The sequence below is a fragment of the Dromaius novaehollandiae genome, chromosome W (genome assembly GCF_036370855.1).
Source record: "Dromaius novaehollandiae isolate bDroNov1 chromosome W, bDroNov1.hap1, whole genome shotgun sequence".
In the NCBI taxonomy this organism is placed as follows: domain Eukaryota; kingdom Metazoa; phylum Chordata; class Aves; order Casuariiformes; family Dromaiidae; genus Dromaius; species Dromaius novaehollandiae.
This window is the reverse complement of record NC_088130.1, coordinates 37,271,142-37,332,228: the sequence shown is the minus strand read 5'-3', so window position 1 is coordinate 37,332,228 and position 61,087 is coordinate 37,271,142. Positions and strand designations below refer to the sequence as shown.

Genomic DNA, 61,087 nt, shown 5'->3' with positions numbered 1-61,087 from the left:
CTGCCCAAGGAAGTGAGCTAAGACTGGTTCAACTCCTTTTCTTTTCTTCCTTTCTCCACCTCTTTCTACCTCTTCCATGCAGTTGTCATTGCATATTTCTTGCACACAACATATTCGCATTCCTACTTTTACAGAAGATTTATACCCTCTTCTTCTATTAGTACTTATTGGTCTTGTGTGTGACATGAAATAATCAATATAGCCAACTCTAGTCATTCAAACGAAATGACAGAAAGGATTTTTTTAAATGGTGTAAGATTGAAATTGATGTGTATGTGTGTAACTGGAGTGATTGTCAGAGTTTTCAATGTCAGAGTTCACTCTGGTTGTGTTGTCAAACCTTCCTTGACAATGTACTAGCCATTTATTTTTATTTTTTACTTGAAGCGGAGATTCTCCTGCTGTCAACCGACTTGAGGCATCAGCTCGTTAAAGCTCGTAACTATGATGAGATACAACTGAAATCACAGAGCAAAACTCAGAATGGTTTTCTATCATCTGATAGCGTAGTATTGAAGTTAGAACTTGCATATATTGCTTTGCAGTTTCTTTTGTAAAGTATGGGCAATACATAATGTATCTGCCTCACTTTGCTATATCCAAGACAAAAAACTGCCTTCCAGCTTTGAAGTTGTTTCTTCTGCTTGGTTTGTTTAAACAACTGTCTGCAGCAGAGTCCAGCCTGCAGCTTGCCCCATCGCCTCCTTTAATAAGCAACCCATCTGTGCCTGCAACACAAACACATTTGCCTGGCAGAGTGCTAAAAGCTATAGAAACTAAATGTTTCTGACTTGCGGTCCAGGCAGTGAAATGAGGTTGTGATGTGTTGCTTATGTCCCACGTACAGTATGAAGAAAATTGCACTGTTTTTCTTTACAGGCTGTGAGGCTGGATTAATGGACTCATTACCTGTGGTTGGTTGATGTTTAATAACTGCAAAGTGAGTGCAGTGCACTGTTGCAATCACAGTTGCTGCTTGTCCTTAAAAAAAATATAGTGTGCAGAAGAGATGTTTTTCCTAATGCAAATAACAATACCAAGGCTTTGGGATGGAATTGGGGTTTTCCCCCTCTTCCTGCTAGTGTTGCTGAGAAGTTAGGAGAAGTTCAGCCTTGCGTGCTATCAGCATGATTGCTATAAACAGCTGCTCTCAAATATCCTGGCAATGGAGGGACATGTAAGGCCTGAGATGACTCAGAAATAACAAAAAATGAGGGAGGAGGGGGAGAAAAGGCTAAAGAGGGAGAAACCAGACATTCGGTTCACATTAACGTGACTCAGCTTCTGTTAAGTAAGCCGCCTGTTTAAGCATGTCTTGTCAAATCGTTACACAGCACATTTAACAGAGCATTTTGCATTTCTTTCCTGGCTTGTCCATTTTGATTTCCTGTTTGCAGTATGCTAAATACTGTAATCTGCAGGAGCAAAACTTGTCAGAATATTGTGTAAACAGGCTAGACCCCGACTTCAGAGGTAGCTTTGTGTCAGAATAAGCTTTTGCGGGATTCAGCTTTAGAGCCGGCCTAATACTGGTAACGTTTTCTTTGCAGTACTCAGCAACAGCTAACTACAAACAGTGTCTCAGCCTGTTAGCAAGCCTTCATTCTGCAGCATTTGCTGTTGTTTCACCTCTAAGTGGCGTGATTTAAGAGGGACTTCTGTTGTCATGTAAATAAATAATAAATATTAAAGAGGGACCAACCCGAAAAAGAAGGAATATTACAACTTTTATAAACTTTCTTTTCAATTATTTGTGGTAATAAACAGGGTAATTTCATTCAGGCTGCTGAACGCTGTATGTTCCAGTATGCATGCATCAGCTATCTTCCCACTTCTCTATTCAAATCACTTTCCAAATCTGTATGCTCCATAAAACAAAATAGGCATGTGTGATTTACTAGGTCTTTTATTTTTAATGTAGTTTTTCAGTGTATCTGTTCATTTCAAAATTTAATCTAACGAAACCCAATTCATTTAGTAAGTGTGGCTTTAAAAATTTTTTTCATCATATGGATGGAGTGTGTGTGAAGTAAACAGAAGTGAGAAAGTTGGTGTGTTGCATGTGCAGGTGTGCTCCGAGTGTTACGGCACAACACTTACCAAGTACATGCCCTGCCTTTGGAAGGCAGCTAATGGAATAAAGGGATGTCTGAATCTACTGATCTGATCTTCAAAATCATCTCTCATTTCTTTAATACATGCCAGCCAATGTGCTGCATAGTCTACAAAATTTTGCAGAATTTGAAATGGTTAGTATCTAGATAAGAAACTTTGTAGTAAGTTGTTCATGTCTGTCTAAATGGCATGCACACATATGAAAATAAGCACTAGGAAATTTCACATGCAATCATGCAATCTAAGCTCTAAATTGTATATTCTACCAGATAGTTTAAATGAACATTTAAAAAATATAGCCTTGTATAAAATAGAGCATAAAACATTTTTTTTAAGGAAATAAGTTTTAGTTTTAAGCCTCCAGAGGATTGTTTCTTATATTCATCAATGGGGGAAGAAGAAAAGGCTTTTAAAATATGAAAAGGTATCTGGTATCTTGCTGGTATCATTGTTTTATTTGAAAATCATCCTATCTTTTAATGAAATCTTAACATGAAATCTTTCTCAGATTTTTTTCCCCTCTCTAATTACTTGATGTAATCTTCTAGTCTGGAATTGCTGAAATATGTTGCTGATTATAGCAACTGCCTAGTCTTCTTTTACTTAAAAAGAAGCACATGGAATTGAAAACCCAAAATGAAGGAAATCATTTGCGTCGGTCTCCTTGGCAAAGAATCCCTTCCCTTCTCTTTGCAGAAAATACTGCTTGTGTGTTTTATGATTCACTTACATGAAACCTCATTCAAATCCAAAACTATCTGAGGCTTCACTTAACACTTTATGGTCATACTGTAAGATGTGGGAGATGGAAACCATGTGAAATATATTGCTATTTAAAGTTTCTAAGCCTGCACGGCTTTGAAAATATGAAGGCTCTGCTGAGATCATAATGGAAAAAAACATACGAAGGTGGGAAAGTAGTCTTCAAAATTCTTAATATGTTATTTTAAAGACTGTAAAATGAGATCATTAAGATGGTTTTCAAATACTAAGTCTCCTGGATACTAAGGTTTTTATGGCATAAGATTTACTCTGGATTCTCAAGTTAGATGCTATAGTTTGAAAGTGAAAATGATAAAGGCTAAACTTTTGGTAGACAGTGAGCTTAGCATATAGCTACAGCAGATTAGATAGCACCCTTTAAACTTTGCATATCTGGCTGTACATGTTGCTTATGAAGCTACTCTTCAAAGACACAGGTCACCTGAGAGCAAATTCTGGGAGCAAATTGTGTGTGTTTTCTGTCCCATTCTGATTTGAGAATACTTACTAATTCCATCATACACTGAACATTCTCAGGACTAAATAAAGGTTTTCTTAAACAGGTAGTTTTGAAAAGCAGGTTTCCAGTGAATGTATAAATGTTGAATAGTTCTTAGTATATTGACCCTGAGAACAAATGAAAGGGAAAGATGGGCACCAAAAAGGTTAAATTAAATGGAAGACCACATCTGTAGTTTATATTAACTAATCCTTTCCTAGTGCAACCTTTCCTAAAGAACCAGGCTCCTGCCATATGGTTTGGTAAACCTTCCATTCAGTTAGAGACTTGGAGAAGACCCAGGTCCGTAGAGATCCCACAAGTACCATTCCTTTTCACAGAGCTCCCACTAATCCAGTTTTTGCTGTATTTTGACCCTTGGCACTAGTTTAAGGCTTCCTTAGCCTTCTTTTTTTGTATATGTGTTGCCACAGCTTGCTGCACTGGACTGTATTGTTGGACAAAAATCCATAGATGGGCCGTAGTCATGCTCCTTTCATAAAGATGGCTCTATTTCACAGAATATAGCTGACACCACCTAGATGTTTGACTACAGATGTCCTTCCACCTTTCCCCTGGGCTAGTCATTTGATCCTGATGTGTCTTTCCCTAGAAGTGTGCTACTCAGCTTTGTCCCCGCGGGGACTGGGATTAGGATAGTCACCTTTTGCTTTGAAATCTGTATCTCACATTTATGGATATAAGCACTGTGTTTATGGCTCTTAAGAGAAAGGCAGCAAGATATTTTATGATAAGTGTAACAATGTCATCCTAAGCTTTCACTCTAGTGCCACTTGTTAAATAACTTACCAGATAATTGCAGTACTGTGAGAGACTCAGCTTTATTGCACAACAGTACGAACATGATGCAGGCAGTGCACTTGTTTTTCTTCCTTTGGCTCACCGTGCATATACACATCCCTTGGACAACCTCTTACTGGGCAAACATAAAGAGCGTGTTTCTGTGCACACCACCATCAGAGGGACAGTGATAGATATAATTCCAGATAATGGGTCTTTAATGTGGTGAGCATCAGTGTTGTATGAGTGTTTCCTGAAGCCTCCGGACAGGCCATCTGCACTGCCACCCATGCCTTAGCTGCCTTCTCAACATACTTTTCTTTACCGATGTGCTTTGCCAGGAGAGGCGGACACTAGTGCTGCCCTTCCAGGGTGACAGGACAAATAAAGTGTTGGCAAGAGCACCAGTTGCTTTAGAGCTAGATGGAAATTAGAGCAGTTAATATTAGGGTATGATGTGGTATCAGAAAATTTAGCACAGGCTGGCTGACAAAGCAGATCAAGCAGTGAAACACACTGTGGCTTAAAGCAAAATCCCCAATGAAGTTTACTTTTTAATATATGTGTTTAGTTCCTGTTGCTACCAAAAAACAAAAAACAAAAAAAACCCCCTTGATGTTACCTAATATGTTGCTAATGAATTATAGAAGCTCCTCTGAATCTGGCAGGGCATGTGCAGAAAAAAGTGATGTGCACAGACCAATTATGTAATACACAATACTGCGTGCAGTAGGTCTGGGTTGTATTAGGCTTGCTGTGATGAGTACGGAGTCGTTGTGGGTGCACTGGATGCACAATTTTGGATCTGTGAAGGTGGCAAGTCCGGTGCAGCTCTCTGCAGCTCTGGTGGCAGAATTTGGAGGTTTAGGCCAAAACAATCATGGAATGAAATGCAAAATACATCCAGTAAGCTTGGCTTCAGTAAGTTGCCTGTGTTGCGTTGTCTGATGAGGGATTATGGCACAACCTGGACTATGTCTCTTAATTCTACAATATGTTTTATCTTGTAGAATGTTGCATTCCTTTTAGTTTGGAAATAATAGTTAAAACTTGATAATCTTCATTCATACACATCTTAACCCATTCATACACAGCCCATTCCCTCTTTCATGATTATTTGGAAAGAGGTATCATGTCAATGGTCAGCTGTTCTCTGTGATTTGAGAGAGGGGTCTTCTCTTAGGACCTTAAAAAAGCCCAAATCTGTCACCAGTTTGATGAACTGAAAGATGTAAAAATTAATTTTTCTTTAAATAACATAGCTGCCCAAAATAACGTCTCTGATTAAAAACTATGATATTTATGCTTTGCAGTGTCCTACTCATTAGCTTATGGACTGAAAGGCACCAGCAGAATGTCATCACTGCTAGATTTTGCATCTGGATCTTTGATTTATTCGACAGATTTACAACATCCAAAATATCTAGGCATGTCGCCAGTGACTGTTTAGATGTTGGTCCTGGGGAACATTTCATGTTCCTAATAGATCAGCATTCAGTTATTCCCCCAGAATTGCCTTTTTCTGGTTATGCTACCTGTGTGGATTCTCTGTGGTTTGAGTAAAGCATTCCTCCTTCAGTTTTCTTCCACAGAAATAAAGATGATTTGGGAAGCTGAAATTTTCCTTTTATGAAGGATTAGTAATATAGTAGTCATGAATCAAAGCTGGATGAAACTGAGTTAAAGAGCTAAAAGTAAATAAAATCAGTGAACTACAAATACATCAACAGAATGGAAGAAACTTTTAGCTCTTTAACTCAGTAAATAAAGTCAGTGAGCTATATATATATCTGTAACATAACATATAACACTATGTAGAAGCAAAATGTGCACTCATAAAGGGAAGTGTGCAGCACTGGGTTTCTTACAATCCATATAAGCATACAAAATGTGAAAAGGCTTAGCAGGGTGCCTATTTTGTCTATTTCTTTATTAAGACCAGTTGCTTACATGCTATTTATTTAAATAATCACAACCATCTTCTTCTCCCGCCCTTGCTTTTTCCTTTCGGAGTGACCAACTCCCAGCAATAACTAGTGTCAGCTGTGAATTCTAGAGCAGAAGCCAAGACCATGAAGCCAGTGCAAGTGGAGAGACGGATCTGACCCTCCCAGGGAGCACAGCCCCTTCCCCCTCCCGCCCCAAGCAAGGGCCCTGGTGTCAGCAGCACCTTTTACAGAAGTCATGTGAAGAGGCAAGTGACTGATTTTTTTTTTTTCGCAGCTGCTCCTGGGAGTCAGCCAGCATCGCCTCTGATGAGGCGGCACTTTCGCTATCCTTCCCGCGACGGGCCTGTGCCTGGAGTCGGTTCGCGAGGTGCTGCCTTCCTGCAGTATAGTGGTTAACAGGGTGTCCGTGGTTCTGCCGCACAGCGTAGTGCCTTCTGTACGAACCACCAGTTGGCATGTTGTAATTAAGGTTGTCTCTGGAGCAGCCGCGTTTCCAAAAGTTGGCTATTGTCTTGTCCTTGCTCAGCATTGCTGAGTAACACTGGACTAAACTGAAAGCAGACAGATGGTATCTTTTGCCTTGAAACAAATGAGATACCAGAGTGATGAAGCTTTTCACTAGATAGTACCCGTTGCTTCTGTGGCACATCAGTATTCACTAGGTTTAATACTGTAATTTTTATTTTCTGATGAATTACATTGCTCTTAGTTTGCTTTTACTTCCTGTCTTTTTGTAACAACACTAGCCATAAGAGTTCTAGGGGGGCTGGGTTAAAATTTATGAACTTTAAACCTGATGAAGGTCACCGAAGTGTTTGATCCTTATGTCAACAACTTATGTTATGCTAGAGCTGGAAAAACTGTTTGCTCGAGTTCCTGGGTAAGATGCTGAGCATCCTAGAATAATCCCATAATAGTGTTTTGAAACCCCTTATTAGAACTGTCACCATATTTAGAAAGATCTATGAGCTGCAGAAACAGAACATCTTCTTATAAGGTTAGAAAATACAACAGTGTGTTCAAGTCCAAAATGTCCTTGTTTGAACTTGCAAGAACTCTGTTTTGTGTAACTAGTAAACAGACTTCTGAATTACATAAATCAAAGCCGTTCCTAATGCAGCATCTACTCTGTGCGTGTGTTTGGGATGTGTGTGTGTGTATTTTCCTTACAGACTTGTGCAGGTGACAGAGGTGATTCAGCTTGGCCAGCAATTTGCTATATAAGACATTCCTGAGGGATTTTCGCTGCATTCTGTGAGGGACTTTCCTCTTACAATGCATTTATAAATTGCAGGTTGCATTACTTAGCGAAAGATATCCCTGGGTTCATCAGCGATGAGGCGTCTTGCTTCTCCCTCTCTGTCATCACTAGAGGCTTTGGGTAGAGGGGCCAGTAGCCAGTGCAAAATTTGGGTTCCTTCCTCTCTCTGTAATATTCTTTACATGTAATAACAGCAGTTTATCATCTTTCTCTTCAGATCTGTTCACAGTGAACCAAGGAGACAGAAATGATTTGTTGGAATATATTGTATTTATTAACTAGTTGCCAAGAGAGTAAGGTTTAGCACAGTGGAGCTTGCCTTTTGTAGCAGCAAGTAAATGGAAGCAACATGCCACTTGTGCTCTGTTTCAACTGTTTGCGTTAGCATACTCCCAAGCGTGTTTTTTCTTGTGTCTTCTGGTAGTGCCAGAAGTCTAGTTAGTACCAGGGCACACACAATCATGGAAAAGTACCAAATATATGCCAAAGAAATGAATGTATTTTAAAATGACTTTCTAATTGGATATTATAAACAAAAAGGATCAGCATGAGTATAGGATAATATAACATTCATTGCAACGGGGTTTCCATATGTCAGCTGCATAAAAAATGATGTTTATAAGCCATTTAAAGCTTTAATTTGTTCTTTTTGGGGGAAGGGAAAATTGTAAGACATTGGTGAGACATGGTATCTCACATGTAAAGCAAGGATATGAGTTTACTGTGCAGTCAGGTACTTTAATATTAATCAGCCATGTGTATGCTTTTAATCCACAATAAAATCACCCTCAAGGTAAATTACTTTGCATTCATTGTGAGATACTTCACATTAAAGGTGTGGAAATATCATAAAATAGTTGCCATACTGCAACTGCCTAGTTACTGTAGCTCATACCATGAATAGGAATCAAGTTTGATACAAGGAATTCCCACAAGTCTTCCATCTGATCATAACTTCCGGCATTTTTCAATAAAAAGATGGTTTGGGGGAGAAGACGGAGAGTGGCTTTACAAGTGCATTCCTGGAAGGCATTTCAGGTAGAGAGGGCAGAGGAATTTTTTTTTTCCCCGAGGAAATGGAGCTTTATATTTGACAAAGTTGGTGGCATAGGATATACAAGCAAATACAAGCAATAAAAGAAGTGGGATGTTTTGAAGCCTTAAAAAGTTTGAATGAGATACAAAAAAGGGATGGCAGTGACGGAATTGAGAGAAGATTGTTGCCTTCCTTGAATTACTTTGAATTACAAGGAGAAAATATGAGGGAAAAGTTAGAAAGTAGAAAAGTAAATGCGGTGATGTGGTTTGAAAATTTGTTTAAATTAAATTGTTTTATTTCTGCTTTTGCTAGGGTTTTTTTCATTTGTTTTCTTTGTGAGCATGGCCTTATGTGGCATAACTGATGAATCACTTTATTGTTTTATAGGTGCGCAAATTTGTCACAATATATTGTCTCTGATGCACTAAAATATACAGGTCAGGCGTGAAACTGTCTTTCCTGCCTGATGCTCTTAAAAAGCCTGTAAGAAGACCATTTATTTTAAGCTATGGGAAATAATGAATTAGCTCTGAAATAGTGAAACAAATTTCTCTTTGTTTATATTGCATATTTCATATTGAAATAAATTTGGCAATCAGAGCTGGACTTCAATATGTTATGGTTATCTATTTTCTGAACTTAGCAATGCTAACCAGCAAAAACGGACTGGTTAACCCTACAGTCTTCAACTAATTTAAAACTGGCCCCTACAACAAGGGCGTAAATAATCAAAAATTCATTTATGAATTAGAAATCATTACCAGTGAATATTCTACATCTTTTACAAAGCTGACTGACCCATGGAAAAATTTATTAAATTCTGTTTGCTAGCTGATGGGCAAGCATGACAAATTTGCCTTGAATATTAGTATCTGGACCATCTGTAGTGGGAAGTGTAATTTGGATTTTAGGCAGTCTGATGATGGTAAGACATTGTTTAGATTTAGATGATTGCATGAATTTTCAGATTAAAAAAAAAGCTTGTATTAAATTTTGCAAGGATTTTCCCCTTCTTCCTACGTTTGCTCATTGTATCCTGTTGAGAACAGAAGCATCGTATCTTCTTTGAGGAAGACTGAATGACATCGCGCTCCTAAATTCACTTGAGAAACAACGTTTATTAAATCGCCAAGTGGCTAATGGCTTCTGGCCTTCCCCATTGCCAAAGACTGGGCGAAGAGCGGCCGAACCAAAGGTGCGCTCCGGCCTCAGGAGCCTTGAGCCTTGTACGAGAGGTCAGACTCCACTGCTAAGAAGACAGAGACTGGATGCTTCATATCTGGTTTGGCACTTTAATATGAGCTCCTGTGTTTTTTTTTTTTTTTATTGTGTATTCCTGCCCTCTTAAATGCATCTCCTAGATTACTCGATTTTTATGTTATAGTTAAAACTGTCACCTTCACTGTTCTAGGTCATTGTCTTTCATCCAGGCATGACAAACAGTATATACATTATACGTAACATTACAGCAAGGTGCTGGGAACAAGCTCAAGATAGTGCCCTGAACTCTGAATCTTTCCTGTTATGAACGGGATTAGAAGAAAGACACAGTGTTCAACTCGGATTTCGCAGTGGCATCTGGCCTCTGCTCAGAAGCTACCACTGTGTCCACTAGGTCAGGAGATACGGAGATCCAGCTCTAAAAATAGCCGGCTGTAGCTGGCGGGGAGAGTTCCAGAAGTGAATGATTACTTAGAGAACAAATAGATTACTTTTTTCTCATTTCAAGGATATCATCTGGAAGGGAGGGGAAACATGCCAGATGACATGCCTTTGTGAGCTGCTTTCGCTAGAAAAAAAATAAAGATGGAAATCATCATTAATTGTCATGCAGGTAAACGTGCTTGGTACTTCTCAAATTTCTGTGAATTCCTGGAGAGGTTTCTGCTTAAATCCACTGAAGGTGCAATGTCTGTAACTGGACGCTTTGCGTCAGGCTGGACCCTCCAGCCAAGTCAATGTTCCTGGGAGCAGCTGTCCTCCTGGAGCAGTGACCTACTGAAAAATTAGGCCGGGCCCCGGGCTGTTTGCAGAGCCGCGGGTAGCCGCCTACTTCGATTCGCAGGACTCGGTTCACAGCAGCAGCCTTCACACAAGTTTCCCTCTAGAAAGTTCCCTGTTGGAGGGGTGCCCAGCTCATGGAGTCTGTTCTGGAGACCATTCTCCAGTTCTGTACCTCTGCTTTTGTGATCGTTGCTGTGCTGTGAAAAGCTAAGGTAGCTCTAGTTTAGAGTGAGTTACTGGTTGATTTGTGTTTCAAGCCTTTTGAAAGGCTTGAATTTAAAAAAGGGATTAGAAAGCTCTTCTGTATTTTGGCTAGATAATTGTCAAGAAAATGCTGAACGATTTTGCAGCGTTGCATGGTGTCTCTCAGAAGCATAAGTACCAAAGCACTATAATTTGTCATCTTTCTGTACGTTTTTATGAATAGCGGATGTGGAAGAGCCATTATTTTAAACCATGAGGTAAGATGGATTTGTGTATGTGTATAGGTATTTTAATACTCAGAAATGTGAAACATTTGCATTTTCGAATAAAATATTTGGATCCCAAAGAGTAAAACTTTGATAATTTCCAATTTTATAGTAATGGTGGCAATATAAACCTAAGCTTAAAGGAATCGTAAGTAGTAGTTCTGGTCTAAAAATGGGATTTCAAGAAAATGTTGCAGAAAAATGCTAGAAGTGTGTGTCCTTGAAATGATATTGCAGATGATAATTTAAATTCTAATAAACATTGCCACATCACATCAGGAACTTAGGTACTAAAAAGATTCGTGCTGGTATTAGAAAAAAGTAATTATTCTAATCATTGTTATTCAGTTATAAAGGTGTTCCAAGAATATGTGCATAATGAGAGAAAAAGCCTTCCTTACTCTTTGTATTTCCTATTGCTTTGAACCAGAACTCAGATACAAATGATTAACTGTGTTTGTGTTAAAACATGAAAAAAACTTAAAACCGTCTTTCTGGATCCATAGTTGGCAGTTACAAATTCAAAATTAAATTGAAACGCTCCATTTCACACAGGAATTCACACGCTCGGGAACTCCTACTGTTCCTGTTATACAAGGAGTTGGATCAAATGTTTGGGTTGTCCATATTAGCAGCATACACCATAAAACATAGGGTACGGTATCAGGAAAATGTAGTCAGCTTCAGTGCCTTTAACACAAACACGCAGGAATAGCGTTTGTTGGGCTCCCGCGTCCCTGGCTCCTAGCCTGGTGAACCTTCCCTTAGGTCAAACGACATTTTGATACCGAAGGATGATGCTAATCCATTTTGTCAGCGGTTCAGCTGTGCGTGGTATGCGGAAGCAGGATGCCGCGGCAGGGCTGCGTTGCTGGAATGCTGAGCAGCTTTATTAATATCTTGCAAAGCTCTGCTGAGCAAAATGCAAACAGCACAGGGCCATTTTCAACATCTGGTAATGCTGGACATCCACAGGAACAGCAAAAGGCACCTTGCTCACCTCGTGTCACCAAACCGACCTTCGCAGCCGAGCTGCCAACCGCTGAGGTATCTGGCCTTTAAAATAATACCCCCTCCCCAATTTCCTCCCACCCCTACTAAAAAGAACCCCCTCCCCTCCCCAAACCCCAAGCATTCCTAGTGCAAAGTACTAGACAACTTGAACAGGCCGCTACAGTTACACTGATAACATAAACACAGCGTCCTGGGAAGGTATTCCTGTAAATTATTGGCATTTTCTGATGTAGGAAATTGTACTGTAGTTTCCTTTCTGGGACCTAGCCCTGAGAGGTCATCCATATAAATAAGAAAAAGGAACGGAGGGTGATGAAACTTAGCTGTTGTGCTTTGTCAGTGGTGTAGTTCCAGAAATAGTTCTGCCAATGCAGTTTAGTACATACTTAGTGTATGTATTCCTATAGTAATTTGATCCTTACAACCAGTATTTAATACATAGACATGCAGTAAATAAAAGGTTTGCACTGCATAACTTTTATGGCTTACACTGAAAACATTTAAAAGCAGGGTTTTTTTTTTAAAAAAAAGTTTATTTTCCACAAGGAAGAGCAATAGGAAAAATTAAATTGTTTTCCACATATTGTTTTCTTGAAACAGAGTCTACAAGGACATATTCAGCACCAAAACTAAAAACAAAAAAAGAAAAGAGAAGTACAAACAGCCATAGAATATAATCTATAAAGCAAACATTTAATATTGCACTTTGTTTCTCTAATGTTTGGATTTTACTTATTTTTTCCCTAATTCAGATCAGGATTCTATATCAAATACTGGGCTACAACTGTGAACCTCATGTTTTATAATGCCGAGAACTGACCAATATTTGTGGAAGAATAGTAATGCCTCTAAAAAACCTAACAAAATAGCTTAAATGGAAAGTCTTTATTTGATAAAGTTTTAGAATTTTTCACTCTGATCACAAAGGCTGTGATGCAATGCCAATTACTATGATACTGGTCAATCCTGCTTTATATGCAATTTTCCATTATACCGTGATAAGTACTTTAATGCTATGTATATCAGCAATTGTTCCCTAGTCTGTTTAAAAAAAAAAAACAAAAAAAAAGGAAAAAAAAGTAAAACCACCAAATGCCCTTTTATGCCAACGATCCCATCAGCTTTTTTTTTGTCTGGTTGGAGAGGGTACAGGAAAGGGACATTCACAAAATGGCCTAATAACGGACATCACCCAGTTTCCTTATTATCCAGTAATCTTGCTTATCAAAGCCGAAACCTTCTAACTGAATCACTTAAAACGCGACTCATATTTATACTTTTTCACCCTGTCATCATTTCTGAAACATGAAATACCTTTCATGTTCTCATAAAGGCCACTTATGGAAAAGCCTATTTTGTCATTTTATGAAGCCTTAAAAACAAGGCCATTTTTGTAAAAATAAGCACCATGCAGGAACACCAGCTTTCCCTCTCCTCCTCCCTTCTGAGCTGTTTTATTGCATGAAGAGATACATGATGGATTAGATCTCGATTTAAGTAGTCAACCAGAAGTGCGTCCTTTTGCGAGTAGTCTCTGTTATGTGATTTTTGAAAAGGAAGGCTGACTTTCCCAAGGCTCTAGCATGTTAAGTGCTGGTATTTGTATTAGCGGATCTAATGGCTCCATCACACCGTTTCTTCACCTCTGTCTTTGGGGTACACTCAGGGAGTGAGTACTCTTTGTGTTATTTCTTGCCTTCTGAATGAATGTATGTTTGGGGTTTTTGTTTTAAAGCTCTCGAGAGTACCCCAGGAGATGCAATTAAAGTAATTCTCAGTTAACTAGTATTTGAGTACAGCTGGTAACACTGATATTGTGGCCCAGTTTCATTATACTTCTAGTCATAGTATTTTTACAGTATTGTAAACCCTGAAGATAATCCAAAGTGCACAAACTGAGCTGTCTTTTTCCATAGTCCAAGCTCTTCTTGTAGTCTGAAATATACTTTCTACTAGAGACTCCTTATATAAAGGTATAGAATTTTTGGTGATTAGGTAACTATGTAAAAAAATAAATTTACTTTCCCTTCCCATCCCTACTAGCTGAGAAATCTCTCTGCCCAGGAATCCTGGACAGTATATGACTATGTCTTTTAAGATTTTTTTGACTCTTAGCCAGTGTCTGCTGGTGCTCCTTTCACTTGTGCCTTTTCTTTTTTTTCTTTTTTTAAAGCTTCACAACTTGACCATCTCTTTTTTGTAATACAGGAAGTTAAGAAGGGAATGCAGGTGGGTTTTGTAACTTTTGTGTATGTCCCTATTCCAAATCCCCCTCTCAAGTAAAGAACAAAAACAGAACACAAACACAAAACAAAAAAAAAGTAACTCAACAGTGCAACATAACAAAACAAATAGCATTCCAACAGTTTGGCAAGTGATGAGTTCACCTGAGATTAAGTGATTTTTAGGCAGTCTGTAACAAAATGCTGCTTTGCAATAATAGTAGAAAGGCAACAAATTTTTAAAAGAAATCAAGAAGGTATACAATCCTGACAGTGTCTCTTATTAGTTTCCTTCTGTTATCTCCCCCCCTACCCCCACCCCACATATCTGTTGCTTATCTACTACAGTAGGCTGCAAAACATACAGCAAGAAGGATTGGCTTGAAGGCATTTGATGTTTGTAAATAAATCCACAATAGGATCCAAGCTGAAGAGGTGATACATGATCAGCCTATTAGGACAATTCTGAGCATGTGCATATGCAGGTAAAGTCCAGGCTACATTAAATTAAAAAAAAAAAAAAAAAAAAAAAAAAAAAAAAAGTAAGTCAGTGCATTTGTCAAAGTCTTTGTTGCTGTTTTTTTTTTGTCAAAGCTTTCTTTTGCTCCTTGTTGTGCGGACCACGAACAAGTAAGAGGGGGTAACAGTCAGGCATAAATGAGAAAAAGCTGTAGTGACACTGAACCGCACAACGTAAGCAATGAGCATGTGCAAATTTTCAAATCATAATAGGAAGCCATCCCTCTCTTACAACGTGGTGAGTGTTTTGACACACATGACTGTAGGCTAGTTAAGGCTGCTCCTAGTATGTGCCAGTATTTAAGGGGGAAAGAAAGCTCAGATCTTCAAGCATGTGGAGCAGTCCTATGATGTTGCTGTAGGCTTCTTAAGCGTGATCACAGGTTGTTTTCATTTGTTCACCATATAGGCAAGAGCAATACCACTTCCTTTGAAGGTGTGTCTCCACTATGACGCCTTGATCTTCAACACAGCAGATATGATTCAAAACCCAAGTCAAGTCAGCTTATTATGGATTCCTTCAACGAGAGGGGCAAGATGGTCTGTCATCTGTGGGCTGATCTGGGTTTGGATCAATCTAACCAAAAAGGGGGGGGGGGGGGAGGGAAAGAAGGAAAGAAAAAAAAAAAGGTATTTTAGAATCAACTGCTACAGATAAATTAGAATTCACGTGCTTAAGCAAATTATAATGATACATGGTATTCCCAATCCAAAGGTTATTGAAACAAATAAACCTCTGGTCATTGAAAAAAAGCTTTGGATAAAATTAATAGAAGCATTCATATTAAATACATATTAAATGGAATATTTTAAACTACAAGTTTATAACAACTTAAGGATAAGCACAAAAAACTAATACCAAACTTAAAAAAAAAAAAAATCTCATTTACTACCACAGAAGTCTTTTGATTTATCTGATGTATACCAGAAAGATTTTTTTTTAGTAATACGTGTCATCTAAGAAACATTTAATTCATTTCAGAAATTGAGTAGTTTTGCTTGAAAAGGGAGAAAATTATCAGTAAAAAGTAATTCTACTTTTAAAACAATTAACCCTCAATATCCTACGAGATGTTTCAAGAGCTCATGTGTTCCTAGACCTTACTCCTCTCTCCTTCCTCAAAGAAGTAAGAGGACCAACCTGCTAGCTTAGGTCTCACAGACTGGATGGTAAGACTAGTTTTAAGTGTGCAGCCTATCTTTTAGGCAACATTGTTATCAGTTAACTTTATACAACAATTTTTTTTTGTTAAAGTTGTTTAAATTTTTGTTAATTTTTTTTTAGTTAAAAAATACTTCTAAATCTTAGGATACCTAAAATGGACTGAAGAGTTGTACTCTAGAGTTAAGCTATAGCAGAGCCCTCAGGGAAGTCTCTAGCACACAAAGAATTCCCCTCTCTGCCCTCTTTGTAGTGGTAGTGTTTCAAGGGGGAAGCGTTGGGTGGGGGGGGGAGAAAAATCACACTACATAATGCTGTTTGCTTAAAGTAGGAGAATTCAGGCAAAATTTAGCTAAAGGGGACAGTGTTTTTCTTTTGTTTTGTACCACTGCTTCTTCTTGAAAGATATGTTGATGTCTTATAAAATAATATGTCTACATTTTATAGAGAAAAAAGGGGGGAATAATGAACAAAAACCCACAACACTACACTATATTACTTTCTGGAAATTTCTAAGGAGTGCGGCCAAAAAAAAAAAAAAAACCCAAAAAACAACAAAAAAACCCACCACAAAACAAAAAACCCACACAATTCCAGGCCTGCAAAGGCACTTGACAGAGCACCTTTCAAATATAAGGCAAAGGTCATGTAGAAAAGTGAGTGTAACCCATGCTATGAAACAGACATGGAAAACTCTTCATGATTCATCTGCATCTTGCTAAAGGGTGTGTGCTGGGGGGACAGGGAGGGCAGGAGGGAAGGCAGCTTGTTTCCTTTTCCTCACTTCAGTGGTTTCTCCTAATTTTAGGAAAGAGAAATATCTTCCTAAATGTATTCCACAAGAGAGAATTCAGACAAGCAATAAATTAATCATCATATTCCATCTGATGTACCTACTTCTGAATAGAGGGGTGGAGGCAGAAAGCGAAACTCCTGGATGTATGCAAATAATGGTCCTTGAAGCGCTCTCTCAAAGTCATCACAAGCAGCTATGGGTGCAAGGCTGGACTGTCTCTGTTCCTCTGTGACCACTTCTGCATAGCTAGGAGGTGCTGAAGGGAAAAGGTACACGCAGTTCGAACAACAAGTTCTTATGCATGTCAAAATATATAACATGATAAATATTAAACTTTCATCATTGTAGAAGGCATCTGCAGGTAGGTAAAAAAGTTCAGTGACTTTTTTTTTAATTGTTGAACGCAAAAGTGAGCTAGGCAATTTCATTTTATTCTACGATTAAGCTTATGTTCAAAAACAGACTGACCACTGTATATTGTGGCTTAATTACCCCCTTAATTTTAGTGTACAAGCATGCTGTATTTTCTGTACAGACAGAAGTGACAGAACATTGCAGTCCTCTGGATGCCAGAAATCTCAGAGTCTAGCATTTGTACTTACAAAGTAGTATGTTCATTAGGTATGTGAAAACAGAGGGAAGGAGATATAGTTCCTCCTTCAGCCAGAAGGGAGATATCCCATAGAAAAGAATTACGCTATCTTTTCAGAAAGCCTTGGCTACAAAAGCTGGCAAGAGACCTGAGAAACTACTAATATTATGGGTTGTAATGCCTTATATGCAAGGCTGCAACTAGGATACTGAAGGTGAAAGTAATGAAATTCTGCACAGATACAACATCCTAAGATCCTATGCCTTCACTTCTACCACGTTCCAAGGCAGTTTGATTTCCCTGCCTTTCCTAGGCAGAGAAAGGCAATGAGGGAGAAACTCTGTTCCTCTACATAAAACAGGTGGCAAGGGAACACCCACAAAGGATTTCCTGTGGGCACTGTTATGAAAGGACAGTGTGGTTCTGTCAGAAGGCAGCAATGAATAAAACAGATGAAAATCAAAACAGAACAGCAAATTGCTTTGGATTTGTATCGTCAAGTTACCTTCTGGTCTTTCAGGCAGTGTCAGACTGAGCCAATTCATGTTCATGCTACACTGGCTGCTCACACTTGATGTTCTGCTACCAAATGGGTGTAGAGGAATGGTGCCAATGACCAGTGGTAAGTTAAGGAATAAATCCATGGCTCCTGGAATATCAACATACACCTGAAAAAAAAAAAAGAGAGAAAAAAACATGAGTTTGTGTCAGCACTTTGTAGTTATTAGACTACCTTTTTCTTCCTATGAAAGCTTCTATGAGGAATTTGTTTCTAATCATCTCTTTTAGGGCCTATGCCCCTATGGGGTTATAAGCTCTCAGAGTTAATGGAAGCTCAACATTCTTAACATGAGGCCTCACATGGAAATGCAGTCTACTCATGACGTTTGTTTGTCTGACACACAATTATTTTAAGAACTTGCATGATTTGAACCAAATTCACTTACAGATCCCCTGTCAGGACGCTAATAGTAGGACATGTATTTCTTTTTAACTAATTAGCAAAAAACACTTTTGTTAGGAATTTGTATGGAATGATGGAAATTATTCATGCTTGAAAATGAAACGGACCATGCAACATACCATTAGTGAATACTCCACACGGATTATACTACAGTCAAGAATTGAAGGGGAAACAGGTGGAATTTTCAACACTTTGCCATTCCAGGTTTCTGTTTTGCCAGACGACAGGGACTCCCCACGCAGGTTGGCAACAAGCTGTTTGACTTCCTTCATTTTCCCTTTGGCATAGAATGCCTGTGTTTGGTAAATGGCTGCCTTTGGCACCACCATACGGGAAGAGCAGTTCTCAATCTCAGCAAAGATCTGAATTGATTCACCTGAAACAAAACAGAATTTCAAGTTCTCTTTACATTTACAAGGCAGCTTAAGCAAACTGTCACAGTCTATATACTGTTATAATGCAGTAGACCTTGCTATCACTGCTCTACCTGGAAAAACATCCACTCATGCTAATGAGAGCAAGATCACCATAAGCTAATCTAAAATGAAAATATAGAAGTCTAACAGAAGCAGATGCCTTTCAGCAATGTGAAGAAAGAACTAGTGCTGTCTCTTTTACTTTACAATATTCTGAGGCGATTGCTGAAGGTGGACTGAAGTGGTAAAAATAGCCTTAATATTTCATTTATATAAAACCCAGAAGTACAAACTCCAGTTTTAGAACGGAAGGAGAGACATTTCCTATAATTACTTCTGTTACGTACCTGGGGTGTAGCCCTTCCTTTCAATTTTGGCACTTAAGGATATTGGGCCTGAGGTACAAAACCAACAACAGAGAGTCTTTTCTTTTGTGCCTGCTTGGGGTGACTGCAAGAAAAGAATAAAATTGCCCATTAAATTAAGAGTTCAGTGAAACTCGTCAGCTGTTTTAATCAACACAAAAATAATCATTTTCATAGTGTACTTATTATGTATTTTTAGAAACAAAACCAGTTCTATTCATAAGAAAAATCTGAAGCAATTTAAATAGCATTACGCAGATAAAACGTTTGTCCTAATTCCACTGCTGCACTAACACTGCTTTTTTCTCCCACCCATGGGATCCTCCATTCTATAGTCATACTTAGAACAGATTTTTTTTTTTAAACTTAAAATAAATACTGGATAGCTTAAAATAAAATGCTTTATAGCCTACACATCCTAACATACCGTTGGCAGAGCTTTTCATTTAATTATCAGTAAATTAGAACATCTTCCCACTTTCCATTACACTACATTTCAGAAACAAAGTAACTAAGCCAAGCTACTGTAATCTTGACTCCTGCTATTTCCTCGGTTTCTTTCTCATCTATATTAAACAGACTGTTATTTTACATGAAATGAGGATTAAGGGCTTGATCCAAAGCCCATTAAAGTCAAATGAGAGTCCTTTGATTTTAATGGAGTTTGTGCAAAGCCAAAGTCCCTTTGCAAGTCTGATTTTTCACCCATACACACAAGAAACCTATTTCAATGGACTTTGTTTTAAAATTTATTTTTTTTTTCCATAGATTAGAATTTGAGGAAGGGAAAATAGAAAGGGATTTTAGGCCAGATTGAAATTAAATCCTCATTGAAAGCAGTTGTGATATTAAAGTGATTTTAATAAAATGAAATTTCAGAAAGTTCATACAGAATTGTGATAATTTCTCCCCATCAGCAGAAAGTTATCCATATGGAAATTATCAATTATGCACTACAGTACATTTTTTTTACTTTGCATTTTTAAGTTAGCAGTCTCTCACTGAAATATTTTTAATGAGCTGCACTGTTCCTTCCATAGATTATTCCTTATTTAAAATCAAAGAGGAACAGTTCATAGAAATTTTCCTCCTGAATAAGATTTTATAATTTATTATCAAATGCATTTACATCTTATATTTTGTTAAAAATTAAGCAACTCTGTACAGGATAATTTAGCTTTCAAAACACCAGCAGTTAAAGAGTTGCTAAACTGAGATAATGCTTAAAAGATCAGCTGTAGTTAAACTAGCAAATAAATATTAGAGAAACTTAAATATCGATGTTCTTTTGGTTATCGTACTTTATTATCTGTATGCCAGAAACAAAGAACAAGTAATTCTGTCAATTCTTACCAGTAATGAAGGAGTGTTGATATCTATATGTTCAAAGACTGTAAATTCCTTCTTTAATTTTACTGGTAGAAGCCAAGGCCTATGCAATTCGGCTTTCACCCAATAGCGCACACTGCCATGTCTGCCTTCGAATGAGGTAGCAAGTGGTCTGTGCAGGACACAAAGGTCAAAATTGAGTAAAGTTTTTCTCTCTCTTTCTAATAATGATACAATGGATCAGATTAGGAAGTACTATGTTGAATTGTATTTTTAATGCATCATAATATTTAATTAAGCATAACTTATTTGCAAAGTTTCCATATCTCAGAAAATGCAAGATTGAAGTTGGGAGAAAAAATCATCTCCAATTCATCCAACAGTAGTTTTGTAGAAATTTTAAGAATCAGTGAAAGAATTGTGCTAGAAAATGCCAGAAGAATACACATTTCCTTTAAACTTAAGAGGCCACTTCCAAGTCTAGAATGCTGCATACCCTTTTAAGGCTTAAGACTACCAACTCAAAATTAGCATTAGTAGCAGTCAATTATTGTTTGGGATATTCTACTTTGTAAATAATTGTGTATTGTTTACTTGGCTGGTATCTCAGTGTCTGGTTTATTTTAGCTGTAACTAAGCACTTTTGTCGTTTGTTTTGCCTTAAGCAGGGTAGTTAAACATCTCAATTTAGAGCTCTGAAAAGAGAGAGGCTATTTTGAGTATCTTCTAATTTCCCTCCACTCTGATGAGGCCATCTTAAAATATTAATAATAATAATAAAAAAAACAAGACTATTCTACTATCAACTTTGGAAGACAAAGTCAGTCCTCTTTGGGAGCTGGAGGAAAAAAAAAGGCATGGAAAGGGGCTCCAAACCTTTCAGCACCACCTTTTTCTGCAACATCGTAAAATGAAGGACAAAATCTTTATACTCCAGTTATCTCAACAGTACTTTTCTTCCCATAAATTTTTATTTTATTTTTTTTAAGATGAGAGTAGGAATTCTTATGTTGTACTATGTTTTTAAACGCATCATAACATATAAATTACGCATAAGTTACTTGCAAAGCTTCCCTATCTTCTGTAGTTAATACTGGCTGTGCTAGGACTTTACTAAAATGATTCTTTTATGTACAGGTTTGACATTTTTATTTGTACACCTGAAACATCTTTTTGGTAAAAACAGTCTAAATGAAGTGATTTTCTAATCAGTCGTCAATGTTTCATCCTGTGCCAGTATCCTTTAGGGCAAATCAATTAAGCAAGTCCATGCCTTGTTTTTTCCACCATTGTTTTATAGTTTGTTTTGTTTTAAATGAATTTTGGAAATAGTCTAAGGATACAAAATAGTAAGTATTAATAGTGTCAAACTATTGTCTGTCAAGCCTTCAGGCATTTACTACCAGCCTTTGCTTTCTCAGTATTATCAGAAGGTAGTTTCACAGTATTCCTTCAAATCACTTGAATAGAGCTTTATAGTATTTTGACCAATGCTTGTGGTGTTTTACTGGTCATTATTTCATCTCGAACAAAATATTCCATGTATACTGTTTGTGTTTTCATATTTAAATGTCCATTCCAACTTAAGGGAAGACCAATATTATCTTTCCTTATTGCTTCTTGTAGTTGAGATTTTCATCTCCATGTTAAATTGACTTCTAAAAATCCCGACATGTGTAGCACTCCAAGCATCCCAATAACATCCACTGCAAAACCCTGTACTATTCACTTTGAAACTAACTTGTAAAAACATCATCTGCAGGTTCTGCTAAAGCCAGCACCTCTAACAGATGGTTTATTAGCTTTACTATTAGATATTAGCCTACTTTAGTGTAACTAACATTCTGCCAAGATTTTCAACCTCACTGACTTCAAAGATTGCCTTTTACAGTAAAAGGCTCCTCTTCCTCCCTTTTTTCCGTCCATTTCCAGACTCTCTCTGTTCCTCTGTATTTAATTTTAGTGTTTTAGCCAATCTCCATGTTGGTAACTCCTCTAAGTCTTCTCTTCACAATGTCTACATTGGACAGACGTGTGTGCGTGTGTATGTGTGTGTAGCCATCTTAACACTTCTTTTGCATAAAGGCCAGCCTGAGTACATACATCCAATTTAAACTAGAACAATCTCCTCTTTTGTTCTCATGTTGTTAAACTTGCCACATCTGTTGCAGACTGAGCCCAAACAATTAAGCTGTGATCTTATCACTAGTTCTGCTGGTCTGCATGGCTCCAGTAAAATCCTGGGTCAGTAAGAAGGTATCTCAGCCACTCTGCAGGACTCATATGACAGGTCAGTTCCCCTCCATTCTCCTGGGGAGGAGTACAATACTGCAAGGCACAATGAGTCAACAGACTTTGGTCAAGAGAGAGTAACCAAGGGGGCAGCAAAGAGCTGTTCTGTGAAAAAAATGTTTACCAGCATAAAAGCAACCTCTTCAGTTTAATGAGATTATGTCCTCTGTTGCATGTCTGAGCACAATTCCTACTACCATTGAAAAGGTTTCCCCTCCACCCACAACAAGAATTTTTCTTAGACAGGTATGTATCCTAGCGTTCTCTCACACAACCTGAGCAGTGCTTGCAGGTACTTACGTCTGTGGAAGCTCAAAGCTGAATGCATATTCATGCCTTCCTGAATGAAGAGTGTGAAGGCCTTCTTCAGAATTGTCATCATCTAGGAGGGAAAAACCCAATATGCTATTCCACCTGTAAACATTTTACACAGCATAATATATTATATAGGTTTCTTTTTCAGGGTAAATGGGATTTATACACTCATTACAATACTTAAGAACATGGTGTCCCATAAACAAGTATCTCCAGTCCATTTGTATGAACTGCTAGATGTAAGGTCACAAAACTTTTAAAGGTAGGTAACATAGCCAGATTCATCTTACATAAAAGCAAAGGTTAACTTGTTTTGTTATTTGCTGCTGAACACTGGGATAGTTGTAACTGCTGCCATTTCAAGCTCTGCCTGAAAGATCCGTAATGGAAATCATGTTTTCCAACATGATCTTTAGTTCAAAACTTATAAATAAAATAGAGCTTTCTCTTTAATAATATTAAGCCATTTCATACTTAGTATGAAGTTTGCTCCATAAGATAAATTTAGTAATTCAGCTTTTTATCTTCTGCCTAGCAACAGTGTCCAGAAATTAATGAGACAGACAGACAAGCAGGGTAGTGGTGGTGGGGAAGTGTACATGCACCACCTAGAAAGTACCAGATGAAGTCAGGAGCATAGGAGGTAGAAAGCTGTCCAATTAATGTTGTTTAGAGCTAATCTATAAAAAACCCTCAGAGTTTAACTGGATCTTGCTTGTATAGCTAAGACCCAAAGGTTTTCTGATGCCAACAAGAAAGCTTTTTATAGTCATGATTCGCTGTATTGCTTTAAATGCTCCAACAAATTTGTGGCTTATTCTGATATAATTACTGTATCACCAGAAAAATGCTGACTTCATCAAAATATAGTTACTTATGAGAAAATAATTGAGTATCTCGTATACAAAAGGATTGGAATAATAAATACACTGCAACTATGCAAAAACAGTTGCTTAAAAATCTAAAACATCATGGAGGAATGCAGGCACATTTAAAAATTTGTAGTTCCTATTGTCCTACAAAAATGCTGATGCTCCCATTTCTTTAGTGCACCAGAAACGCTGAAACCAACCTATGGCGAGTAACCTAAAAAACACCAGAACGCTATTTACATAAATGCATCTTCAGCGTGTAGTGTCGCAAAGTAAGAATCCCCAAGATATGCTTAATGATATGACAATGCGTGCGTGTATATGTAATATGTATTTTTACACTTGCGAGTTTTTATTTATTGGAAAAAAATCTTTCGCTTGCACAGAAGTTTTTCTTCCCTTCTTCCCTTCCTTCCTTCCTCCCCTTTCTTTCTGCCAGCTCAGCAGTCCCATTGAGCCCGAGCGGCAGCAGCAGAACTGTGGTAAACAAGTGCTGAGCTGTCAATCACGGGCTAGGCTGGAGCAGGAGAGGACCGGCCTAAACCGGCGCGAGCAGATCCCCAGCCAGCCGCCAGCCGCTCATATACATACAGTATACATTACACCGCCGCATTCGCTCAGCAGCTCCGCTCGCAGCCTAGCCTGGCGGCGGGGGAGGAGGCAGGCTGAGGCGCCGCCCGCCCCTCGCCTTCCGGTCCGCTCGCACCGCACGGCCGCGCCGCCGGCTCGCCGCGGCCCCGGGCTGCCCCGCGCTACGTGCGAGGCGGCCCCCGCGCCCCCCGGCCGTCACAGGGAGGCAGTTGCGGACCGTGACAGCCGCCGCGCGGGGAGAGGCCGGGGGGGAGGGGAGGCGGCGGAGTGAGGGACGTGACCGGCCGCAGAGCGCCATGTCCCGGCGGCCGCCCCGGCTCGCAGCCCCTGTGGCGGCCCGGCCGGTACCGCCGCTGCCCCTCGCCGTAGACGGGCTCCCCAGAGAGAGGGGGGCGCCGTGCCCAGCGCCCCGAGCCGCCAAGGCCACGGCTGCCAGGCAGGCCCCCTTCCCTGCCAGCGGGGCCAGGGCGGCGGCGTCCCCCTAGTAGAGCGGCGCCCCGGCCTCGGCGTCAGCACGCCCGGAGCGACCCGCGGGCCGGCGGCGAGCTCCCACCGAGGCCGCGACCGGACCCCTGACCGGGGGGCGCGTGAGACAGCGGCAGCTGGCGAGCGGAAGACCGCTCCCGGCGAGGTAAGCCGGTACGCTCAGGGCACGGCCAGGGCCCCCTCCCGCCCCGCCCCCGCGCACGCTTGGCGGACTGCTCGGGCGGGGGGGCGAGCTGCCCCCTTCCCCCCGGTTCCGGACGGCGCCGGCCGGGGGCCGCCCCCGCCTCGCACGCCGGAGTGCGGGCAGGGGAACCCGCTCCCTCGGCAGCCCTCCCCCCGGCGCCCCAGCGCCCGCCAATCAGCGGCTGGCATCGCCTTAGCAACAGGCTAACAAACCTCCGCAGGCCAATGGCGGCGCGGGGCGTGGCCTCCGGCACCAAGCTCGGCTGAGAGGCGTCGAGCTAAGTCATTGAAACTCGGCTCGGCGCGGCGGGCGCTCGCAGTCGCTGCCCGGCCGCGGGGCGGAGGGGCAGCGGCTCCCCGCGCCGACCGCCCAAGTCTTCGCAGGCCGGCAGGGTGCGAGCCCTGCGTCCCTTCTGGCGCCCGAGTGTGTCAGATCTGTCCCTTCCCTCCAGTCTTTTGTTCCCTTTCCAGCCGAAAAGCAAGCCCTTGCCGTCGGTGTCAGCACTTGGATCTACAACCCCCGTGCAAAGTCATTGCTGCTGCTTAAGCAGCCAGTTGGGAGCAGTGGGCTGTCCTCCTACTTGCAAGCATGCACCCTGCCATGAAAGGCTCATGCATGTTTGCACATTCCCGTCAGCTGCAAACCGGAGGTGAATGAAGTTTCGCATGGGTGAATTATCTCCCAGGCAGTAGCATAAAGAACATTTCACCTACAGTCCACCTCGTTAGTGACCTATACTTGCTTGCACCACAGTATCATAATTAAAAAAGCCTTAGCCCTGCTGTAATATTTATTTCAAGAAAAGCCTTAAAATAGGCTCAATGCAGTCTGCAGTCAAACTTATTTAAAAATTACGTTTCTTCCTAAAAAAAGGAAGGGGAAATATCCTATTCATGCACCGATCTCTGCAGTAAATATGCAGCATATTAAAAAAAAAAGCAACCAAAATTACATAACCAGTTTTAACATTATTTTCTTGTGCTAGGAATTAAGTCATCGCCACCACCTGACGCGTGTAACCAATCTGCGGAGAGGAGAAGGAGCACCCCCTCCCTCTCCCCAGGACTGGTCCCAAACAGGATTGAACCGCTTCTAACAAAGGGTGGAAACTTCAGAAAAACAAGCTTAGAGTCCCCTATACTTTCACAATGTAACCGTGCGAACAATAGATGAATAAACCAAAGACCCCCACTCCCCCTCACAATGTGTTACCCCCTTTTCCCTACCCAAAATAAGGGAATTTGCAGGGCACTTTACGTTTCTATCGGGGCTTGGCAGACCAGGTTTTCATTGAATGCAGGTTCCAGAACTCCCCAACTTAGAAATGATGCTCCCATTATTCAACTGCGGACTCTTATTTGGCTTTTCAGACAGATCTTCACACCCGAGTCTCCCACACAGGGGTTTAATATGAGAAATTAAAGGTCATTTACGAATTTACTAGTAGTTTAGAGCAAAGGAAGGGGGGGGGGAATTACACGTGGGGTGGTGATAGCATATGTCAAAGTAAGCCACAGGGAATCTTCTATCTGCCAAAAATGATCCATCTTTAAAAATTATCACAGATCAGTCTGAAAAGCAGAACTGTATCTATAGCGTGTCAAAAAGTCTAGTTTCATGTTCTAATTATATTTCACGGTTTGATAGGCTGTTACCAGGAAAGTCATTTACTGCATATCTGTTTTTGATTTTTTATTTTCCCCACAGGAAAAAAAAATAGCAAATCTTGCTAATATCACTGTGACAAAACGATATTGCATTTCGAAGATACAGTATTAATTAACTGCAAATCTTTATGAAAAAGCGCCATTAAAGGGCAGGTAGTTTAAGAAAGTCCTGTTTGCAGGCACTTTGCAGATGCACCTCAGTACGGTTTTAACATCAAGCAAGTGTCCATATAATGGAACAGAAATCCCAAGAAGGTACTCTGCATCTTCTCGTCCTTAGAAATAGAGGATTTTATAGCCTACATACTGAAAGAGATAAACCAAGATGATGCAAAGATGCGACTTCTTCCAGAAAAATGTCTGCAAATAATGAATTAGTAAGTAAAAATCTTACCTCTTTCGTGCCCAATTAGGATGTCCTTATGGTTGAAATATTCTACTTCTTCAGTGTAATTTTGTGTATAGGCAGTGTTGGATCCAGCATTTCTAGATTCAGTCCAACGTACTTTTGCATGTCCTCTTGCATGAATTTTAAGAGATTTTACTCTAATTTCCCCAGTAACTTCTAAATTGACCCTTCCTGAGACTGTGTCCCCGCTAGAATAGACGGGGACATTGCTGTCATTGAGACAGTCAAAGCTTATTGTCAAACTCTTCACCTTCCCCAGCACCATGTTTTATAACAAAGTGTATAAAAATATACTGTAAGAAAAAAAAAGTCAAGATCTCATATAAAATGCGATCTTCACTTCACACTGATCAACGCCTCTGCCGTGCAAAGAGCTTGCCGGCAGGACCAGCGTGTGCCCTACCAGCCCGTCATCGGGATTGCCTGGAAAGCCCCAGCCCTCGCGGCTGCCGGCGGCGCGGCGCGGCGCGGCTGCCCGGCGCTGCGGTCTCCCTACAAAGACGGCTGCTGCGCGCTGCCACCTCACTTTAAGAGCAGCTTTGTGAAAAACAACCCCGCCGCGCATGCGCGGCTCCGCCGGCGGCGGCTTCCTCCGCGGCTGCGCGCCCCCGCGCTGCCGTGCGCGCTCCTCGCGCGTGGGGCCGCGCGGCGGTGCTGAGGTGGGCGCTGGGGAGCCGGGAGGGGCGCAGCGGCGGCCGGAGGCGCGGGCTCCCCCTCGGGAGGGCCCGGGGGGCTCGTCGCGCTGCTGAGCGGGGCCCGGCCGGGAGGAGCCGCGGCGGAAGCGGCGGCGCGGGGTGGGCGGCGAGCGCGGCCCCTGGGCCCGGCGGCGGCCGGCGCGGCGCGGCCCCTCGGCCGCGGGCTGCCCCGTTAGCGCACGTAGCCGCGGCCCTGCCACGGACAGCCTGGAGAAGACGCTCGGCTTTTCGCTCAGCTGCAGATGTCGCCCAAGCTTTCTGCCGGCGAAGAGGCCGGCCCCGGGCAGGCTGCAGGCCGGGAGCCGGGCCGCCCCGGCCCGCCTGTGCCCCCGGCGCCTCGCGGAGGGGGAGGGAACGGGCTGCCGCCAGGACGAAGGGGAGAAAGGCTTTCGGCTTTAGTTTCCTTTAAGACAGTGATCTCTAAGTGAATCTTTGGATTCGCTGCACAGACTCGAAAAACGCAGCTCATCTCCTTTCCAAATGACTGAAAAAAATCAGCTTGGCACCGGGGGATGTCTTTGATGATAATCTTGTTTCCAAAAGGGAGCCTTTATGCAAAAGCAAACATTTAAATGTCTACCACGGTGAAGTTTCCTATGTTAATACTTTTAAATGTAGTTGTTGTACAGTAGCTTAGTTTGGGGTTTGGTTTGCTTGTTTTGCTGTTATTGTTTTTTATTTTTGTGGTGCCTTTTCTTGGATAAACATTCTAGATTAAATTATTAAATGCTACATTTCTATTTTTTACCTTTGTTAGTGACATAAGATTTTCAACAAGACATATAATGTAGGTGCTTAATATTTAACAAACTAGTGTGTGTTGCGAGTCGTATTTTTTTCTAGGTCAGCGAAGTACATAACTAAAATGAAGTTCAGACCAGCAGTTATATTTTGAAGCAGTATGCCTGTATATACTCGTTTTCCCAAGTAAAAAGTCATTCATATTTTCCCTCGCCTGACACCTGGTGGAGATTCTCATACTTAAAAACCGAAAAGCAGAAAATGTTCAGCAATGTACTTCTGGTATGTTAGAACTTTCTGTGTTTTTGCACCATCTTGTGGTAAATAGCCATACTTACCTAGACAACTTGCAAAAGAAGTTGAGGTATTTCATTCTTTTTCTGGTAATAATTTTACTTTTGTTATCACATCTTTAGATGCAGATGGTTTCATACTACTGTTTATTTGCATGTTTTTCCTTTTTTCTACAAGGTAGAAGATAATCTTTTCTTCCACAGTCACAGATCCCACCAGTCTGTGTGTTTGGATTTGCTATAGGACATATGAGAGCTAACAGCCAAATGGGATGCTACTTCTGTGCCTCCCTCCATGGAGTTCAGGCAGGAAAGTCACAACTCCTGTCCTTCAGGTTCTGGGTTCATTGTCACCATGTACCGCTGTCAGTGTGGATCTGCAAAGATTTGAAGTGCACAGCAGTTACCTTCTGCAGATCCAGTTAAGATCTATGAAGGTTAAAGACTCAAGTGAATGTTCATATGGATATTTTTTGTATACTTGATGATAAAGAAGAGGACCTTTTTACATGATTGAAATATGGCATATGATATTTTCTCATTTATTTCTTAAATAGTCTATGTATTTTGTGTGCTTACTAGATTTGCACATTTCAGGCTTGTTGGAGAAGATAAAATGTTTTGTTAAGCTGGTGTAGGCCCCTCTTCCTGCATGTGACCTCAAGATAGTGTAGCCTTAACTTGCCTCCCCGACCAGCAGAATTGCTGTCTTTCGCCAAGCCATTTCTGGACACACAAGAATAACATGGCTGCCATCATGGCATGGGATGAGTTCTAAGCATTTCATGTGAGTAGGCTGTTGGGAAGATCCTACTATTTTTCAGCTTTTTAGCCAAGTTCTGGTATGTTAGATTTGAGCAATTTGCAGACAGTTGGAGTCCTGATCATATGGCATACTGGACAGCAGACAGCTCTTTCCAGTTCTTGGATTATTTGGAGAAAAATGCGGTAGAGAGTAACCCTATTTCTCAGACATATTGGACATGTTGAGAACACTGGTAAATCTAAGTTTCATTGCAGTGGTGAGACAGGTCCAATTCATTGCAATTTCTGAGGCTACTGGCATAGTTCAGACTTCCTGGAAGCTTTTGTAATCACATAGAAGTGAGTCCATTGAAATTACTAGGACATTTGGATATCCATGCAATGCAAAATTCCACAATCTTTGAAGCTCTCTAATTTTCATATATTGCTATGCTGCTGTTCTGAGTTAATTAAAAAATATCTTGAGTGATCAGATATGCTGATTTACATGAAAGTGACCTAGTTTTCAAGGCTGGTTCTAAATTCCTGTTAAAGCTTGGTGGAAAAAATTATAAATCAATTCCATACTAACTCTGATCTGTATGCACTCAAAGCATCTAAGCCAAGCTCTACTCTTCTTTGAAATAATGACCTTCCTTTTCCTCGTGCCCCACTCAGGAAACTTTCCTCCAGTTTTTTCGTTATTCCCTCTTTTCCCTAAAAAGCATGGATCGCCTTCCTGCAGCCCCTCACCTCTGTGCCGTTTGGGTAAGGAGAATGGATTGGAAAAAGCATTTCCTGTATCGCATCCTGTTGGTTCTGGTGGGTACAGCTACAAATTCCCAGTTCACAAGGTTTTGGTATGAATCTAACAATGTTTGGTGTGATAGATTTGGGATTGATTTGACTCTGTAAGAATCTCATCTCAGGTAAACATGTTTAGACCTGATGAGTTCAGAATAGAGTTTGTGAAGAGCTTTGAATTCACCAAAGTAGCTCAGAAATCCAAAGACAAATGAAACAAGTTGTTTATGAATCAGTCTCATATATATATATATATATATGTGAAAAACATATGTATATACAAAAAAGTCTCCCTCTAAATCTGCCTGATGATTTCTGAAAGCTGGGGAATAATGCAGCAACTCAACCACCAAAACATGCTGATCTAGTTTCTGTCCCTGCCTTTTATCTGCTTCTGCTTGCTATCCTGCCTGCCATCCATCCAGCTTGGCTCTCACCCACCTAATTCTCCTCCCCATGTCTCAAATTGCTACCGATTCAGTTTGGTCAAATGTGAGCTGCTTAGCCCTTCTTTCAGCTCACCACCCACATTTCCTTCTACCCTGTTTCACCCATGTTAGGTTGTCTTGACTTGTCTGGGCCTGTTTCTCACCAGAGATGCAGCCCACTTTCTCTCTGCTGCTCTTCTGTCTTTCTGGTCCTACATAGATTTGTTTCTAGCCGCCTTATATATCACCTCACCATTATGTACAGTTATATGTAATTTGAATTTGGAGCACTAGCAGATTAATATAGGCTGGCACTTGTGATGTAGTTAGGCATGTGTTACGAAATAAAATGTAGAAGTTTTGTATAATGACTTTGTATTCACATGTATTCATGCGTTTCTCTTGTCCTGACAGTAGTCATTCATCCATTCAGTTGTTATAACTTGTTTTTTTTCAATGTTTGTGATAGTATGCTGTTCATTTATATTTCTGTATTGCTAATAATTTTTATGTTCTATGCCATCTTGCGGCAAATACGGTGAACTGCTTGCCATGTCATTTAGCAGCTTTTTGCCCATGCACTCCTGTAAACCTGCCATACATCATTTATGTCTTTGTGCCCTTGGCAAGCTACCTTTCCAAATTTTTCTCAGTTTAGCTCTCTGAGGCCCATTAACATTCACTCCTGTGCTTTGACTTACTGAGAATCACCTCTGTCTTCTCCTCTTCCTATTACAGATTTTCCCTGTTTATCATTTTTAGCACCTGGTTATTAAACACAGTGTAATTTCTGCTCGTGTAGAGTGGTATCCATGCACCTGCTATTAGGAAAATAAGACAAAACCTGAAGTTAAGCACTCTTGACTATAGGCAACATTTTCTAAAGCTGTTAAGTGACTTAGATTCTAAATTTCTAAGGGTTGCAAGAGGTACATATTCAACTCTTAAACCGTATGTTTGTTTTTGAAAATTTTGTCTTAGACTCTGAGTTGTAATTACAACATCTGCATGATACTGTCACTGAAAAAGTATTATTTAAATTGAAATCAAAATGTCAGTTATTAAAAGCTACATTGCCAGTAAAATAAAATCAAATCCTTTTAATTTAAATCTGCTTTTATATAAATGGGAAGTAAGCTGTGAAAAGTAATGAAGACAAGTGTTTATCAGTTATTTTCAGATGTTCACTTAAATATTTGTTAATTTTACGGAGTTGTATCTTTATTTTTTCAAATGAACTGTCTTTAGGCTAAATATTAAAGTTTTTATAGATCCTGAAACAGGATTTTAAAAATTGGATACAAAGATGTTTAAGTTTTGTCATCTTAGATGAGAGAGACAGAGAAGACTCAGTTTTTTGTACACTAAGTTTGGTGGTTATTTGTCAGGAACCTCCAGTAATCTTTATCTGGCTCTGTACATGATGGACTCTTCTAATTCTTTCTGTGGATGGCACAGGAGACCATTACTTACTAAGGTAAGCACTATTTTTGTTTTCTAGGCCTTTAGGTCCTGTTTGAGATCCAATCTATCACAGGCAAATTTAAACACCAAATTCATGGACTAAGTTTGCCTGTGGTATCCAGATGACCTATGACCGGTGACACGTATGTCCAAATTATAAAAGATCCATACAATGTGTATGGTCAAATTCACTCTTAAAGGCTGACAGTGTAGTACAAAAAAGCATTAAATAGCTTTTGTCCAGACAAAGATAACTTTATTTCCAATATACCTTTTTGAACTTAGTAAAGACTAATGTTCAGACAGGGTGATGATGACCAGTTAACTGTTCTCCTCTGCTTTGAATTTTTTGTCTGCCAAGTTCTGTAGATGCTGAAGGAGCATGAAGTTTAAAAGAGTTAGGTCCAAATCCTTTTTTGCTGATGAAAACCAGGAAGGTGATGCTCTGGCTATTATTGGAGTCAGTAGCTCTAAGGAAGATGGCAAGATTCCAGCCTTCTACAAAGAGGCAAAGATTAGACCTCACTTAACAAACCATTTCTTCAAACTGGCAAGCTCTCCCTTGAGTTAGTTTCTTTCTTCCTTTCTAAGGAGAGAAAAGATTGTTAGAAAAGTATAGTAAGGAAAAAAAAAATCCTGGCCTGCTGGGTAATGCAGACTGCATTTCCTGGGAATCTTCCCTGGAAACTTGAAAATTGTTGATGCTGATTCATTTAGACAACTATTCTATTATCAATGACTGCATGGTGTCAGTATGTCCTGCTCCATTTCTGAGAGGCCCACGTGTTTCTGACGCTAGCTTGGGGGTTTAGGCAACCTAGAGTCAAACTCCTTTATGTCACAGACTCCTGTGCAGGGTGAGATCCAGTGAAAGGATGTTGATGTATAAATATGTGGAATTTAGCTCACCGAGTCCAAAATCAATATCCTAAAAATTCTTGATGAACTTTCACCCAGCCTTGGAGGGGCCTTTTTTATTTTAAAGTTTATTGGGTGCCTAGATTTGTACTTCTGTGCATGCCAGAACTGTCCCAGCCTCAATATGGCTGAACAATGTATTCATGCTGGACTCCACTCAGAATCCAGAAATGAGGCATTCTTCTGCTTTTGTTTCTTTCTAGGGCTTTATCTAGTGTGAATTCTCACCATACGCTTAATACACCTGCCAGTTTGGGTGTGTTGCACGATGATTCTGAGAGTGGTCATTGATTTTTGAGAAGCGTAGCAAGAAAAGCTTGCAGTGTTCTCCTTACTGATGAGTCAATAAGCTACTGTTAATAGGAAGATGCAGACTCATTTCCTATCTCATTAGAGACTATACTGACTTAATAGCTTATTTGGAGGGAGGGGCAATGTTTACCCCTCCTTTGGAAGTTGTTCCATTGTACAGAAAAGGATGATCTAGAGGTAGTATAAAAGTAAATATGGCTTGCTGTCTGGTGGTTAAAGTGTTCATATCAAAGGAAGAATCCTAAAAAGAGAAAGCTTACTCCAGGGCAGTTTCTGTATTTCATGCAGTGAACGGAAGACATAGAATGTACTTGAAAAGTTCTTCTGGCAGAGTTGTTCTTGATTACCCTTTGTTATGTTTGGTCCTCAATCCATCCATAAAACAGAGAGGAATACAATTTCCCTTCTTCATGCCTGTTACGAAAATACCTCTGTGAAATACTGTCACGTTATGGCGTGGGACGTTGACAGAAGATGCCGTTTAATGGGTGTATGGGACTATGCAGTGCAGCACTGAGGGATGGCTTTCAAAAGTGTTATCTATAGAGGGGCCTACAGAGCTTTATTTTGATGCAGTCTATCTGGAATGGCTGTTGAATTGTTAGTGCTGTAGTAGAGGAGAAAACTTCAGAGTAGACTTATTTGGGATTTAGATTTTGTAATGAGAGGAGTATCGTCAATAATGTAAAAGAACATGAAGTTTGTGAAAAGGATTTATAAATTTGAAGGAATCAGAAGCTAGAAGCACTTTTCCCCTTGTCAAATTCGTCTTCTTGCAGAATAGTTTTAGTAATGAGAAAGAATGTGCACAATTAAGAGCAGTATTTCTGAAAACACTGATCATTCTCTTTTCAGAAGATGCAAAGGTATGTAACAATTCTTCAAAATGAAGCTTTCTGTTTGCAATTTTTAAGTTTGATGTATTTTTTTCTAAAGATTTGCTAAATAATGATCTACAGTAATTTGAGTTTTGAGGCTAATTTCCTATTAAAAACAGAATGCAAGTTGTATATTAATCACATTAAACTGAATGTCTCCAAGTCATGGTTTGAGAAAATAATTGTTAGTGCTGTTCAATTGAGAGTAACAAACAGTTAAACACATACTTAAATTACTCTTTCCTGGAAAACACCACCACTTAGGGACAAGCTTACGGTTGCAGTCAGCAATATGTAAGCATGTGCTTGAAATATCTAATTTAGTAGATGATGAAGGACAGTCAAACAGGGGCTGGAGCTAGAATACTAAATTTAGTTTAGAAGGGACGTGGTGATGTTCTGCACTGGGTTTGACTGTGATGCCTTGCGTCTGTGTAGCAGACTGCATTTTTGGCTCTTGCCCTTGGCATGCTTCCTATGGTTGAAAATCTCCACTAGCTTAAAAAACATCTTAGCTGGTATTAAGGTTAGATTAGTCTATAACTGAATTTCCTAAGCTTCTTCTAGACAAGAAAATTGTCAATATTCACCTTAACCCAGGCCTTGAGTGTTTTTTTTTTTTTTTTTGGGGGGGGGGGTAGGGAGGACTGAGGTGATGGTGTGCTTTTTCCATTCTGTATGGGTGTGTATATGCACTTGAAGTTTTGAGACGAATATTACAAATATGGTTTGAGGAGTAAGTGCAAACTCTTTCAAACCTGTCTGAAGTTGGTCAACTTTAATAGTGATGGTAGTACTGTCTGAGATTTCCCATTCCAGAAAGCAGATCTTCTGCACAACTCTACATGGATGGTCTCTACATGCATACCAAATCTAACACCTTAATGGTTTCTTGGATGGCCGAGCACGTGAAGCTTAACATAAAAGGAATGTGTCATGGGTCTGCCTTGTGCTTGCTACAAGGGCAGATGCTCAGAATGACCGTGCTGCCCATCCTCAGTAAGTGCGATGCTTCCATCTGGGATTAAAAACACTATGGATGCATTATACAGCAACAGCGCATTTGTGTAGTGGAGAACTTCTGGATTTGTGGCAGCCTTGTCAGAATGCATGCATGCACTGTAGCATCTTACCTGATAGGACAGCCCAAAATGCAGGGGTCCCGGGCAAATAAAGGAGAGGCTCAAACTCCACTCAAGGAAAAAAATACATATATATGTTAAGTAAAACATGGCTTAATAAGCTCAGGTGCAGTACTGAACTAGGCCCTTGAGTAAAGGTTATTCCTGATGTAAAAAGATCTCTGTAACTCTCAGCCTGCAGCTGTTGCTTCCTTTTCTCCCAAAGGTGTTTCCTCCCTCTTGCCTCCTTGTTACTTCATCTGCAGGCTGCTGCCAACTCTGCTTTGCCTCCTTGTCCTGCCAAAAGGGTTGGCACTATGATTAAGCTAGTAAGTCTGTCTGAACCAATCTCAGTCTATTCAGAGCCATTCAGTATTTCAACAAGGCACTCCCTATCCTGAAACCATGCTGCAAAGACACCTGAGCTGGCCCGGCACAAAGCAAACACTGGTTCAACAGAGGTTGTTAGCTTCGACTCCATGCTTTGCCTTACCTTTATTTTATCCTTGTATAGACTCCTTATTAACCTTCCTAACAGAGTACATGCCATAGCTCCATTCCTTGCCTTCATTCCTTGCTCAGAGTCAGAGTTTTGTGTAAAAAAGTATAAAGACATTTTCAGTGGAAAATGTGGGATAATTGCAGTTCCTCAGCACCTGTGGTTTTTTTGAAAATTTGCTAGAAGGTCTTTGGCAAGGATGTGAGAAACAGCAATGCTGTGAAATCCACATGAGCTAAGAGAGTGATTAAGCTTCAAAGTAAAGGGGCCCACAGACCCCACTGGAGGCCCAGGAGTCGAAACAAGTTGTGCAGCTTTTCTGATAACATTTGCTCCCTATGCTGCCTGAGAAAGCAAGGCTTGGCTTCGTAGTTGTTTCAAACTCATTGTAAGAGCTGGGCCCCATCATTCTGTCATTAATACTGCTTTTGCATCCTCTCTTTCTGTGTTCAGCATCTTCTCTTGCTAGCAGTCTGATTGTTGGGACAATCTTGTAATAGGTGTGGCTACACAAACTCCCTGTTTTTTTGTTTGTGTTTTTGACGCAAGCTTCTGGGTCTTTCCAAGCATCCAGTAAGAAGAAATATTTTTAACCTATTTGGACTGGAGTCTGCAAAGCCTGTTTTGTAAATTTATGTTTAAATGGCTATATGACAGGTATTTTTCCTCTTACCTTTCTTTCATTTATCAAAAGACACTAGCATGCTTCTTAGTGTTGTGTATCAAAATATACAGAAATTGGAAAGTTTATTCTGTGTTTTTTATCTCCAGAAATATTATCCGTATGCTTTTTGGTAAGCAAGGATTGTAGGAGAGGTAATATCTTTTATTAGACTAATTTATAGTCTGGAAGAAGAACAGATGATCTTTCAGCACACAAACCCTTCCTTAGTTGAGTTTCACATCTTTAGTAGGGCAGTAATTTTAGAAAGCAAGCTACCCTAAGGCAAGCTGAGTTCTGTTTTAGACCATCTATTTTACTTCAGCTTTCTGAGTTAAACTAATAAGCACACCCAGCTTGCTTTTATTAGCAAGATACGCATTTCAGTTGTAAGTTGTGTATCTCTGTAATAATAGTGATGGATATCTTACTAAAAGCCAAAGTAGTTGTGCTACTCTGTTTATTTCTGGTCCCTTAAGCAAGGCGGAAGAGATGTATCTCAGCTATGTTGGTCAGTGCTATTAAAAAGTGAAGACACAGACACTGAGTGTCCATTGTCAGCTCAGCACCTCTGCAGAGAGGGTTTACAAAGTGTCCAGAAATACAGTGTTCAGCCCTATAAGGAAACCTTTTCACCCACACTGAAACACACTGAAAGAATGGCAGGGGAGGAAGATGTGGGTGTGGCAGGATTAAGTGACTTTGTACTGGAACTTGTGAGGTGTTGAAATATACAGGGAGAAGAAGGCACTCCAAAAATGTAGCAGCATAGGTTGGTCTAGTGAAGTAGCAGAAGGGCCGTTTTATGGATTTTCAGTAACTTCCATTGTTAATGGGTAAAGTGGTCATAGCAAAGTGCTTAGGAGCTGGGAAAGAGTAAAAAGGAAATGAGAGAGTGAGCTATTAGCAGAAATGCTTCACAGATGGGCATGAAATATGTCTCATAATCATCTCCTTGGTGCATCATGTGTTATGCAGAGTGGGCCAAGTTTGAATAAGAGAAAGGATTTAGACATTTCAAGTGAGGCTTGGTCAGAACTTAGGCACTGTGGCTAAAACTGTAATCTTAGAAAAATCCCTGTTCAATTCCTACTTATCCTTTGAGGTACTAAGTTTCAGAGGTACCTCAAGTGTTTAGGTGAAAGGTTTGCATAGCTCATCTTTGCAAGGGTTGAGCAGCTTGGTTTTCCTCTCACTAGCTGATCCAGGTCCAGAAACTAGGCATTTCTTTGCTATCCATCCGAAGTGACATACTCTGAAAATACTTTATGTATGCCTACAGAATTATGCTATGATGACGTTCTCTGTTAAAATGTGTTATACTCCAAGACCGTTTATGTATTTGACATCAAACAGTCGTTAGAGCTTGGACTGGATCCATCTGAGTGCTTTAAGCCGATAATCATGATCTTTCATTTTGGCCAGAGAAATCTCGAACTTTTTCCTGCACACTGGAAGCAGCCTTAACAGGAGGTAAAGAGAGCGCAAAAAGCCTATTCGTTAAGAGACCTATGTAAAAAGTATGGCTTTGAACCCTGAACTCCAACATCCTTAGGAAGTGCTCTAGCCATATACTAGGTACTTATTAAGGTAATATAATCCTGCCATTTGAGACTCAAGTGCTGGTCCAAAAGTCAGAGTCAGGCCTAGCCTCACATAAAACACGTCTGTTTGCACGCAGTGGACGTACCTGGTCATACGACAGATATGTCTGTGGGCACAGGAGTGTCAAATTTATTAAGGATAGTTTGCAGAGTAAGGCTGCTCCTCTTCTCCGCACCACCACCTCAGCTGCTCATAGCAGCTGGCTGGCAGTTGTCAGCCACTTTGTCATGCTGAGCTCTACGGAGGCAGCCCAGGGCAGTATGCTGTGTAGTTATGGGATTCAGGCATTACAGTGGAGTGACATACAGTAGTGTCCAAAAAAGTGCCTCTCACATGCTGCATGTGGAACTTTGTATGTCTGCAGGCTGTTACAGCTGACAGTACTGCTTCTTGGTTCTTCTCATGTAATCATTTTTTAAAAAAAGAGGAGTGGCCTTTATAGTTTTACTTTAATTTTAATAAAGGCCACCTAAAAGCAGGAGTGGGTCTAGGCACATGAGAATAGTAAAATTCTACTAAGTGTATCTTGTACAGGGAAAACACCATTTTCCCCTGTTATGCGACACAGTGTATGTGCTACTCATCTTTTACATGCCAGAAATACACACCAGGATTTTTTCTGTCTGAAGTTTTTGTGTATCCTGGTTGTGGATTCCAAGTAAATAGATTAATTTTATTGCCACCCCAACTCAGGCAGCTATACAGCAATGGGTTAAGACCATGTTCTCAATGAATTTTGTGGGCTGCTACAGATAGGTGTACATTCAGTCTAACATTCTTTATGGATCTCATTTTCAGGTGCTCAGTTCTCCATACATATTGTATCTGGATAGAACGCAAGTGTCTGGAATCAATTTTGGAGCTAGGCATTTAAGTAAAACATTGTAATAGGCAGTTAGAACCTCTGATTTTCCAGGAGCTACCACTTTTGGCAAAGGCATCCTTCATTTTACTATATTATGAGTTTCATGCTTATCTGACCGCAGTGACTCATGCTTTTTCAAATCCATGCTGGGCCAAGTATGAAAGTGAGTGATGATGTGAGGATAAGTTATTTTTTTAACCTGAAGAATACCCTCATTAAATGAACAGCATTTTGATGGACACCCAAGATGATTTGGGCAATACTGATCTAACTAGTAGTGTTACTTTTTCCTCTTTCTTTCCCTTTCTCCGTGTGATGATGTTATGGTTATTAAGTGATGGAAGAAATGCTTTAGGCTTTCCTCTCATACCCTTACTCAAAGAGTAAGCATTTCTTCCAGGTGTAGTCCTATACATTTCATTGAAATCACTGACACAGTAAGATACAGGACATCAAAATTACAAAGAAGTGAAATATTAGATGACAAAACTTGTAATAATATTCATATGTTCAGCTCAATATAAGTGAGGCATTTTAAGACTCTTTTTTGCTGAAGTTTTCATGAAGTCATTCTTAATGGGGGTAACCTACTTTGTCAGGTAAATTGTTAACACATATGGGTAGAAGTATTTGGCACCAATTAATCTTGCACCCTGTAAAGATCCCAAAAGAAGAATCCTTTTCAGCAGAATGGCAAAATTGTTTTGAAAAAAAATAAATAGCTGAGCAAGTTTGCAGATGATGCTGTGCTGAGACTGATAATTGTTTTTTTTGCTGGCCTACTGGGGATGCTTAAAATCTTCACACTGAAGATAGGTACTAACGTATTTCCTGTTTGAAACTCTTTACGAGGACCATTATGGTTAGCATAGTGTTATGTTATATTTCTGACACCTGTGTGGCCAAATCTGAGTAACAGATTTGCTACATACTGCCTTTTTACCCAACATAGGCAAGTGTTGAAACTGGTCATGGAGGAGGGAAAACATATATTAAGTTTTAATGACCCATGCCCATTCCTGAAAACTTGACCAAGTTATACCAAACTCTGTGTTCTGGGAAGGGATGCATAGACCCATTCCTTGTATTCATTGTGATTAGTGCACAGAACAGTACCAAAAGATACAGTTCTAATGCTTTACTGATGTAGGTGTTGATCTGTCTTTCAACACCACCTTAGAAATTTTTGCAACTTCTCTGCTTAAACTAATTAGTCAAGAAATAAGCTTGCTAGTGTACAACACAGAGTTGTCGGAGTGGTTTTTACCTTTGAAACTGCTATTAATATTTTTTTGGAAAAAGATTCACGCAAAAATACAGCAGAGTGTAAATAACTTTAAGTGGGGACTTATTGAGGGGACATTAAGGGCCTTAGTAAGTGCTATAGGGCAGGAAGTTTAATGTTGAGGAGCTGAATTATGGAAAACATGATCAGTCTTGTTGTCACATATTTTCATTCATTAGGGGCAAATATCTCTCAGACCTTGATGCTGAAGCTCCACCCCAGGGTTTGTCAGTGAGCCTTCTGTGGCTTAAGTAAAGTGGTTTAACAAATTAGTGATTCCAGCAACTCCACCAGTGATTCTCAAGAAGAATTACAATGGGAGCAAGTCCCATTTTTGCACTGAGGAAACAGAGCAATGCCACAGATCCCAAATCATCCAAGAGGTCAGTGTTAGAGAGGGAACAGAATTCCCCTCTTCCAAAGGCCTGCTCAGTGCTCTCTTTATTGTACCAGTGGTTCAAAATCTGTGTGGATTAGGAATAAAAAAAGCTAGCTAAGGAATAATTTAGCTGCTATGCCAGTGAGTCCATCTTCTATCTTGTACCATTGGAAGTGACAAGTTTAGGATCCATTATCATTTTTGTTTTTTCATCTTTTTCTTCTTTTCGATAAGGAGTGAAACCCCCTCAGATTTCTACTGTTAATTCAAGAAGTAATTTAAAGTGTTAGGCAGCTGAGCAGAAAATCCGAGCTGTCCAAAGTAATGTCACCATAGAAAAGTAAACAAACTTAATTACTGTAACATGCATTTCAGTAGTTGAAAATAATGTCCTTCCTAGCAAACAGTGTATTTTATTATGAAACTAACTCTGAGTGATAAAACACTTAAGAAATGTTCTTTGGAAAGGTTGCTGAGGAACAAAAAGTTCTAGTGCCAGAGCTCTGGCTTGTATAAGCTGGCAAAGTTTATCTATGTAATGTGCATCAGTTGCAGTGCTGTTGCTTAGTATTCACTGCAGCTGTTTCGTTTCAACGCCTGTAGTAGTTCTCTCTGGAAATCAAGCCTACTTAGCAATTTTTGCTTACTGAGTCTGAGGAAGTTCTGGAGATTTTCTAATCTGCCAATGCAGTTTTTTAATATAGATAATGTATGTTTGTTCTCTTTTAATCAGGTAGATTTCTCATGTATGTGGTAATACACTCACTGAGAGTAGGATCTTTTATAGGTACTTGAGTGAAACAATTAAATAACAGAACAGCTATGTTTGCTGGTATCGCGAGTAATGGGAAAGACAGCAACTGTCCGTAAGGAGAAAAAGAACTGCTCACAGATCATCTGGTAATAGTGAGGTGCTGGTGGAATAAAGGAGAGCAGCTAAAACAGGAGATTAATGATTGTAGATCCCAATGTCAGCACTTACACCAAAAACATCTGAAAGTGCATAGTGATGTAAAATGGTGGTTATCTCAGTCATGATGATTAGTATTATTAGTTTAATTGCTTAGTTTAAATTAGTATTAGTAATTTGAATGAGTACCTAGAGGATAGCTGAACAAGAAGGAAAATAATGAGGATATTGTGGAAATTTGGGGTATTGGAAGGGTTTTTATGACAGTTCAGGTGAGGTATGTTGAATGTTAGTATTTGTCTATGATGGGCACTTACGCTGCTACTTTGCTGATCCCACTGGTGCAGCATATAACTATTAACAGGTTTTATTTCAGATGTTTATGAATTGCAACTGGCACCTGAATTACATGAGTGGCTTATTTCTGCATGTCTGCTTGCCACAAGAAAAGACAGTATTTATAACTGATTTTGAACAACGCATAAAGTGAGCGTGTGACTCATTAGCTGTTTTTTAGTGCCATCTGCTGGCTGATTGCAGATATTTCAGAAAGAGCATTTGAAAACGTTTCCTATTTTGTGCCAGTATTCATATAACTTCAAAAAGAAAGTAGAAAATCAGCAGCTGTATGAAGAATGTTGTGTGTATTTAGGACAAGAAAGGTAAATATTCTGGGATAAAGAGTTACATATGACAGGACACAGCCTAAAAGTCCAGTTGACCTCGGTAGTTACCAAATGCAAACTGCACTGCGGAATTGGGTATTCAGTCCTTGTGTGTTTTTTTTATTTTGGGGCCTAGAGGTATAAGTGAGTTAAGTCTCTAGAGTAGCAATATAAAGACTAAAGGAAAGTTTCAGAGTGAAAGAAGATACTTGAGATACGCTAGTTGTTTTTTTTGCATACCTGAGCTATAAAATTACTTTGAATTAGTTCTTGCTTCTAGGAGGGTATATATAGTTTAGTATTCCTCAAACCCAGCCTGCATTTCTACTTGAATATATTTGATTGCTATCCAATCTACACTTGAGTGCTAATAATAAGTGTAATGCATTTTCCCATTGATACGTTTGTGTGTGTTACTTGCTTGTCACTTAGTTTCCTGTATACGTTTATCAGAAATGTAAGTTTTGATGTATATAAAGGGTTCACCTTGAGATTTCCGTTTCACCCTTCATAGGCAGAAAGGAGTGCCACTTTCATTTTGCAGCTTGTTAAAAGCAGTCAGTAACATAGTCTGCCTTACTTATCCAATGTGTGGCTAAAAAAAGCTTCCTCAGAAAAAGGATTCAATAGGCACCCTCATCATCTGTACGTATATTTAGACAGGGAAAGGAAAAGATGTTCCTCTGAATGCCACCTCAGAGAAAGTTACAGGAATCCCTATATCTAAATCCACTTCTACAGACACAAAATTTCAGATGAAGAGTTGGCTTAAAGACCTCATCCCCAATCTAACAACAGATAAGCGTCTTCACAATAGAAAGAAAAAAAAGGGAAGATTGTTTTGAAGATGACACAAATTATACTTTAAATATACCTATATATTTTCCATGGTTTTCTTTTTAGTTCTCTATACCTGTTCCTAAACACATAAATGTATGTGTGTTTCTATGTTTGGATTGTATGAACTAAATAAAAACCTCAGTGTAACATTTGTCTGCTGTTTAGAGGTGAGCGCAGGGTAGCTGGCAAACAAAAAGGCGTTCCAGTCTTCCAGATGTGGTGCTCCCGCAGCTTAGAACGCTTGGCCATTCTCTTGGCCCCAAACAGCCGCGCACGGCTGTAAAAGTACAGAAGAAAACACAAGTGGGCTTCCCTACTAAGCTGCTGTCCCTGTTTTGGACCTATGGCTGTGTTCTTATAAGGAGTACTCATGCTAGTATCACTCTTAGGCACCTCTTATAGCTACCCCACAGTTAATGTCAACACTACATTAATTCTACATCTTTCTGCAGCTCTGTGATGTTGTAATGTCCAAGCATTTTTCACAGCTCTGCATATGTTTTGTTAAACCATTTGGTCTTTGGACAGGCTTAGCTACGGGTAGAGTTTTCCATTGTGTCCAGATGAGAGGTCCAGGGCCTAGTAGGGTGCTGCCTCTCAGTTATGTCAATTCTTCTCTAATATGAGTGAGCACTTAAAGTACAGCTTTTGATGTGTTCCCAAGTAAATTTCCTGTTTGCTTTGAGTAAGGCTTCTTTTTTCTAAGGCTTTTGTGGCCTGAAAAACTATGAACATTTTTGTCAAATGTCTGTAAGGAAGAATGAGCTATCTAACAGCCAAGTCAGACAAGTTCTGGATTTATATGCTTTTTATATGCATTTCCAGCAGGACTAACACAAAACATGCAGTTCAGCGACCTGAATTTATGTAAGAGTTTCATCTTCTTAGATTAGACTCTAGAAGCTCATGCTCTTGGAGACGGAGGTGTAGAGATAAATCTCTGGATGTTGTGCTAGTTCCAGCTGTGCTGTTCTGCAGTAGGTGCCAGGTGTACACGAAGTCAATGCTTTACTCCTACTAGTAGATTTCACTACTACTGTTAGGCAGTGGTTGTTTCTCTCTATTTTATGTCTCATCCTAGAGTTTACAGATGTTACATAGATCGTAAGACATATCCTACCATAAGATTTATTCTACAGGAGAATGCTTTTTTAGATGGGGTATTACTGGTTTCAAAGCTTCTCATGTACAATAATTCAGAGCAATATTTACCTTGATTATTATAAACTTTTGATTTGCTTGGCATGACATCTTTCACGCAAACTTACAGAAGCTTTTGAGCTCAATTAACTTTTAGTTTGCTCTATTATGGAGAAGGCAGAGTAAACAAACAACTGTTGGGGTCCTAAGTTAGATAATTGGTTTCAGGTTTGCTGTAAATACTTGAATGCTGCCAGGTTTACATTAAATATATATTTGATGATCTTGCATCAATAGATATACAACTCTGGTAGCAGTTGCAGCCATCAGTAGTAAAGCACAATAGCGTTGGAGACCAATTGTCTTGATCAGAAAAGAGCATTAGTTGTGCCATCAGCTGTGCATCTGGAATGTGGGAGGAAGGCATGTGAATCTGCATTATCTGGAACGAAACAGAGTAATTCAAGGAAGCCTTGCTTATCACACTGAGTTTCGTGTCTTCTTCTGTGACATGACTCTTGTCATGTCCACTGTTCCTGCTGTAAACTTGCTTTGGCTTGTGGTATTATTTTGGGCTGACCTTCTCTCCCATCACCGATACTGAGATTATTATCTGCCAGGTTTTCCTTTACATCACCTCTGGAAAGATTATTACCTTTATTTCTGCCATTGACCCTTGTTTGCACTGTTTGATATTTTCAGCCTCATTTACTGCACTTTCTTTTTGTCTTCTAGACTGTCATTCATTTCTCTTCAGTCTATACTGGCAAAAAAAGTCATCTGCTACATCTGCCACTGTTATTAAATCAAACTCTTTCAAAATACACACCCTGGTGTTCTTTAATCGTTTATCATCAGAGCCATGAAACTTTTTGAAACAGGCCTCTTCTTGATATTTTTTTAAACATATTCCTTCCTTTAACATAGTGCTACCAGAAAATACACTCTCTGCTACCATGAATTTCCTCTTACATCATGTCATTCTAGTCATAATAAGTGAAGAGGGTGTCCGCGTCTCTCTGAACGTTGTGAACGTGGCTGGTTTTAGAGCCTTCTGTCCCTGTGAGTTTTGCAGAAAAGTCAGTGTCTTGTGAACTCCATCAGCACGCACATCTTCAAGGCGGTCGGCTCAGCTGGGCAGGTGAAATTGGTGGCAGGCACATGTGGGACCGTTGCCAGGATTGCCCCTGCCAGAATGATCTCGTATGACTCTGCCTTCCTCCATGAGGCAGTTGGTGAGTCAGCTTTGCACCTGAGGAACTAATTGTATAGGGCATTGAGGATGTTGTTTACCCTTATGAAAAATCTCTACCTGATGGAATTGCCCGCTGGAACCCTTTTGTGCTCCTGTTATTTTTACTTGTCCAGAAGGCTGTGGTGCTGCTGATGGATACTGTCCTTTCAAATTTACACTAAAAATGTTCCCTTTTTCTATTTAAAATATATAAATGTGCAAAGTGCTCTTTTGCCCTTTAGTCCTTACCTGGAATGTATCCTGGCAAAAATCCAAGAGTGGTATTGAGTCTGTAGGCAGCTCACCATATGCCAGATTTGAGAGCTAGGCTCTACACTTCTGTTTCCAGATCCTGCTCTGAGGGAGAAATGAGTAACTGTAACAAGTCATTAGGAGAGGGAATAAAAGGGAAGAGTATGAGATGCAAAACTGTGAGAGTAGAAAGGAGCAAGGAAACTGTGTTGAGGCTCACACATTGTAAATCTTAGAGCTGATGCCTGAAGTGAAACGTTAGGTTAAAGGTAATTAGTCAATCACTAGGTATTACAATGTATGTAATGCATAAAGTATTATCATGTTAATTTACATGTTGGTCCTTAGTAAGAGGGTAGACGTGTACCTCACAGCCAGATATTGTAGCTTTCTGTAGGGCCTTTTCTCAGCACATCAGGGGCTAGAACAGTACTCTTTTTCCTACTGCTCAGCATCAGGCTGGAAAGTCAGAATTTTATGCTGTTGTAATCTTTGATAGCTAGAGGTCATGCTGCTGCTCAGCAGAGGAATTGGCTCAGCTACAGCCAGCCAGCTGGTAGGGCATTTGTAGGAGCATTGATGCCAGCAGATACACTTTGTACAAAATATGTAAGACCTTGCTTGTCATTTGTAAGCTGCCTTCTTATAAATTTCAGTCAGGGAAAAAGATACTGATGTGTTGATTCAGTCATACTGTTATGGATCCATTTATATTTCTGGTGACTATGGGAATGTTACCTAAGCAAGGACTGCAGAAGCTTTGAATTTTAAATAGCTTGCCAAACATCAACGTAGTGAGATGCAGTGGTCCTATCTGACCCTGACAGCTAGAGGTAAATTCTTGATTCAGTCATACATCAGGATTTAGAGAATAGGGGTGTCAACTGAAAGTTTAATCAGGAATTGTATTAAAAGCAGCTGTCTGAGAAGGCATTGCTGTTGTCAGAGGAACAGGTAGCCTAAAGCTAGGCAAGGGAAGACAGTTTGAGTGTCAGTTTATGTAAAACCCATAATTTCTGGTATTTTTAGCCTCAGACTGAAGCGGGGAAAAACTGCTCAGGTATAGGAGGTGTTATGAAAGACTTTTCTAGTGCTACTCCTGTTCAAGGAATATTTTTAGTCCTTGGGAAACTTTTTACTATAGCTGACAAAACTGTCTTTTGCAAAGTATTAGTTCAAAGGTTGTAGCAGGGTTTAAATGGATTGTATAATTTTACTACTAAAAATTGAGTTCTATTTTTAGGATAAAAAAAATGATTAAAATAGCTATAGACTGAAGTTCTGCTGGAAACAAGCTTCTAGTGGCTAGATTTCCAAAATAGCCCAGTATCCAGTATGCTGAGATGTTATGAACATCTTTTGGCTTATTTTGGAGCGTGAAATAGAAGCCCAGCTCTCCTAAAAAATCTACTTTTAATCACAGGTACTCTTTTCTCCTGGAAGTGGTCTCTTAAACTAAGTAGAAGTAAATTCCTTTGTAGTCATCGTGTTCTGCTGTTCACAAATTAATTTTTTTATTTCTCTCAAAGCACTGAATACTGGCAGATCTAGGATACAAACTACTCAGGACACTGAAATAGGTGACTTTTTATCAAATACTTTGTTTATTCTTATTGTGGAAATGGCACATTTGTTTGTATGTGGACTGCTTCATCACAGTCAGTTTTTATAAGAGATTTGATGTATATTCGGAGAGATACTGTGGTTAAAAAAAGAAAAAAAAATCTTTATTTCGTATTGCTGAGCCCAGGCAGGCTCATCTGAATGGCACTGTAGGCTTCCTGCTGCCATCTAGGCAAATTGTTTTATTTTTTTTCTTCTGCTCAGGACTGTGAGATCTTAAACCTTTTCACTGAAGGTGTTCCCTTCAATTCAAAATTTGTTCTACAGAAAGCATTTTGACCCCATGCAAACATACTGTTGGCAGTCTACAAGCAGAAAGCCTGCTCATTATTCACAGCAAAGGCAAAAACAACTCCAGCAGTACTTTTCAGAGCAGCTAACAGACTTCTTTAGCTGAAGTCCTTGTGGACTATTATCAACTTCTCAGAGGAGAGAGGAAGCCGAATCCCGTCATTTTCTTATGTAACCTGGGATTCTGTTTACTACTGTAAATTTATAAGCACTTCCCATAATACCAGACTGTTTACAAAAAAAAAAAAAAAAAAAAAGTACTAACTTAATGGCATATTTCTAAAGTTAACGCAGATTTCTCTACATCCACAGGAATATGAATTTTTGTGTTTTCTACTTGGAAGTAATTTTAGTTTTGGTTTCTAAGCAGTACTGAGGAGCAGTAACTCTGGATCTAGGAGTTTATCCCTTGCTCTAGAAGTAACAGATGGGACAGAGGGTGCAGCAATACATTTTGTCCAGTTTGCCTGCATGAATACATACTGGGCAAATAGCAATCTTGTCCTTCATATACTACTTGGATTTATTCTGTTTGTTAAATTAGATTCTCCAGTAGCTTTATCACAGGAATATTCCTTTAATTCTTAGGCATTTGATCTATATGCTATTTAGAGAACTAAGTTTAGCTTCTAAATTTTGTTATGTTAATAGAGATATGTGGTTGCCTCTGGGGACAATTCAGAGCGCCTACGTTAGATTCTTAAATAAGACACTGTAGGGAAAAATAATATATACATATAATACTGGAATCTATAATGATTACTATTAAAATACAAAATTGTATCAGTTGTTCTAGCCTTCTAAATATGTGAAATGGGCAAGCAATTAGCTCTTCACAAAACCTGGCAGATTATTTGCTTCTAGACCATCACAGTGCTGTTCAGCAATACCTTTTCGTGGTAGGGAAGGTGAAAGCCTTGGGTAAAATGTCAGGCTTTCTTTTCAGTGCTGCTTGTACTTCTTCTTCTATGATATCCAAATAGCTCACTCTCAGTGGTGGGACTCGTGACGTGTTTGTAAAGCACGTTGTGCCCCTTGGATTGAATTCATAAGTGCAAAAGCAAATACCTGTTTTTGAGCAGACAGTTCTAGGTAGCATCAAAGTCCCAAAATAGGCAACAAGATTTAGCTGCACTTTTAGCCAGGTGCTGGCAGGGCTCTGTCTAAACAGTTTGTGCCTGTACACTATACAGTTAAGAATTAGTAACTATAAAAAAGCAAAAATATTTTTGTCCTCTCCAGAGACTTGGTCCACTGGGTGGTGGTCTCTGTAATCATTTCAGCAGCTGATTTTTCTCTTATGCAAATAGGATCTCCTTGTCTGTTCCTTATTGACTTGTCTGGCCAGTACTCTTTCCTTCTGCTGTGTGTTCACTTGAATGTTTCAATGTATGTTACTTGCATCCTTCCGACTGTATATGTTCCCGTCATGATGGTTTGGGATAATTGCCCAGTTTTCCCAAAAGGCTCTTGGGCTTATAAGTGTCACAACAGGAAAGATGCTGTACAAAAAGCAATCCAGATTCTACACTGTTAGGATGGTCAGTCCACGTTGTTCCTCCCTTGATTATAAGAATGATTTTTGATGATGTAATGTAAATGGACTCAAGTTTCATTTTTTGAAAGCTTATTGAACTAAAACAGACCTTTAGAAAAAATAGCATCTGTACTTTCTCTACAGTTTAGAAGGTGGATCCATGGCTTATTTAAAACGAATGTCATGGTCTGCTCTTTGAAACTGATGGTACCATCTTCTGCTTGTTAAATTACCCTGCCCAAAAAGCTAATGCTTCAGTAGCAGCTTAATTTGTACTGCTTTGACAGAAACAGATGTTCCTATATAGGTACCTACTTTTATAGGCGTCTGTGTTTAACATATGCAAAGCCTATGTGCTTCTGTATTCTGTATTTATATTCAGCAGCAATTGAGTGTCCACTACCACAAAGATGCACTTGAATCTCTCTGAAAACGTGGCCCAGGGACAATGCTTAATGTAGTGCTGCCATTAACACACCAGCAGTAGTAAGTTAGAGCATGAGTCATGTAGTTGGGACTTAAGTACTTCATATTCCCTCCTGCACATATTGTCCTCATTTGTTTTATTAGCTGCCTCTGGTATTTTATAGGATTTTTTGTATATTTTGTTACTTTTTCTCTTTGATTTCTATGCATTTATTTGATTAGGGTTCCAGACACCATGGCTACTGTAGTTACTATGGTTTACATATACTTGCAGACTGTGCAGTTTTTGAACCTGCTGTGGAGGCAATCCCTAAAGCCCTATTCCTGAAAGGTAGAGAAGCAGGTTGATTGCTTTTCCAAGCAAACACTTTCTGAACAGGTTCCTCTCTGAATTTTGATTTGCTACAAGTGTTTGTGGCATGCTTGTGTTACAAAGATAACCATTCTTTTGAAGTTAAAGTACTTGTACTTCAATCTCTCCATAATTTATTAACTAGATATTGATTTGAATATCAAGATACATTGAGCATAGACAATGTTTTTAATCACTATTTAGGTTCAGTGAAATACAATGTTTGCAATAGGAATTGCCACCAGTGAAACAGATGAGAGATAGAAATAATGCATGGATTGTAGGCAGCTCCTTGTGCTTAGGGTGTAAGCTGTTTTTTTTATACAGTAGAAATAATACCATTTTTTGCTTTAAAAACAAACAAAAAAAGCTTTTCTGGTGCAGATAAAACCTGTGGTTTGTGTGAGCACAGAGATAAACATCACAGGAGAACAGGAAGTACAAGAGGAAATTACACTGTAGCATCAAGTTGCCATTTGCCCTAATTCTTTCTTCAGATTTTGAATTTGTCACCTGTGTAGGTGGGAATCTTGTACTTTTCAGAAAATTTAGCAAGATGCTGCCTTTGAATTGGTGATACAGATGAGCTGGTGGAAGTGTGGTGGAATAGTGTTTAGTTGAAAGTTGTACGTGGAAAGAACTAAAATATTCTTTGCTAGTGACAAGGCCTTGCTAAACAGGTTCTTGGAAAAGAACTGCAGCCAGCTGCTGAATTTAGAAGGCAGAGAGGCAAGATGCAAGAAGTACCTCCCTGAAGGGCTGAATCTTCGATACAGTATGTAGCAATAGCATTAAATATGTAGATTGACAGTGATAGAAGTGTGCATGTATATCTTCTACAAAAGAAGACCAGAAAACAGATTCCATTTTATTGCTGAACATAGTCTGCTTTTTTTCAAGTTCTGCTTCTTTCATGTTAATGAGACCAAAAGCTTATCAGGGGAAGAGGTTGTGATTCATCTTGTATGCATACTGCTTAGGGCTGTGAGTCTTAGTCTAGACTTGGGAATGGTAGAAGGATATGTGTCTTGGTGTGTATGTTATTTTTATTTTACAGCTAACAAAGCTCAATAATTCATTTACCTGTCAGCCTGATTTTTCCTCCAATGAATGCTGACATGCTGCTTCTTCACTATTTTGATTCTTTTGGATGTAGTGTTTTCTACCTAGAATGTCTCTTAGGATACACTCCTGTCTCTTCTTGTCTTCTCAGTTATGGTATTGTTTTCAATTTTTTTCATTCACTTTTTCCTCTGTTCATTTCTGAGGTGGAACTTCCTGTGTGGCTCTTCTCCGCTGTTGTTACCTCTGTTATCATTGGTTTTCTCTTTTTATTTACCTTTGCTTTTTGTCTTTATCTTTTTCCATTCCTCCTTTCTCAACACTATAGTCATGTCTGTCTGCCCATTATTCATCTGTTGTCACTCTTTATCTTCCCATATGTTGTTTCTGGACTAAATCCAAAAAAGTTACTCTGGTGCCACAAGAGTGAGAGTTGCTAATGCCTAACTTCTGTGTCTGTTGTGGCACTGCAAACCAGAGCCTTTTTTAAGCACTGCAGTGGAGATAAACTTCCCAGGAAGGACCCAGATACTCCAATATTTTGAGCTGCCTGAAGCAAGTTAGCAGAGAAGGACTGAACAAGAAAGGGATAGGAATTCAGACACAGCTGTGAATTAGGTGCTTTGCTCACTGCTTACCTGAAATGATTTCTGTCCAGCTGGTGCCTAAAACATATCTTTCAGAAGCAAAGCAGAGCTCACGCTTTGCTTTTAAACAGCTTGAGTATTTCCCCTACTTACATTATGGCCTTTCTACAGCACATGCCACCTGACCTAGCTGCAGCACCCTCCTCACCCTAAGGTATTAAAACTTGCAGCTCTCTGCCTCACGGCAATAAGGCTCTAAGTGCCAACTGCTATGAGATGCGGGTGCTTCTTGCTCCCTTTTTTGACCTATGTGTAAAATAATTCAAGAGTCACTGGGCCAGAGATGTTGGTATAAATCCATAATGTAGTGAAGGGTTCTGATTCCTGTTCCAGGAACTGATTAGTTAGTATATGGATAAAATATAGGATCATTGGTTTAGATTGGAAGAGAGAGCTGCTTCTGACATGTGGAGGCAGGAGAGACCATGTGGCATGCTGCATTTACATATATGATTCTTTCCCTTCCCCCACCCACCATTCCTTATATCAGAATCTCTGAAGTTTCAAAATATAACCCATAAGTTAGATGTTATGCTTGCATACAGGCTGTGATTCTCATAGAATCATTCCTGTACTGAAATCTGGATCCAAATGTGACGAATTGAGCTCACATAAAAGACCTTTTTTTTTCCTTTTTTTCCTAGACAAGAAACAACCACAGTCAGCTGTTCACAGTCTCTTCATCCATTTGATTACAGTCAGATATGTCATTCTTCACCAACAACAAAGTGTGCAATGGGCATTGGTATTCAGCAACCATCTGTGCCACCAGAGAAGGTTCAGCAGAGGGCATCCAAATTACGATGAGCTGGAATCTCGGTTTCTTTTTTGTACAACAGGGTAGGTCATACTGATACCAGACACACACGTACAGTTCCCCACAGCACTAGACAAAGAGCCAAAGATTTAAATTATTTACAAAATCAGCAATTCTGTATTCTTGCCTTAAAGATTTGAGGGGATATGGGAATGCACTAGCCAACTGTGCGACAGTTAACTCCTAGTTATTCCTCCTACGTCTCTAAGATGGATCCTATTCAAATCCTCAAAGCGGACTCCCATCCCTTATGCCATAAGGGTCAGGGATGGCAAACATGCTTAGGTAGTCACACTTGAAGAGGTCTACTACAAGACTATTTATCTCTTAAGTTTTATAAAAATTCAGTACTTGATATGACAAAGTGTATCTTCTGTATAGCTGTGTATTCTTTTAAGAATTATTCTGATTAAAAATATTTTTAATCTTACGAATGGCACTGTAAATTATTTAAAAATATTTATGATTTTAAAATGAGCAACTTCCTATCTGTTGACTGCAGAGTTACATGGCTGTTTTTTAACTGAAATTTAAAAACATAACTCTGTGTGTCCAACTTGAACCACTGAACTCTTTGATGTGCTAGTGTGTGTAGGTTTTTTCTTTTCTTTTTTTTTCCTTTTTTTTTTTTTTTTCTAATGGTGAGTTAAAATGTAACCTCTTTGAGGTGGATCCAAAATGTAACTAGCATGTTAAGAGGTACAGCATTATTCCATGCTCAAAATTCCTAAGGATAAGGTGGTATGTATGTAAGTAACCATTCCATTAAATGACTTTGGTTGCAATGTGATATCCTCTGGAGAGTTTAGATCAAACACTTTTAGTTAGCCATTGTCAATTAGTCAGCCTTGCAGAGAAACTTAAATCTCTTTCCTCTCTCATCAGCTTTTCCCTCTAACGTTAGCATTAGTGTTTAACAGTCCTCACAGTTCTCATTAAACGATATGTTCATTGTAACCTTATCTGCTAGTATATGATACTAGAAATGAAAGTAGAACCAGAAGATGATAGCTAAAAAAACAGAGAAAGCAAAGACTCCAGAGAAGCCCAAATTCTGTGACTATGTAGCAGATCATTTAATTAAGTCTAAATAAGAAATTTGTTCTTTATGAAATCAAGTGGTAATGAAAAAGATCAAGGGCAAAAGGTGGTTACTTCTTTGAGCAGTCTACATTTAAATTAGGAAAAGTAGGCCAGTTAATAGACATAGCTTAAGAAAGTTGAGCAATTTTACTGCCCCCAACATACTTCTTTTGAGTCCTTGTATTGATCCCTCTTGGGAGGGAAAGACTTAAAGCATTTATAGCATATGTAAATCTGCTAAGCCACTTTGTAGGGCTTGTGGATCCTTACTTTAAACAGTGTTATAATTATGATCAGAGATCCAAAAAAAAAAAAAGAAAAGAAAAAATTAAGAATTAAGAGGAAGAAGAAGAATGCTAAAAGATCCTAACTAAAATTTGTGGAAGGAGGGGAAAGGCTAGAGGAAAGTGATAATAACTTGCTAGACTGCTATATAATAAGAATAAAAATAGATTATGTTTTGAAGGAAAATAAGATAGTGCCAAGCTGGAGTATAAATGTCAAACTCATAGGAATATGCTAGGCAAAGCAGAAGCTTAGACGTAGAAGACTACAGAATGCAAATGGAGCATATTTTCAAGAAGCAGCACGAAGAACTCTAGCCAGAGGAGAGTCCTGTGTTTGTACAGAGCTGCTAGGTTCACAGAAAGCAAAAGCATTTTGCAAGTGTAAACACATACTGTATATGCCTAAAACCAAACTATCCATATCCAACGAAATACATATCCAGTGAAGGAGACAGTAGCAACAATATACATGAAGGAGAATTATTTGTAGGAATTGTCCAAAGATCAGCTAGGAGTATTAACTTGAACGTGATATAAGCCTCATTACTTATGGGTTGGGTACTGATACAGAACTCAGCATGGTAACTGAAGATTCTGTAAAAGGTTATTAAGAAAACCCACGTGTTGAATGTAAATAAGTTAAAATCATACTATAGGCAAATTATTTGTACTTTAAAGGCATCAAAGCTGTATATATAAAAAAAGTCTTAAAAAGATAATTTTGCACTGTTTCATGAAATGGAGTAGTTACAGAAAACAAGGAAGCTGGGCACTAGATTTCATGGGCATCAGTAAGCCCTTACTGCACAGTTTCAGAAACTGGCTGTATCCCAAAGCACAGAAACCCATAGAAATAGAAGATGTAAATATAGCAAAGGAAAAGCTAATTTTTTAGCAAAAAGGGAAATTATTTTGATATTACTAAAAGTTTTTTTTTCTTTTTGACACAGCAAAGAAAAGATAAAACAATGACTAGAGGAGACTGGTTTATAAAACTTAGTGTTATATATGCTGGAATCTTTGGGTATTGGTTCTAGAATGTAATTAATGAAATTAAAAATACATTATTAGAGAATTAAGATGTTAAATATGTATTCATAGGTATCAAACTTATATTAGCTAGTCTTGCATACAAGCCTCAGTATTAGCATATAATAAGCTATGATTTGGCACTTATTGTTATTTTAAATATTTTCTGTGAAGTTATTTATTTCAGACATGCTATTTAGAGTTCATGATATCTGCTATCTAATAGTGTTGTGGAAAATGGTGATACAGTTACTTACAAAAGACTTTAAAAATCAAACACATTCAGATTCCTGTTTGATCTTACTGAACAATAGGGCAGCACAATTTAAAGTAGGACCTTCATCAGTTGAATTTTGGATAAGTGAAAAGCTCTGACTAAATGGGCACTGATTTTTAGAAATAGGATTATTTTAGAATATTTACCATAAAAAATTAAAGCTCATGTTCTTACAGGACATAATGTAAAGCCGTTATACCTGCAAATGGTAGAAGAATGTATGAGGGAGGAGAAAAAAGTTAGTGTGTCTCATAAAGTTCCTGCTCCTTCTATTGAAGGGGTAATAAAACAAAAGCTGGCCTATAAAAGGAGTAGAGGTATCTACTGCTTCCTCTACAAAAAAGACGAAAAAGAGTTGGATTCTGAGCCGCTGAGTTCTCAGAACTGGTGAAGGAAGAGTCAATTAAGGATATGGCATTAATTACAAGGACTAAGTGGGACTAAGGACAAATCCTAGAAAAATCATCTGACCTACAAGACAAAGGAGACCAGCTCCAAAGGCGGCTTTGGAGTTCCTGAGATATTCATACTTTTTATTTCTTTTCCTTTTGAAGAAGAATAACTAGTTCTTTAAAAGTTCTTTAATAACTAGTTCTTTTTTTTTTTTTTTAATTGGCTTAAATGTTCTTTGAGAACATTCTTTCTCCTTTCTCTGACCAATAGTTATTTGAATTGATATTTAGGGCCTGACTGATAGATCTACAGATGCCTTTTCCTTCTTCTGTCCTCACCTGTTTGGTAAGTCAAATTTTCTTTTTAATAAGGACATAATTTGTTTTATAAACTCCAATTCGGAATTTGAAATAACTATCACCTATCAACGCCAATTATCATCAAGAATGAGAGACTTAAAGAACATTAATTGACTGGAAGATATGTACCTACTTACCTTATCCATCAGAATAGGCCTACATGATACCTTTCATTAGGGTTGTAAGATGTGGCAGCACTCTTAGGGGGAAAAATAGAAAAGGCAGTGGAGAGAAGGAATGTGGAGGCAGAGGAATGTGGAAAAAAACCCCTTATAATCTGTGCAAAAGATCTTTCCAAGAGGCAGTATCACAAAATCATTTGCCAAGTAAATAAAAATTGCTGAAAAGAAATTACAAGTAATCAACAAAAGAAAGAGATTTTTTTCAAGATTTGAAAGAAAAAGTCAAATTATGGGACTGAGTGATATGAAATCTTTTCCTTATGATAGGACTTCTATCATAAAAAGATTTTTCTCAGTAATAGCAGGAAGAATGAAAGAGATGAGAATGAATCAGCACTGCTCAGAGGGTTATTGTTTTGTTCTATTCTCACCAGATAGAACAAGCCTAAAGAATTTTTTTAAAAGGGCAATATTGACAGGATTTGAAACAAATGAGGAAGTAGTGGAGTTCCATGAAAGTGGGTGCTTTGTGGTCATTGTTTTTGTAGTCATAACAAAGACCAGTTAGCAGTAAAATGTGCTGTCGTTTATGATTTTTCTTAAAGGGGTTCAATAATTGAGAGAGAAATCGAAGATACTACACTATTTCAGGGGATGTGGAATGTGGGGTGATTTTATATTTATGCCTTTTTGCACAAATCCATAGTAGAAAAGTTATAACAAAGCTGAGAGAACATCAGAATCCAAAGCAATACCAAGGATAACTACCATGTTAGTCAAAGAAATATATCATATCTAGGTTTTAATCTTGTCATGAAAATGCATTTTTAAATGAAGGGAAAAATCTGAAAAATTGTTAAAATTATAAAAATACATCTTTTAAGAATGCTTTTGAAATTTTTGCAGAGATTGAATTTTTCACATATTGAAGTTCAGTTTATTTTTTTATAGATACACATGCATATATAAGTTGCCATTTATACATGGAAAAATGTGTTTGTTAAAATCTAGGATAGAAAATTTTGAAGAAAATTCTTGTGGGACAGGATAACGTATGCCCTATCTGTTGAATCAGAAGAGTTGGACTGAAAAATTTTGTTTGCAAGCGAACAGGCAAAAAGAGTGGGGAAAATTTCTGAACCTTTAAAATGTATTTCTGACATTTCAGAATTAATCTTCTGGGAAACAGGATTAATTTCTCATCTCATGCTCTTGCAAGGAAAGTTAGAAATGCTCTACAAGTCTCTCTTTCTACTACTTCTATTACAAGTTACTCTTGATAGCACAGAAATTATTCTGAAATCCTGTCACTCATGCTATTTACTATTATGTAGTATGGGAATACCTTCGAGAAGAGTAGTTTCTCATGGGCAGTTGTGGAACTGAAGGAGTACTTTCTGCTGCTTTAGTCCAGGTTTCTGTTGAGTTGAGAAGGCAATGTCTCCTTTGGTATTGGCAGACTAGTGCACTGAGGAAGGAGTTTGTTCCTCTGAAGACCTGAGTTTTGTGTCCCCCATTCCAAAATGTAAGCGAATGTTTATGATATGGTTAAGGTAGAAGTTTTGCTGAAACCATATGCGAAGCAAAGCTTATAGAGATGGTAGAACACCTAAAAGCATTTTGCATTTTAGCCAAAACTACTTAGTAACAAAGAAGATATAGAAGTAGAATTGACTATAGGTATAGCAAAATGTTAATTTTATGAAACGGCATTTTGCAGAAAGAATCATAGAAAATTTTTTCTTGGAGGGAGCCTCTGGAAACCATTAAGTCCAACCTCTTTCTCAGAGCAGTTCCACTTCAAAGTTAGATCAGGTTGCTCAGGGCCTTGTCTAGTCAGGTTTTGAGTATCTCCAAGGATGGGCATTCCACGGCCACCCTGGGCAACCTGTTTCAGTGCTTAACCACTCCCATAGGTAAGAACCCTTTCCTTATGTCGAGTTTGAATTTCTCTTGCTGTAACTTATGACTGTTGCCTTGTGTTCTTCCACTGTGAACCTCTGAGAAGCATCAAACTCGATCTTTTCTGCAACTCTCCTTTAGACTGCAGTTACATCCCACCCCAAGCTTTCTCTTCTCCAGGCTATGCAATTCCAATGCAATTCCTTAGCTTCTCCTCATATGCGATGTGCTCCAGCCCTCTGTTGTAGTGGACTTTCTCAGCTATTTGGATCTCTGGCTTGTACTTAGAGGCCTGAAACTGGACACAACATTTCAGATGCAGTCTCACCATATTCTAGGAGAGAGAAATAATTATTTCTCTCAACCTTGCTAGGATAGCCTGGCACATGGTCTTCATTGCCAAAACTGCAGATTGATAATTGGGTTCAACTTGTTGTTCACCAGGATCCTCAGATTCTTTTCAAATCATTTTGCTTTGAGTCTAGCAGTTTGAATTTTCTGTTCCATTGCAGATTTAGAATGAAGCACTTTGACCTTGTAAATATGAAATTCTTCAATTAAAATCACTGCAATTTCCAGCACGGACTGTTTTAAATCAGTTCACAAGACACTTAAAAATAAGTGACTTCTCATAAAAGTGATGTTGTAAAATCAAAGAATATTCAGACAGGTACTGATAAGGGATAGAAGCATGGCTTTGAGAGATATTCAGGGTCTGCTGTATGAATATTGCAGGTGTTATAGATATCTTTACTAGTGATTTGTATTTCTGGCAGTATGGATCAGATAAAAGACTTCTTCCATAACATAGTCTGTGTTAGGCAACTTCTGCAAATACCTACTGTTTTTTTAATGCAAACAAACATCTATAACATTAGAACCTTTGGTGTCAGCCCCAGAAGTAGAATGCAGTGGGCATTTCCTGCTCTAGCTTTGCACACCCGTACCGATACCCTTAAGATGCCTGTTGTGTGGCTTCAGGTGAGTTTACAAATCACCTCTGCACCTGCAAAAGGCACTGTCTGGGCCATTCTGCAGATGACCCTGCATAAGATTCAATGATATTGCTGAAAGGACAGGTGGTGGCAGCTGACTAAAGCATGTTCCTTTCTCTGGCCTGTGGGTGGGACAGCACAATTCTGAATATTTTTTCTTAGGTATTCCCAGATTACTCTTCAGTTCCGTCCATGATCAAGGGCTTGTTTTCATGCAATATGGATGCAGAACAAATTTGGACTTGGCATTCGCAGAAGCTTCTATTTGGAAAACTGTAGATTTAGCACTGAACTACTTATATCATCAAGCAAAAATTTGGCAGTTGTATAACTGGAGACAAACAGGTAAGCTGTTCATTATTCTATAATGGGTACTTTTATTCTAAATAAACAATATTCTGCTTTCTGAAAGATGGATTGTCTTGCTGCCCTATGGAAGAATGAGATTGCACTTTGGGTTCATCTCACCTAATGACAAATCAGCTAACCAGCTACAAATCAGAAGATTAATAGCTAAGCTATAGACTGCCCTCCATAATTAATGGAGAAGGAGGTATTTTTATGCCATCGTAAGATCAGGAGCTGCAGTCTGTCACTTTCTGCTGATATCTGCCTCTCACCATTGATAGTAATGAGTGCCTGTATAGCTAACTTAGGCTGTGTACTTAATTTTCAGATGACTGAAGTTAGGTGAGCTGAAACGTGCCCTGAGCTGATGTCTGCTCTTTGAAAGACCTTACTGTGAACTGGGGAAAATGGCCACATTGAAATTGCTTGGTCAGACATGAGGAAAGTTTGGTTCCTGGTGTGGTGTTGGAAGACCTGTCTGGAATGCCTTCAAGAGCTTGAAGTAGAAGCCAGAAAAGTGGCTAATGTGGGAACTGGAACTCCAGTGTTTTCCCCAGAACAGAAATTCTGACTTCCACGAACTCCATTCAGCAGTTCATTAAAACGGACAAAGTGCAGTGTCTTGCCCATATAATAAGGTCCCTATAATAAATATGGCTGTGAGTTCCCAGCTCTTCATCTGTATTTCAGCTCTCTGCAAGACTAAGCTTGTTCAAAAACAGGTTATGCAGTTTGCCATACCTCAGCTTCCCAAATGCAGAGTAATCTACATACATGTCACTCTCAGAGCTTCTCTCTCCTCATATTTTCTGAATAATTATTTTTTTCTATATAGTTGTTGGAAATAACTAGAACATTCTTGGAGGGCTCTCTCTGTTTCTCTTCCTGGATATTTCACATCTCAAGCCCTTGATGCATCATTTAAAACATACACCAACTGCTTTTGCGTAAGCTCCTGGGTTTAGAAGTAAATTACAGTAAATCACAAATAATTGGTATTCAGCACTCAAATAGCAATTTCACACTATGGCTTATCCCTGTGACACGTCTCCCTAAGGGTCTTGAGTACCTCAGAATATTTATCCCATCAAATTCATGCAAACTATTTAAAATTACTCCATTTGTAGCTATTATTAAGTGTTGTGACATGCTATGATTTTTCTCTGCAATTTTTTCTTTTAATATTTCCCATAGGAACTGAACAGTCAGAAGTCCCTTCGAGCTGAAGAAAGGGTAGATTTTAATGAACTGCCCAGAGAATGGCTGTTTGTGCTCAAGGGGAGTTAATAGGTTTCAACAGCAGCCCCACAACGGCCTGAAACAATGAGGTGTCTGGGTCTAAATGGATTTAACAGTATTGTATCTGAATGTGATTTTAAAACTTAGATAAAAACTTTCCCATATGATTTTCATGCATATTTCATTCTTATTTTACTATTACATCTTTTGTTTCATTACATTATTTCTGACAATACTGAAATACTTGCTGAAGCCATAGGTACTGTTGATTACTACTGGCACAGTAATAATAATAATAAAAAAAGGAGTAATGAAGATATGTACAGTTCTTGATTTTAGTTGCAGGGCCTTTCTAAACACTACCATGGTAAATGGGAGAGTATCCTAATCACCCCCCCCCCCTTTTTTTTTAAGAGATTGCTTCATCCAGATATGAAATAGAGATCTATTCAGCATATATTTGTTTTCTG

General features: G+C 39.2%; 1 protein-coding gene and 1 long non-coding RNA gene across 3 annotated transcripts; one reads left to right on the top strand and one right to left on the bottom strand.

Annotated features, from left to right (window-relative positions):
• Positions 1-12,426: 12,426 nt before the first annotated feature.
• On the bottom strand, positions 12,427-27,652 carry LOC135324409 (arrestin domain-containing protein 3). The gene is made up of 8 exons (XM_064500621.1): positions 27,081-27,652; positions 22,872-22,953; positions 20,304-20,451; positions 18,933-19,035; positions 18,289-18,545; positions 17,711-17,873; positions 16,715-16,869; positions 12,427-15,232 (listed from the first exon to the last, which is right to left on the bottom strand). The coding sequence occupies exons 1-8, from the start codon at positions 27,358-27,360 to the stop codon at positions 15,176-15,178; spliced, it is 1,245 nt and encodes a 414-aa protein (XP_064356691.1). The 5' UTR covers positions 27,361-27,652; the 3' UTR covers positions 12,427-15,175.
• LOC135324410 (uncharacterized) lies at positions 24,289-31,910 on the top strand. 2 transcript variants are annotated; one of them, XR_010385779.1, is made up of 2 exons: positions 24,289-24,980; positions 26,866-31,910. It is a non-coding gene; the product is annotated as an uncharacterized LOC135324410 (long non-coding RNA). The 2 variants fall into 2 exon arrangements; XR_010385778.1 differs by having other exon boundaries at positions 26,727-31,910.
• Positions 31,911-61,087: the final 29,177 nt, after the last annotated feature.

Excerpts from the sequence above, each read along its gene's own strand:
- LOC135324409 (XM_064500621.1), bottom strand. The coding sequence starts at position 27,360 with ATGGTGCTGGGGAAGGTGAAGAGTTTGACAATAAGCTTTGACTGTCTC. Across the intron at positions 18,546-18,932 it reads AAGGAAGGGCTACACCCCAG|GTGAATCAATTCAGATCTTT; the intron begins GTACGTAACAGA and ends GTTTTGTTTCAG. Across the intron at positions 17,874-18,288 it reads GTGTGGAGTATTCACTAATG|GTGTATGTTGATATTCCAGG; the intron begins GTATGTTGCATG and ends TTTTTTTTTCAG.